At 56.8% G+C, this 67,920-nt stretch overlaps 3 protein-coding genes and 3 pseudogenes across 3 annotated transcripts; 3 read left to right on the top strand and 3 right to left on the bottom strand.

Annotated features, from left to right (window-relative positions):
• Window positions 1-457: 457 nt before the first annotated feature.
• Window positions 458-3,045, bottom strand: LOC138110224 (serine/threonine-protein kinase pim-1-like). Its single transcript, XM_069014931.1, has 5 exons — window positions 2,446-3,045; window positions 2,274-2,324; window positions 1,682-2,048; window positions 860-1,036; window positions 458-601 (listed from the first exon to the last, which is right to left on the bottom strand). The coding sequence occupies exons 1-5, from the start codon at window positions 3,043-3,045 to the stop codon at window positions 495-497; spliced, it is 1,302 nt and encodes a 433-aa protein (XP_068871032.1). The 3' UTR covers window positions 458-494.
• Window positions 3,046-12,276: 9,231 nt separating this feature from the next.
• Window positions 12,277-13,395, top strand: LOC138110689 (olfactory receptor 14J1-like; annotated as a pseudogene).
• A 7,908-nt stretch (window positions 13,396-21,303) lies between these two features.
• LOC138110690 (serine/threonine-protein kinase pim-1-like) lies at window positions 21,304-22,642 on the bottom strand. Its single transcript, XM_069015877.1, has 2 exons — window positions 22,088-22,642; window positions 21,304-21,690 (listed from the first exon to the last, which is right to left on the bottom strand). Exons 1-2 carry the CDS (start codon window positions 22,640-22,642, stop codon window positions 21,304-21,306), a joined length of 942 nt encoding a protein of 313 aa, XP_068871978.1.
• A 9,240-nt stretch (window positions 22,643-31,882) lies between these two features.
• LOC138110691 (olfactory receptor 14J1-like) lies at window positions 31,883-33,041 on the top strand (annotated as a pseudogene).
• An 18,448-nt stretch (window positions 33,042-51,489) lies between these two features.
• LOC138110692 (olfactory receptor 14J1-like) lies at window positions 51,490-52,727 on the top strand (annotated as a pseudogene).
• Window positions 52,728-62,418: 9,691 nt separating this feature from the next.
• Window positions 62,419-64,951, bottom strand: LOC138110693 (serine/threonine-protein kinase pim-1-like). The gene is made up of 4 exons (XM_069015878.1): window positions 64,409-64,951; window positions 63,645-64,011; window positions 62,820-62,996; window positions 62,419-62,562 (listed from the first exon to the last, which is right to left on the bottom strand). The coding sequence occupies exons 1-4, from the start codon at window positions 64,949-64,951 to the stop codon at window positions 62,456-62,458; spliced, it is 1,194 nt and encodes a 397-aa protein (XP_068871979.1). The 3' UTR covers window positions 62,419-62,455.
• Between the last annotated feature and the right edge of the window lie 2,969 nt (window positions 64,952-67,920).

Genomic DNA, 67,920 nt, shown 5'->3' on the forward strand with positions numbered 1-67,920 from the left:
CCAGGCCGTGCAATGCCCAAATCTGGGAGCATCCCCCTGCGTGTGGACTCATCTGTAAATTCGCTGTGGAGCCTGGCTTTGAAGAAGGTGCCAGAATCAAAGCCCATCATCTTCAGCTTGCCGGTGGCCAGGTCGAGGAAGAGCTTGCCGTCCTTGACATCGTCCTCCACGTCTCCAGCAGCAGCAGGAGTACAGCTTCTCCAGGGGCTCCTTCTTCCCTGCGGCTGAGAGCAGGCTGTCAGTGCCCCGCCCAGGGCCCCGGCTGTCAGTGAAGCAGGACAAGCAAAAGCAGCTTGCACGGCGGCCACCAGTGCTGGGAAGAGCAGCTCAGCGCCAGCACAAGGGCTGCGTGTCCCCATCTGACGACCCCTGCGCAGCCATACAGGCAGGGCAAAAAAGCCTGCGTTTCTTGGCTTCTTCTGGCCAAGGCACCTGTGGAGCTGTAACTTACCGGCTCCCTGGATCAAAGTGTGCCTGTGGCTCTCTCCCTTCTTCTATGGACGCTGAATATCCTGCAGCCAAGGATCACACGACAGGTCTTCTAATGAGGGCCTGTCCAAGGAGTGCAGGGACAGACACCCTCTGATCAGTTCCTTGCACTCTGCGGGGAGAAACCAGAAAGCGCCGGTCAGTTGCAGAAGGCTCCTGTCCGCTTTGCCCCACTATTGCCATGCCCAGGCCATGCCATGGGGGCTCCGAGCTGTGCCCGAACTTTCCCATCCATTCTTTGTTTTGGAGGAGAGCAGGAGAGCGGGGCATGTGCCACCTCCTCGGCAGCTGCCAGAGCGGGATGCTCATGAGCCCGCTGCTGTCTCCCAGTACTGCTATTCCCCCCCGTGCCGCAGAGATGAGCATCCACCTTGAGAGAGCCGTTCTGGGAGCGACAGCTGGCCCCAGCTGATGTTCCGGCCCTTCGGGAACGGGTGCCGCCCGCAGACCATCTGGTGCAGCACGATGCCCAGGGACCAGACGGTAGCTGCCTCGCCGTAGTACCAGCCAAAATGGGTCCATTCTGGGGGGCTGTACGCTGGTGTTCCTACGGAATAGAGAGGCAGTTCATTCGCGGGATGCTGCCTGCTCCCGGAGCCTCGCCCCAGCATCCCTGGGCACGCGGGGGCCGCACCAGTGGCACGCGGCATGACCCGCTGCCCTCTCGCCAGCGCCTGTGACTTGTGGACAAACTGTGGGTTGTAAAAGAAGCCACCGGTGTCACAAGAGGGCAGCGGAAGCCCTGGCAAGGCCCGAGCATTCCACGCAAAGGGAAAACCCGCTCAGTGCCGGGGGGGGGGAAAAACCATGCCTTCACCCTCCCTGCCTGCATTGCCCCAAAAAAACATTCTGAAGCCAAGGCAAACAAGGCGAGCTGAGCAGTCCGAGCCGTTTCTTGCCTGCACACCAAACCGGCGGGTGCACAGCTTCTGGCCCCCGCCCTCTGCTACCCCCACCCACGGCTGTGTTTTTGTCACGCTGGCTGCCCCAGCCCCAGCGCCAGTCCTGGGCAGAGTGGCTGGCGAAGGCTGCCAGCAGGGCTGGAAGATGGCCCCCCGGCCACCCGCACTCAAAAGCAACTGGGCTGAAAACTCGGTCCCATGACTGGCATCAAAAGGGAGAATCCCCGCTGCCACAGCCAGGTTGGGCCGCGAGATGCCGGCACCGGGAGCCTACCCCGGCGAGGACTCACCTGCAAAGCGGGTGTAGGCTGTGTCTTGCAGGTAGGTGCCGCAGCCAAAGTCAATCAATTTGGCCTGGCCGGTGGCCAGGTCAACCAGGATGTTCTCTGGTTTCACGTCCCTGTGAAGGACCCCGCAGCTGGTGCAGTGCCGCACGGCCTCCAGGACCTGGCGGAACAGCTTCCGTGCCACCTCCTCTGACAGGAAGCCCCGCGCTCGAATGAAATGACGCAGGTCCTGAGAGTGCTCCGGCCGCTCCATCACCAGCACCACGTTGTTGGGGAGCGCGAGCCACTCGAGGAGCTGCACCACACCAGGGAAGCCGGTGGACACCTTGTCCAGCAGCACGACCTCGAGTGGTGCGCTGGTGCCGTTGGGCTGCGGGAGGAGCACGATGCCGTCAGTGGGGCTGATGCCGTGCCAGGGCTCGGGAAGCCCTCGCCCAGCCCGGGATGCTCTGCGCCCTCCGCTGCCCCCACGCCCCCTCTCCCCCGAGGCGTCCTGGCGCCTTCCACCCTCCCGGGCCTCGGCTTATCCCCGCCCGTCACGCCCCGGCTTCTCCCGCTGCCCACCACCCCCATGCCCCCACCGCCGCTCACTCACCAGCTCGCCCCAATGACGGATGCGGTTCCGTGGCACCCGTTTGATGGCCACCTGCAAGCCAAGGGGAGCAGCGGGCTGAGCTCGCCGCCCGCCCTGCCGAGCCCCATCCTCCTTCTCCTGCGCCCTCCTCCGCCCCCCTCCTCCTGCGCCCGCCGCCGGCCCCGCCACTCACCGGGGCGCCGTCCGAGAGCCGCGTCGCCGCGAAGACGCTGCCGAAGCCGCCGCGCCCCAGCAGCGAACCCACCACGTAGCGCTCCCTCAGGCCCTGCTGCGCATTCCCTGCCGGCGAGACGCGGCTGTCAGCGCTCGGCCCGGCTCCAGAAACGGCCGCCGGGCGCTCCTCAACCGCCCCGGGCCGGGTATCCCCAGATGCTGCCTCTTTCGAAGGGGACACCGGCGGCTCGGGGGCGGGGGCCGCGCTGCCGAGCGGAAGAGCTCGGACCGGGGAAGACGCGGCGGACGCGGCGGGAGCGGCCGCGCCGTCTGTGTCCTCGGCGGGTCCCGGGAGGAGCCGGGGCCGGGGCCGGGGCCGGGGCCGGGGCCGGGGCCGGGGCCGGGGCCGGGGCCGGGGCCGGGGCCGGAGTCGGGCCAGCCGGAGCCAGAGGCTGACAGTGCTGCCCAAGAGGCAGGCACTGATGCCCGCCCAGCAGCGCCACCGCCAGTACGCCAAGAGCCGGGCGGAGGCGAGACCGCGGCGGGACGCCCGGGGGCGGGGAGGGCGCAGCCCCGCCCGGCGCCGCGGGAGGGCCGGGCGCATGGCCCGGCCTGGCATGGGGAGAGGGAGGCCGCGGAAGGGGCGGAGGGGGTGGAGCAGTGAAGGGAGAGCGGGACAGGGGATGCGGGACACTGGGAGAAGGAGAGGAGGAACAGGAGAAGGAACGCAGAGGGTCTGGAGAACCGCTGCTTTCGTGTTGCTCTTCTGCTGCTGCCGCTGCTGCCGCTGCTGCTGCTGCCGCCGCTGCCGCTGAAGCGCTGGGAGCGTTGGTCCGCGTGTCCGTGTGTCTGTTGCCCGGGTGTCCGTTTTTGCCCCGCGCGCCCCGCGGCCGAGCCCCGCGCGCCCCGCGCCAGCACGGGCCGCTCCGGGGCCGAAGCGGAGTCACGGAGCATCTCTTCCTCCCGCAGCCGCGCCAAACGCACCATCTTGTTTAGCTTCTTCTTCACCAGATTGTAACTCTTCCTTGCGGCAGTCTTGCAACTTGCCCCTGCTGCTGGCTCGCCCCGCGCCGCGGTCTCTTGCTCACAAGAGCAAGAGCAACCAAAGCGCTGTCCGCACTTTTCGCCTGGAGCAGAGCAAAGTGCTGAATGAGGAGCCTGCCAGCGCCAGGCAGAGGCAGCCCCGTGGGAGGGCAGAGCAGGACGTGAGGAGGGAGACGTGCAGCCCCTGCGGGGTGCAGCGCTGCTCCCCGGCCGCTCGGCGTGGGCAGTGGGAGCGGCGGGGCCGTGCCCGGCGCGGTGCCCTCGTCGCCAGGGCTGTTGCTGTTTTCTTGTCCGGTTGCAGGTGAAAATCGGAGACTGCCGATAGGAGGCTTCAAATAAAAGAATGGAAACACTCTTTTTGCTGAGTTCTGATGCCGGTCCAATAGAGCAGCTAAGCTCTCAGCTGTTTGCCTCCTCCCTGCCAATCCAGCACTTTCAGCCTGGAGCAAAGGCCCTCTCTGCAAAGAAACTGCTGGCTGGTTTCCTTCTCCTGCTGTTCATTGACACAGGTAGAAAAGCAGACTAGTTTGGATGCTGAGTCTGTCCAAACAGACAGTGAGCTTTGCCATGTGAAGCCAAGACACGGAGTCTTGAGCCCTGCGACAGTGTCATGGGAATCACCTTTGTTGCTGCTGCTGTCTATTGTCACTGCTGAGGGTGCAGTCCTAGGGGAGCACATGCCCTGTCTCTAGAAGCCAGAGCCGAGCAAGGCACTGGGCTCTAAAATCTTCCCTTGGCAGGCTTCTGGTGTCTCCAGCATTGCTTCCAAAGCCAAACAGGGAGAAGGCAAACTGTGTGTAGCTCTTGGTATTGTAGAGTGTCTCAAACTTGCTAAGTCCTAGGTGTTTGAGGTAAGATCAGTTTGCAATGACTGTGAGGTAGAACTAGTGCAAGACAGAAAAGGGGAGCATAGAAGGGAAGCAATTCATAGTATACGGGAACATCTTGGGTTGTTTCTTTCCCTTTGCGTGTCCCTTCTGGGAAGCTGTTTTGCTTTTGCAAGAATCTTGTCCACAGTGATGTTTGCTCTTTTCAAGACCCTTTCCTGGAGACCTAGCTGGAGCTCCTGTCCCAAGATGTGCCATCACATGCAGCTTCTCTTGGCTTGCCACACTGTGCGTGCAGCACGACTCTTGCAGCAAAGCAGGACCAAGGTTTTGAGAGCTTGACAACTTGTCCTTTCTCCTCCTGGTGGACTAGCGAGTTGTGCCGTGGGTAAGGTTTTCGTCGTTACTGTTCTAGGCTAAGGAAACAGGAGGAGGGGGTAGCAGCGATTGTTAGGCTGGCTGAATGGAGAGGAAGAATGTCCGGAGCCTGCAGCCAGAAGTGGAGAGCTGGGGGCTAATCCTTCCAAGCTCTCAGTGGACATCTTGCAAGTGACCTGGACTGTGAAAATGGTCTGACAGAGGCAGTTGGTTTCTGAGTTCAGCGTAGATGCTTGCACGTCTGGTGCGTTGGTGCGCAAATCAAGAGTACAATCGGTTCACAGGAAGCACCAGAAGAAGCTGGAGCTCTCCGAGCAGACGACTGAAAGAATGTGCAAAGGAGAAATGCGGGAAATGACTTGGTGTACCTTGCCTGGAAGAAGGGTAGTTTTTTCGAATAATTCCTAATCCGTTCCCTTGGCTTTTGACTTTCTTAACAAGGCCATTTGCATCCCCGATTCAGCACGAAGCGAGAGGCCCGGGCTTACGGAAGCGCGCCAAAGATTCCTCCGCAGCGACGCTCAGGTGGAAAGAGGAGCGGGGCGCCTGAGCAGCCTCCGGGGAAGCATCCCGCGAGGTGCAATTTGCGCCGTGCTGGGAGAGGAGGAGGGGGAGAAGGATGGGCCTTGCGTGGCAGCAGCAGCAGCAGCAGCAGCAAGTTTGGGCCGCAGGACATTGGGCCTGCGCCGCTGCCCCACAATGGGCGGGCGCGTTCCCGGGGCTGCGGCCCTGGCAGCGCGTCCGCTGAGCTGCCGACGCTGCGGGAGCTCCCCGGGCTGGGCTCGGGTTCCCGCTGGGACTGGGCAGCAGGCTGTGCTCTCACTGTGGTCAGCAGCAGCGGGACGTACCTCTGGACATCCACGTCTCCTGCTGCTGGGAAGAAGCAATGAAGCGAGTGCAGAAGTTCTGCTTCCTCTTTCTCCCAGTGGATTTTTTCATTTCATTCCACACTCCAGAGGCAATTTCTGTGCTGGCCTCTGTCAGCTGATTCTATTTCAAGAGCACCAGCAACAGGGCTGTGTTTGAGCGCTGTGAATGTGGCCTGTATGGCTTTCATTCTCCTTGACTTTTTGCTTATAGACCTGTGAACATTTCAAGATCTGCTAATCAGGATGCCTGCAACAAAACATCTGAATTCCCCATCAGAAAAGTACTGTGGCTAGCACCGATCAAAAGAGGCAATTGCAGTTTTTCAGATAAAATTCAAGTGGCAACCAGAAGAGGGGGAAGAGCAGCCATGATCTGTCATTCCCAAGGCAAACGCAAGAAAAGCCTCCTGCTGTCCCCTGAGGACGAGTGAAACTGTGCTGGGAACAGTGCTGGAACCCGATCCTTTCTTTCTCGGAAGGTTGCATCAGGGCAGCACAGCTGGGCTCTGAGGAATCAGGTCTGTTTGTGGCTGATTGTGTCTCTACTCCAGAAATTCACCGGGAAAAACCTCTTGGGAAGCCGAGGCACAAGCAGGTGGGAAGGGGCTGGCGCTGCTGCTGCTCTTGGCCGGGAGCCCCGGCTGTGCCGGTACAGGGCCCACTGCGCGGTGGCTCCTGCTGCTGCCAGAGCTGGGCGGGTCTCAGGGACAGGGAATGGACACGGGGGACAGCAAAGGCTGTGGGGGGCTGCAGCGATGTTCACACTTGGGCCAGTGCCAGCACCAGCACAGAGCTTCAGCCCCGCGATTATCCAAGAGGGAAATGCTGGGGAAAGGCTCCATTTCAGCCTTCCTTTACTCATCACTGTGAAGTGACCAAAATAAAAGGAGAACAAGCAGAGCCCGATCTCTTCTCCTTCGGGAGGAGTCCCACGCCTTGGGCTGTGAGAGGCCCTGAGGGGCTGTGAAGGGCTGTGAGGCGCCATGAGGGTTTGTTAGGGGCTGTGAAGGGTCATGAGGAGTCGTGAGGGGCCGTGAGGGGCCGTGAGGGGCCATGAGGTGCTGTGAGGGGCCATGAGAGATTGTTAGGGGCTGTGAAGGGTCATGAGGGGCCATGAACTGTGAGGGACTGTGAGGGACTGTGAGCTGCCACGAGGGGCCCTGGGGAGCTGTGAGGGGCATTGAGGGGTCATGAGGGGCTGTGAGGGGCCTTGAGGGGCCATAAGGGTCTCTTAGAGGCTGTTGGAGGCCAGGCACCTCATGGAACCAAGGGTCAGTTAGGAGACTGTGCAAGCAAGGAGATCATGGTTGGCAGTACAGAACTTCATGGAACCACAGGCCCATTGTTACACAGCAGGGCCGCAGAACCAAGGAGATCATTGTGACACTACACAACCTCATGGAATCAAGGCGTCCATGTTACGCTACTGAACCTCATGGAGCCAAGGGTCCATTGTGACACTGCGGACCCAAGGAGACTGTTGCTGACAGTACGAAAGTTTATGGAACCAAAAGTCCATTGTGACATTGTGGGGCCTCATGGAACCGTGGAGACCATTATGACACTTTGTTACTATCTGATTTACACCCAGAAGGGCAAAGAAAATGAAATCTCTGAGTATAAAAAGGAAAGAACTTTGAAGGTTCCAAATATTCCCAAAGATGAGATTAAAACCAAACGAGATTAAATGTTGGTGCCAAAAAAATGGATATCTGTTTATCTAATGGTAAGAGAGGCAAAGAGAAAGGAGAAAAGTAGAGAAAAGTTAGAAAAAGCCAAGGTTACTCTAAAAGCATAGGATAAGTCACCACCACACTGTGCTACCTTTGTTGCTGCTGAGACAGGGTGGGGGAAGTGGAGAAGTTTTTGCCTTTTTTTTTGCTGCTGTTTGAAGGGTCTTATCTGCCTCTTCCCATCTCTGGAGCAGTTTGGCTGGAAAGCGGCAGCCCATCCTCCGAGATGCAGGCTCCATGCTTGCAGCTGAACCTCGGTCCGCCTGGGACGAAGGAGCAGGGGTAGGGGTTGCACAACTCACTCGGGATTTCAGTCCAGGGGTGAAGGACTGGGGGGGTTCTCCCCAGGCGGGCGGCGTCGGCTCCCGGAGGCCTCAGGGTGTCTCGTGGCTGGCGATGGTGGTGGTGTGGGGAAAGGCAAAGGGCAGGGATTCTACCTTTCGCTTTCGCCTCCACATTTTGCGCCAGTTTTGCCTTCCTTTTTATGGGCCTCAAGGCGGGCTATGCACGGCCCGTACGGCACGTAGTTTCCAGGCGTTCAAAAGTGATTAGGATAAGCAGCCATAATGACGAAGCGCTTTTGAAGCCTTTCCGGTGTTGAGCAGTGATAATGACAAAGCATTTTTTGGAGCCTTTCTCCTATTATTAGGCTCTTGCACACTTCAGAACCAAGGGGCCATTGTGACACTGCAGGGCCTCGTATAACCAAGGGGTCATTGTAGCACGGCAGGGCCTCGTGGAATCAAGGGGATCGCAGTGACACTGTGGGGCTCCATGAGGCCACGGGGCCATTCTGACTGTGTGGAAGCAAGCATACCATTGTTACGCTACGGGGCATCATGGAACCAAGGAGGCCATTGTGAACCAGCGGGGGAACCCGCTGAGACTATTATGACACTTCAAAGGCCTTGTGACACCGAAGGGCCATTGTGGAACTGCAGGGCCTCGTGGAACCAGTGAGACCATTGTGACATCACAGGGCCTCATGGGAGCCAGGGGCCATTGTGACACAGCCAGGCCTCATAGAACCAAGGGGCCCTTGTGACACTGCGTGGCACCATGGAGCCAAGGAGACCACTGTGACACTACAGGGCGTCACGGAACTAAGAACTATGTAACAGTAAGAGGCCCAATGGAATCAAGGGGCCATTGTGACACCACAGGGCCTCATAGAACCAAGGAAACCATTGTGACACTGCAAGGTCTCATGGAAGCAAAGGGCCAGTGTGACACAGCCAGGCCTTGTGGAACCAAGGGGCCATTGTGATCCTGGGGAGCCCAATAGAACCAAGGAGCCATTGTGACACGGCAGGACCTTATGGAATCATGGAGACCACTGTGACACTCTGTGACCTCATGAAACCAATGGGCCTCTTAGGGGCCACCTCTCATCTGCCTTCAAAACACGGGGGGGCTGTGCTTTTCTTCCCATGGAAAAAACCATCTTTCAAGTCCAGCCATCCATGGCCAAAACTGGGAATTCACCTCTGAAATTCCATCTAGCCAAGGAATAGCTCCCAGACAAAAGCTGCCAGGAATGTCCAGCTTCCCTTGGATTCCTGAGGGCCAGCTCTCATCTGCCTTTGAAACACTGGGGCTCCTCACTTTTCTGCCAATGGGAAAGAACTGTCCTTCTTGGCCAGACGTCCATGGACAAAACTGGGATTTGGCCTCCCAAATTCCCTCTATCCAAGGATCGCTCCAAGACAAAAGCTGCCCAGACAAACAGGTCTGGCTGGCCTTGGCCTCCTTGAGCCACTGCTAATCAGCCTTTGAAACACTGGGGCTCTGCCCTTTCCTTCCTGGGGAGAAGAGCTGTCATTCCGGTCCAGGCACCCACAGCTGAAATGGAACTCCACCTCCAAAACTCCCCATATGTCCAAGGGTTGCTTTCAGACAGAAGCTGCAAGGACAGACAGGTCTGGCTTGCCTTGGCCTCTGGTGGCTGCCTCTCATCTGCCTTCAAAAGACTGGGCTTCTGTGGTTTCCTTCCTGTAGAAAAGAACCGACCTTCTTGTCCAGGTGCCCGTGGCCTCAAGCACATGATCACTACATAGGGACAAAGGGGCTCTGTGCTCAGTGGAGTGGAGTCTGAGGACAGTGGAGGAGAGTCCTGGGAGGGCTTGAAGGGTGGTTTCAGAGATGGTGGATCCTTTTGACATAGTAGAGAAGAGCCGGCAAAAGAAAGAATTAATGCAAAGGGCAGCTGGGGAGGTCCAGACTGGACAGAAGGAGAAAGGAATTTCTCTCCCAGGGCAGTGCTGTGGTGCCACGTGTCCCCCAGAAGAAGTCTGGAGCAGCCCAAGGCTTTGTGTGCCAAGGCAGAGCCAGGCAGGACGCAGAGCCATCAGCAAAGGAAGGGGCCGGTGAGGTGGGGCAGCCGGGGGGATGACGACAGCCTGCAGGGACAGAGACACAGGGCACGGACACTGTAGGACAGCCTGGGCCGGAGAGGGCAGAGGGATGTGCAGAAGCTGAAAGGCCCTGACAGAGGCAACTTCTGCAGCACTTTGGCCAGGGCTGCTGTCCCTGCCCCTGAGGCCAGTTGGGAGATAAGTGACCCTTGCAGCCCTGGGGCCTCATTGCCTCTTTTTTCCTGCTCAGCAGCATGGCAGGGGCCACCCCATGGTCCTGCCCTTGGCATTGCACATGCCCACATCCCAGTGCCCCGGGAAGAGTCCCGAGCAATGAGGGAGGGACAGGATCTGCCTTTGCGGCGGCTGGGGCACTGCCTGCAGCCAGCCCGGGCACAGCACAGAGGCACAGAGGGGTTCCATCAGTTAGGGCTGGGAAGATGCTGAGAAGTGACCGGGGGAGAATCATTCCCAGCCCTTGACACAGGAAGCCTCTGGCTGCAGGACAATGCAGCTGCAGTTCCTGAAATGATCTCCTCAAGCTGGAACATACCACTGACTGTGGATTCAGGAAGTACATTCTCTGAGTATCCCTGGTGTAGAACATGAGGACATGCTCAGGGCTTCAGCTCAGTCCAGTAATATTTCCAAGACAATCCTTTCTATAAGGATGAAATTTCCTGAGACTGTTTTCCCTTTCCTACTCTTGGGGAATGGGAGGGGGGGAAGTGATAAAGGAATTCTTCATTTTTAAGAGTCCCTGAGGCATCGGAAGTGTAACTTGAGTGCTCTGCAGGAGTTTCCTAAAGTGCTTTCAAGCCACTCCTCTGCCCACGCACAGCACCGGCATCACCTTTGCTGGACCCGCCAGGCTTAGTCTGACCTGTCCTTTCTCCCACCTGCAAGCAGAACCTGTCCCCAGCCAGTGCCCTGCAAACAGGCAGGTTTCTGTAGGGCCAAGGAGAGTGCCCAGAGATATGGGGTCTGTGAGTGCTGGCAGGAAGAGATCAGGCACAGGGAAACACCTCCAGGAGGAAGATCTTCAGCAAGCAGAGAGAAGATCGGGCAATGAGAGAAAACAAAAGGCAGAAATGTTGTGGCACGGAGAGCTTAGAGACCTCCACAGGATGCCCTCGAGTGCAGCCCCTCCCTCTGAACAAGCCCCCTCCGAACAAGCCCCCTCCCCTCCTCTCTCCCTCCGCCAAGCCTCTGCCCTCAGGGCCGGGGGTCCAAGGCGTGAAGCCCCTCCTGTGCAGGCAGAGCTGCAGCAGAGCTGTGGGGCAGCTCTGCAGTCCCGGGCCCAGTTCCCTCTGCAGAGCACAGGGCCGGGAGCATCTGCCTGGCACTGGGGGGCTCTGGGAGGGGGCACAGCTGGCTCAGCTGGCTCAGGGTGACGCTGTCCCCAGTGCCCGGCTGTGGGCAATGCAGCCAGGGAAGGAGCTCAATCTCCCTACATCCAATGCCATCATTAGGACAATTGGCTTTCTTCTTGAGGATTCCCCCTAAGCTCTGAGCTTCCCTCCAGGACGCAAACAGGTCGTGTAGCATCTTTGTGTTACCTGAAAGCCCCACAGTGAGACACAAAAGTTTTATGATGGCGAAAGTGCTGTTGGGTTGGTGAAATGAGCCATGTGTGTATTTGGCTACCAATGTGGGGCTGAGACCTCGAGAAGGGGATGGACATTTGATGGGCTGTGGTGGATCCATCTGCTCTCAGCAGTGTTGGGATGGTTTCTAAGGGAAATATGGGAGGGTGATTATCCTCTGTCTGACAAGGGTGAAAGCCCAGAGGATCTTGGAACAGGACAGAGTGACAGACCACCTCCCCTCACTCTCCACTCACCACCTTGCCTCACAGAACTCGCTCTATTCTCCCCGAGGGCAGCAGCAATGCTGAGTGTTTCTGACATCCAAAACCAGTCAGCCGGGGAGATGAAGAGGAGCTATAAAAACCTCTAGAACACTTTAACAGCTTTTGCCGTTCCTGTTCTTGGGCCCTGGGAGTGCCCTTGTGTTAGCTGGGGTTTCAAAGTGTAACACCAGGACAGGTCCCTGTCCCCCTCCCACTTCTGCACAGCAAGGCTGAATTGTAAAAAGCCCCGGAGCAATTGCCCTGAAACTCATGTCGCACGCAGCCAGCAGCAAGCAGGGCTGCGGCTGGAGCTGAAGGAAGATCTGCTAGAAAAACAGAAGGGTGTTGTCGGTGATGGAACACGGACTTCGCCGGCCGCATGCAAAGCCAAATTTGATCGCACGAGTCAACTCTTTATATACTGTTCCAAACCAACAGTTCAGCAGCTACAAACTTCAGCTTCTAAGGTTATATGTTTTACATCTCCAAGGGCTACAGATTAGCATCTCCTCGCCCAATCTCCCGTTAACTATCCTACTCTTTGTCTCGCCTCTTGCTCTTTGTCTCGCCTCCTGCCAGACGCGGCCCCGGCCCGCCCCGTCTCTCGTCTCTCGCAAGGCCCCACGCCCGCCAAAGCCGTTCTCCGTGGCGACACTCTGAATCCCCATAAGGTGTCAGTGTGTGACAGGAGAAGGATTTGTGGGACATGTCTTGGATTTGGCTGAGAGCCGTTTCCCTTAAGCTGTCACTGCCTTTTCTCCGTGAACAGGTCCCCATGTCCACACACAGCCAAATGTCCAACAGCAGCTCCATCAGCCCCTTTCTGCTGCTGGCATTCGCAGACACGCAGCAGCTGCAGCTCCTGCACTTCTGTCTCTTCCTGGGCATCTCCCTGGCTGCCCTCCTGGGCAGCGGCCTCATCATCAGCGCCGTAGCCTGCGGCCACCACCTGCACACGCCCATGTTCTTCTTCCTGCTGACCCTTGCCCTCACCGACCTGGGCTCCATCTGCACCACTGTCCCCAAAGCCATGCACAATTCCATTTTGGGACACCAGAACCACCTCCTACGCAGGAGGTGCTGCACAGCCTCTTTCTCTTTCTCTTTCTCTTTCTCTTTCTCTTTCTCTTTCTCTTTCTCTTTCTCTTTCTCTCTCTTTCTCTTTCTCTTTCTCTTTCTCTTTCTCTTTCTCTTTCTCTTTCTCTTTCTCTTTCTCTTTCTCTTTCTCTTTCTCTTTCTTCTCTCTTTCTCTCTCTCTCTCTTTTTCATTTCAGCGGAGTTTTCCCTCCTCGCCGCCGTCGAGTGCTACGACCGCTACGTGTCCCTCTGCAAACCCCTGCAAGACGGGACCCTCCTGGGCAGCAGAGCTTGTGCTCACATGGCAGCAGCTGCCTGGGCCAGTGGCTTTCTCAATGCTCTGCTGCACACGGCCACTACCTTTTCCTTGCCCCTGTGCCAGGGCAGTGCCCTGGGCCACTTCTTGGGTGAAATCCCACAGATCCTCAAGCTCTCCTGCTCACACTGCCACCTCAGGGAACTCGGGCTTGTTGTGTTTTGCATCTGTTTAACTTTTGGTTCATTTGTGTTCCTTGTTTTCTCCTGTGTGCAGATCTTCAGGGCTGTGCTGAGGATCCCCTCTGAGCAGGGATGGCACAAAGCCTTTTGCACGTGCCTCCCTCACCTGGCCATGGTCTCCCTGTTCCTCAGCACTGGCTTTGTTGCCTGCTTGAAGCCCCCCTCCATGTCCTCCCCATCCCTGGACCTGGCACTGCCAGTTCTGTACTTGGTGGTGCCTCCAGCCCTGAAGTCCCTCATCTACAGCCTGAGGAACCAGGAGCTCAAGGATGCCCTGAGGAAAATGATGACTGGATGCTTTCCAGAAGCACAAACCTGCCTGTTTTCAGCTCCATAGGCTAAAGTGTAATCATTAGAGGCCCAGCCTGCCTTCTCAGGTTGTTTTGGTGGTGGTGGTTTGGGGGCTTTTTTTCTTCTCCTATGTTAATGTTGTGCCCAAAAGATTTTGTTATGCATCTTATTCCCTGTTTACAGGCTGAATGTGACTGTTGACAGGGACTGTGTCAATAAGGAGTCTGCTCTGTGTGTATTCACATGAAAGAAAGGACCCATCAGCAAGGTCTCAGTTTGAGATCCTTTGGTTGAGTCCATCCCTGAAGCTGGAGGGCAGGGCCAGTTTTGCAGGCGTGGGGGGGAAGAGTCCCAGCAGAGCAGCACAGCCAGGGAGCAGCAGAGCTTGGTCTTTTCAGAGCTCCTCTCTTATTACTTCCACTCTCTCCTTTGGAGCCACTGTGATGGTGTAAGGCCAACAGCTCTGTCCGGGTGGTGCGAGTCCTGCTGCGTGTCACAGGCAGGGACAGGCCATGGGCACTGCTGGGACACAGCTGGGCTCCGCCACAGCGGTTCCCTCAGCAAAGGGCATCTCCTGAAGGAGGAACTGCAGGAAGGCTTTGCTCTCCCTCCACAGTCACTGTCAGGAACAGGCCCAAGGAGCAGACTCTAAAGAGGCTGCCTGTGTTCCTTGTTCTCCCAGGGCTCGGTGGGATGAGATCAGGGTCCCAGTGTGGCCTTCAAGAGACTCAGGTGTGGTTCAGGTTTTGCTTGTTGGTGGCCAGTGCCCACCAGATGCCGAATGGTCTGTGATGAACCTTCCTGGGGCTCTGCAGCTTGTGCCAGGGCTGATGGCAGGGGAATGTTCTTCTGGAGGGACTTGGGAGCTGCCAGGAGAACACAGGGGATCTGCAGGGACAGTGTGTGCCAGGGATCAGCAGTGAGTGGAGCTCAGTGGGCACAGGCCTGTTGAGGGTGAGCTCACCCAGAGATAAAGGACTGAATGTTTCCTGTGACCCATGAGAGCTCTGCAGCCCCAGGGGACACAGCAGCTACAGGGAAAGGAGTCTGGGCAGTGACTCGTCTGACCCTATGGGAACTTGCAGAGGAGGATCCAGGGCAGCCCCAGCCCATGTGCCAGCCCTGGAACAAGGCAGGCACCTCTGAGCACCCTCCATGGCCACAGCGGAGCCTGTGTGGGAAGGGGTCAGTGCAGGGAGCACCATCAGCTGCAGAGCTCTGTCTCCCAGCTTGAGCAGCACAGCCCAGCAGAGGCAGCCCATGGCCCCGGGCAGCACAGCCCCCATGCTCTGCAGAGCAGCACCCCCAGCTCAGGGGCTGTGGGCAGCAGGGCAGAGGCTACAGCAAGGGCTGCTCAGGCCAGCACAGATGTGTTCCCCTGGGAAAGGCTCTGTGGGGAGCTGGGATGGGCCAGGAGAAGAGCAGGAGCTCGTGTGTGTGCAGAGGAGCCCTGGCAAGAGGCTGCCCTGTCCCTGGGATGGCAGCAGGAGCAGCCTGAGGAGCCCCAGAGCCAACTCTCTGCTGCTGTGCTGGGCAGCGGGGCCCTGGGGCTGCAGGAGCTTCCCGAGCTGAGGATCTCCTGAGCATTCCAGACACAGAGTCACTGTCTCGGACCTCCAGTGCCTCCAGTTCCTGCTGCAGGGCCAGACAGGACTGGGCTTCTTTGCAGGGCTGGGGCCAGGGCAGGGGGAGGAAAACAATGGACCCTTGATTATAAGACTCCCCTCAGTGTCACAATGCTCTCCATGGTTCCACGAGGCCTTGCAGTGTCACGCTGGCCCCTTGGTTCCTTTGGGCCCCACGGTGTCACTGTGGCGCCCTTGGTTACACGAGGCCCCACGGTGTCGCAAGGCACCTTTGGTTCTCCGAGGGCCCTCAGTGTCTGTTTTGCCAGTGGGCAGGGTCAGCCCCAAAGACACAGACACCAAGTTCAGGAATAGTGTAATTTATTAGAATGCAAAACTGCAAAGAATCACAAAAGGAGAAGCCCAGCAAAGCACCCAATCATCACTACCAAAGATTGCGTACAGTAATCAAGAAAGAGACAGCACCAGTTACCCTCAGGCCTTGCCATCATCCACATCCTCACATCAGCTGGGGGAAGCTGTCACAGCCAAGGACTGGAGAGCCATTCCCGGACACTGGGAGTTCCTGCAGGTGCCTCCACCCACAGGTGACGCTTCCAACCTCCCTGTGAGAGGGCCCACCTTTGATAGTGTTGAACTAACAAACCGACAGCACTTCCAGTGTGGGAACATCTGGTTTCATTCTCCCGTTTGTTTCTCCCAAAGCCTGGCCAGGGCTCAAGGAGGAAGCAAGGGAGTTGACTTTGACCATACAGCCCCAAACAAGGCCAGATGTCAGATTTCATGGCCTTGTCCAGCTTCCAAATACAGAAAGGTCAAGCCATGTTTCACTAATGGGTGGATACATCTATCAGAGCGCTAATGACCATGCGCATTTCATGAATGAGCAAGTTCAAAGATAACCTTTGCTTGCAAGGTTCTGATGGTGCCCCAAGCCCCAGGACTGGAGGGGCCCCTTGGCTGCGGGGCTGGGAGGGAGGGAGGGAGGGAGCTGCCCCTTGTTCTCACTCTGCCTCACGCAAAGCTGGGCCGCTCACAAGTGGGGCAGCACAGCAAACAGGCAGCCTGCGAGTCTCTTCCATCCTCGTCTCTTGAGATTTTTCACCTTTGAGCTTAGGGTCTACAAAGGCAACTGCTTTTGGTCCCGCTGTGTATCCCCACGTACAGCAATGCTGCTAAATCCGTCTGTAGAACAGCAGCAGGGGAAAGGCCTCAGCCCTTCAGTGTCAGGAGCTGCCGGGCTCTGCCTGAGCAGCTCAGCCAGCAGGAAGGGAGCTGCTCCACACGGCAACGAGGAGCAAAGGACTGCAGCACCTCCTTCTTGGGCAGAGCCCAAATTCGGTGGGGGAATAACAGAGTTATTCTCGTGCACTGGTGCATCAGCACTGCAGGTGCTGTGCCCGCAAGCACATGGTTCGAGATCTGCAGAAGAATTCTGCAACTCTTGACTGGGTCAGGATGTCACCAGTGCTAAACTCCACTTTAGCCCAAAGCAACCACTTTACGCATCTGCTAGTGTCTGCTAGATTTTTTCTTCAGGGTATCCAGACAAAAGTAAACAGGAGGAGCCTACATTTTCATTGTTGAGCAGAAATGTATCTCATTTTGCTGTACAATCCTTTTTTAAGACGAGTTATCTCTTAAAAAAAAAAAGAAAGAAAAAAGAAAAAAAAATATGAAAGAGAAAAAACCAAATGTGTAGTGAAAAATCTTCTGTAATTTTGGATTAAGAGGTAACTGATCTTTTTAAAAAGAGAACAAAGTTATTTACTTTGCAAATGTGCTGATGGCATGGATCCATCTCACTGACCTCAGCATCCTTTTTTAAAGATTTTGGGGTTGATTGTCAATATTAAATTGTGGTTGAAGCAATAGGAAATTGAAATATGGATTGTGCAAGACCGTGTCTTGAGTGTAAAAATATTGCAGTTTTAAACTTGGACCTAAAGTATTGCAAATAAAAGTTATAAATACCAATGGATTGTGTGACAGCAGCTTTTCCTATAGGATGTGCAGCATCAGAAAGACTTCATCAGTGTGGCTGCGGGTGCTTTTAGCTTTGTCCTGTGCCACTCTATGATGACATGAAACAGGACTTCACCTGCCACCAGCCCAGGCCACCCTTTGCCACCCCAGCTCCTTGGACCTTGGACAAGCAGACACAAAGTCTTTCTGCTGCTTCCCCCTTTTGCACAAATGCACGGAGAGCTGGGATTTTTCCAGGCCTCGTGTCTCCATTGTGCCATATTCCTAAAGAACCAGCAGCCCCTCCCGATGGATACGGTGAGTTCCACAGATGCTTGTCAGCTCCACTTCCTGCCTAGAAATCTTGAAACTGCTTCTAAATGCTGCTCTCTTCAGCTCTTGGACACCTACTCACACAGAGCCGGGCAAAAAATGCCCCTGACGCCAGCTTACAAGGTGAGTAACGCCAAAGAGGGCTATGTGGGAAATCTCTATCCCTGCCTATCCTTTTAAGAGATCTGTGCCTTGTATCTAAAGGAAGGAATGTGCAAGCAACGGGACTGACACTTTCACTCTCCGTGTTCGTTCCGCAGCCACGGGTACAAAGACATTATGGGAACCCTTGTGCAGACAGAGCCTTCCGTCCCTGTAGAAGGGAGCGCGGCGGGTGGGGGCGGTTGGCGGGCAGCGAGCCCCGGACAGCAGGCGAGATCCGGCTCCACACCTGCCAGGCCCTGCTAAGGCTCAATGCCGGCTCCTCTGCAACAGCAAAGACCTTCAGCCTTGGCACTGCCCAGAGGGGCAGTGCTGGCCCGGCCGCACAGCTCGTTTTCCCCACAAGTTGCAGGAGGTGAGAACGCAACACTTGCAAACACTGACTGCGAGCCACAGCGCCGGCTGCGCACCATTAACCTCAGCTCTGGGACCACTGTCTGCCCCAAGCTCCGGGGGATGCATTGGGAGCCCGGCTGGGCTCTGCCCTGGGGCCATCCTCCAGTGACAGCTGCAAACAGGGAGCATTTAGTTGCCACCAAGAGCCCAGCCACGCGTGGAGGGGAGCCGGTGCAGGTGCGGCCTGCGCTGTTGCCTGCTGTGCTCTGGGGCTGCTGCTCCCGCAGAGGGAACTGCACTGGCGTGCCAGAGGAGACAAAGAAGCTTCAGCTTAAGCCAAACTGAGCTGGGTGGCTGGGCTGGCAGGAGTGGGGAGGGTCAAGGGCATTCACAGAGCTCATCCTGCTGGAAGGACGAGGAAAAGTGGCAGTGGGAAGCGAACAGTGAGGAGAGCTGAGGCCTGGAGGGCAGCTCTTGAATGACACTCAGGTCTCACCGGACCTCTGAGACATTGCTGTTCTTCTGCCAGTGACAGGATGAGTCCCTAAACCTGGGGCTCGCTCCTCCCCGTGGTCAAAGGCATCAAGGAAGGCTACAGTGCGACAGAGACTGCCCTGAGCTGGCAGCTCACTGGGGGAAAAGAGGGAGCACTTGTGAAGTAAAAGGCAGGTGGGGCAGAGAACTGTTCAGAGAAGGGCTGAGCTAAAGCTTGAGCAAGCTGAGAAATGTCATTTGGGGTCATCGCAGATTGATTTCATTTCACAAGTTATTGAACAAGTTTATTTTAGGGCGGGGGGGGTGTCATGTTTTCCCCTGGAGGCGTGCACTCTGCAGGCTTGAGCTGCGTTGCTGAAATGCTCGAGCACGTCTCTGCTGCGGCTCACACCGGGTTCTTCTTTGGCTTCTTCCGGCCCAGTGCTGAGCCGCAGCAGAGCCCTGGCGGAGCCCAGAGCAGCCTCAGCATCCACAGAGCCCGGCTGCAAGGAGAGAAAGCAGAAACCGCCCGTCACTTGAAGGCTGCTGTCCCCCTTGTCCCAGCCGCCCGCGGTGCCCAGGCCGTGCTGGCTGTGCTCAGAGCGGTGCCCGAAGCCGCCCGTCACTGCTGCCTTTGGCAGGAGAGCAGGATGGCAGGACACGTGCCACCGCCCGCAGCCAGCCGTGGCAGATCCACCTCCTCAGCAGCTGCCCAGAGCGGGATGCTCCTGTGCTCGCTGCCATCTCCCAAAAGCCCTTATCCCACCCATGCCAAGAAGACGGGGACCCACCGCACGCCACCCGCCGCCGGAAGAAAAGCTGCTCCCAAGCGATGTCCTCGGTCTTCTCCAAGGCCCCGTCCCATCCACGCCGCAGCTGGTCCCAAGCACTTCCCGATCCAGGCTGGACACCACCTACAACGCTTCCTTTAAGAAAAACAAACAACAAATTAATGAAAAGGGATTACAGACAAAAAGGAGAAACAAGAAAAAAGGGAAAAAGTCTTCTCTCTGTCGGGGGCCTGAGGAAGGCCCAACCTTCCCTACATGCTGGGGAAAAACCCACCCACGGGCGAGGGAAGCCCACGCTTTCTCCCTTCCCCCCCACACTGCCCCCCAACAGGCACAGCGAGCCCAAAGAAAACAAGCGGAGTGGAGCAGCCCAAGTCCCTCCTTTCCTGCAAAACAAAGCAGCCCGTGCACAGCTCCTGGAGTGCCACCTCTGCTCCTGCCATGGGGGCTTGTTTGTGTCGGGCTGGCTGCCCCAGCCCCAGCCCGGGGAACAGTGGGTGGTGGGGGCTGTTGGCAGGGCCAGGGGCCGGCTCCCATTTCCTAAGCACCCCAGCCCATCCCGCCCGCCCTGCCGAAAAGCAGCTTGGCAGCCGGCTGAAGAATTAGTTGCATCCGCCCCAGCAAAGGGGGGAACCTTTGCTTCCTGGCCAGGCCGTGCAATGCCCAAATCTGGGAGCATCCCCCTGCGTGTGGACTCATCTGTAAGTTCGCTGTGGAGCCTGGCTTTGAAGAAGGTGCCAGAATCAAAGCCCATCATCTTCAGCTTGCCGGTGGCCAGGTCGAGGAAGAGCTTGCCGTCCTTGACATCGTCCTCCACGTCTCCAGCAGCAGCAGGAGTACAGCTTCTCCAGGGGCTCCTTCTTCCCTGCGGCTGAGAGCAGGCTGTCAGTGCCCCGCCCAGGGCCCCGGCTGTCAGTGAAGCAGGACAAGCAAAAGCAGCTTGCACGGCGGCCACCAGTGCTGGGAAGAGCAGCTCAGCGCCAGCACAAGGGCTGCGTGTCCCCATCTGACGACCCCTGCGCAGCCATACAGGCAGGGCAAAAAAGCCTGCGTTTCTTGGCTTCTTCTGGCCAAGGCACCTGTGGAGCTGTAACTTACCGGCTCCCTGGATCAAAGTGTGCCTGTGGCTCTCTCCCTTCTTCTATGGACGCTGAATATCCTGCAGCCAAGGATCACACGACAGGTCTTCTAATGAGGGCCTGTCCAAGGAGTGCAGGGACAGACACCCTCTGATCAGTTCCTTGCACTCTGCGGGGAGAAACCAGAAAGCGCCGGTCAGTTGCAGAAGGCTCCTGTCCGCTTTGCCCCACTATTGCCATGCCCAGGCCATGCCATGGGGGCTCCGAGCTGTGCCCGAACTTTCCCATCCATTCTTTGTTTTGGAGGAGAGCAGGAGAGCGGGGCATGTGCCACCTCCTCGGCAGCTGCCAGAGCGGGATGCTCATGAGCCCGCTGCTGTCTCCCAGTACTGCTATTCCCCCCGTGCCGCAGAGATGAGCATCCACCTTGAGAGAGCCGTTCTGGGAGCGACAGCTGGCCCCAGCTGATGTTCCGGCCCTTCGGGAACGGGTGCCGCCCGCAGACCATCTGGTGCAGCACGATGCCCAGGGACCAGACGGTAGCTGCCTCGCCGTAGTACCAGCCAAAATGGGTCCATTCTGGGGGGCTGTATGCTGGTGTTCCTACGGAATAGAGAGGCAGTTCATTCGCGGGATGCTGCCTGCTCCCGGAGCCTCGCCCCAGCATCCCTGGGCACGCGGGGGCCGCACCAGTGGCACGCGGCATGACCCGCTGCCCTCTCGCCAGCGCCTGTGACTTGTGGACAAACTGTGGGTTGTAAAAGAAGCCACCGGTGTCACAAGAGGGCAGCGGAAGCCCTGGCAAGGCCCGAGCATTCCACGCAAAGGGAAAACCCGCTCAGTGCCGGGGGGGGGGAAAAACCATGCCTTCACCCTCCCTGCCTGCATTGCCCCAAAAAAACATTCTGAAGCCAAGGCAAACAAGGCGAGCTGAGCAGTCCGAGCCGTTTCTTGCCTGCACACCAAACCGGCGGGTGCACAGCTTCTGGCCCCCGCCCTCTGCTACCCCCACCCACGGCTGTGTTTTTGTCACGCTGGCTGCCCCAGCCCCAGCGCCAGTCCTGGGCAGAGTGGCTGGCGAAGGCTGCCAGCAGGGCTGGAAGATGGCCCCCCGGCCACCTGCACTCAAAAGCAACTGGGCTGAAAACTCGGTCCCATGACTGGCATCAAAAGGGAGAATCCCCGCTGCCACAGCCAGGTTGGGCCGCGAGATGCCGGCACCGGGAGCCTACCCCGGCGAGGACTCACCTGCAAAGCGGGTGTAGGCTGTGTCTTGCAGGTAGGTGCCGCAGCCAAAGTCAATCAATTTGGCCTGGCCGGTGGCCAGGTCAACCAGGATGTTCTCTGGTTTCACGTCCCTGTGAAGGACCCCGCAGCTGGTGCAGTGCCGCACGGCCTCCAGGACCTGGCGGAACAGCTTCCGTGCCACCTCCTCTGACAGGAAGCCCCGCGCTCGAATGAAATGACGCAGGTCCTGAGAGTGCTCCGGCCGCTCCATCACCAGCACCACGTTGTTGGGGAGCGCGAGCCACTCGAGGAGCTGCACCACACCAGGGAAGCCGGTGGACACCTTGTCCAGCAGCACGACCTCGAGTGGTGCGCTGGTGCCGTTGGGCTGCGGGAGGAGCACGATGCCGTCAGTGGGGCTGATGCCGTGCCAGGGCTCGGGAAGCCCTCGCCCAGCCCGGGATGCTCTGCGCCCTCCGCTGCCCCCACGCCCCCTCTCCCCCGAGGCGTCCTGGCGCCTTCCACCCTCCCGGGCCTCGGCTTATCCCCGCCCGTCACGCCCCGGCTTCTCCCGCTGCCCACCACCGCCATCCCCCCACCGCCGCTCACTCACCAGCTCGCCCCAATGACGGATGCGGTTCCGTGGCACCCGTTTGATGGCCACCTGCAAGCCAAGGGGAGCAGCGGGCTGAGCTCACCGCCCGCCCTGCCGAGCCCCATCCTCCTTCTCCTGCGCCCTCCTCCGCCCCCCTCCTCCTGCGCCCGCCGCCGGCCCCGCCACTCACCGGGGCGCCGTCCGAGAGCCGCGTCGCCGCGAAGACGCTGCCGAAGCCGCCGCGCCCCAGCAGCGAACCCACCACGTAGCGCTCCCTCAGGCCCTGCTGCGCATTCCCTGCCGGCGAGACGCGGCTGTCAGCGCTCGGCCCGGCTCCAGAAACGGCCGCCGGGCGCTCCTCAACCGCCCCGGGCCGGGTATCCCCAGATGCTGCCTCTTTCGAAGGGGACACCGGCGGCTCGGGGGCGGGGGCCGCGCTGCCGAGCGGAAGAGCTCGGACCGGGGAAGACGCGGCGGACGCGGCGGGAGCGGCCGCGCCGTCTGTGTCCTCGGCGGGTCCCGGGAGGAGCCGGGGCCGGGGCCGGGGCCGGGGCCGGGGCCGGGGCCGGAGTCGGGCCAGCCGGAGCCAGAGGCTGACAGTGCTGCCCAAGAGGCAGGCACTGATGCCCGCCCAGCAGCGCCACAGCCAGTACGCCAAGAGCCGGGCGGAGGCGAGACCGCGGCGGGACGCCCGGGGGCGGGGAGGGCGCAGCCCCGCCCGGCGCCGCGGGAGGGCCGGGCGCATGGCCCGGCCTGGCATGGGGAGAGGGAGGCCGCGGAAGGGGCGGAGGGGGTGGAGCAGTGAAGGGAGAGCGGGACAGGGGATGCGGGACACTGGGAGAAGGAGAGGAGGAACAGGAGAAGGAACGCAGAGGGTCTGGAGAACCGCTGCTTTCGTGTTGCTCTTCTGCTGCTGCCGCTGCTGCCGCTGCTGCTGCTGCCGCCGCTGCCGCTGAAGCGCTGGGAGCGTTGGTCCGCGTGTCCGTGTGTCTGTTGCCCGGGTGTCCGTTTTTGCCCCGCGCGCCCCGCGGCCGAGCCCCGCGCGCCCCGCGCCAGCACGGGCCGCTCCGGGGCCGAAGCGGAGTCACGGAGCATCTCTTCCTCCCGCAGCCGCGCCAAACGCACCGTCTTGTTTAGCTTCTTCTTCACCAGATTGTAACTCTTCCTTGCGGCAGTCTTGCAACTTGCCCCTGCTGCTGGCTCGCCCCGCGCCGCGGTCTCTTGCTCACAAGAGCAAGAGCAACCAAAGCGCTGTCCGCACTTTTCGCCTGGAGCAGAGCAAAGTGCTGAATGAGGAGCCTGCCAGCGCCAGGCAGAGGCAGCCCCGTGGGAGGGCAGAGCAGGACGTGAGGAGGGAGACGTGCAGCCCCTGCGGGGTGCAGCGCTGCTCCCCGGCCGCTCGGCGTGGGCAGTGGGAGCGGCGGGGCCGTGCCCGGCGCGGTGCCCTCGTCGCCAGGGCTGTTGCTGTTTTCTTGTCCGGTTGCAGGTGAAAATCGGAGACTGCCGATAGGAGGCTTCAAATAAAAGAATGGAAACACTCTTTTTGCTGAGTTCTGATGCCGGTCCAATAGAGCAGCTAAGCTCTCAGCTGTTTGCCTCCTCCCTGCCAATCCAGCACTTTCAGCCTGGAGCAAAGGCCCTCTCTGCAAAGAAACTGCTGGCTGGTTTCCTTCTCCTGCTGTTCATTGACACAGGTAGAAAAGCAGACTAGTTTGGATGCTGAGTCTGTCCAAACAGACAGTGAGCTTTGCCATGTGAAGCCAAGACACGGAGTCTTGAGCCCTGCGACAGTGTCATGGGAATCACCTTTGTTGCTGCTGCTGTCTATTGTCACTGCTGAGGGTGCAGTCCTAGGGGAGCACATGCCCTGTCTCTAGAAGCCAGAGCCGAGCAAGGCACTGGGCTCTAAAATCTTCCCTTGGCAGGCTTCTGGTGTCTCCAGCATTGCTTCCAAAGCCAAACAGGGAGAAGGCAAACTGTGTGTAGCTCTTGGTATTGTAGAGTGTCTCAAACTTGCTAAGTCCTAGGTGTTTGAGGTAAGATCAGTTTGCAATGACTGTGAGGTAGAACTAGTGCAAGACAGAAAAGGGGAGCATAGAAGGGAAGCAATTCATAGTATACGGGAACATCTTGGGTTGTTTCTTTCCCTTTGCGTGTCCCTTCTGGGAAGCTGTTTTGCTTTTGCAAGAATCTTGTCCACAGTGATGTTTGCTCTTTTCAAGACCCTTTCCTGGAGACCTAGCTGGAGCTCCTGTCCCAAGATGTGCCATCACATGCAGCTTCTCTTGGCTTGCCACACTGTGCGTGCAGCACGACTCTTGCAGCAAAGCAGGACCAAGGTTTTGAGAGCTTGACAACTTGTCCTTTCTCCTCCTGGTGGACTAGCGAGTTGTGCCGTGGGTAAGGTTTTCGTCGTTACTGTTCTAGGCTAAGGAAACAGGAGGAGGGGGTAGCAGCGATTGTTAGGCTGGCTGAATGGAGAGGAAGAATGTCCGGAGCCTGCAGCCAGAAGTGGAGAGCTGGGGGCTAATCCTTCCAAGCTCTCAGTGGACATCTTGCAAGTGACCTGGACTGTGAAAATGGTCTGACAGAGGCAGTTGGTTTCTGAGTTCAGCGTAGATGCTTGCACGTCTGGTGCGTTGGTGTGCAAATCAAGAGTACAATCGGTTCACAGGAAGCACCAGAAGAAGCTGGAGCTCTCCGAGCAGACGACTGAAAGAATGTGCAAAGGAGAAATGCGGGAAATGACTTGGTGTACCTTGCCTGGAAGAAGGGTAGTTTTTTCGAATAATTCCTAATCCGTTCCCTTGGCTTTTGACTTTCTTAACAAGGCCATTTGCATCCCCGATTCAGCACGAAGCGAGAGGCCCGGGCTTACGGAAGCGCGCCAAAGATTTCCTCCGCAGCGACGCTCAGGTGGAAAGAGGAGCGGGGCGCCTGAGCAGCCTCCGGGGAAGCATCCCGTGAGGTGCAATTTGCGCCGTGCTGGGAGAGGAGGAGGGGGAGAAGGATGGGCCTTGCGTGGCAGCAGCAGCAGCAGCAGCAGCAAGTTTGGGCCGCAGGACATTGGGCCTGCGCCGCTGCCCCACAATGGGCGGGCGCGTTCCCGGGGCTGCGGCCCTGGCAGCGCGTCCGCTGAGCTGCCGACGCTACGGGAGCTCCCCGGGCTGGGCTCGGGTTCCCGCTGGGACTGGGCAGCAGGCTGTGCTCTCACTGTGGTCAGCAGCAGCGGGACGTACCTCTGGACATCCACGTCTCCTGCTGCTGGGAAGAAGCAATGAAGCGAGTGCAGAAGTTCTGCTTCCTCTTTCTCCCAGTGGATTTTTTCATTTCATTCCACACTCCAGAGGCAATTTCTGTGCTGGCCTCTGTCAGCTGATTCTATTTCAAGAGCACCAGCAACAGGGCTGTGTTTGAGCTCTGTGAATGTGGCCTGTATGGCTTTCATTCTCCTTGACTTTTTGCTTATAGACCTGTGAACATTTCAAGATCTGCTAATCAGGATGCCTGCAACAAAACATCTGAATTCCCCATCAGAAAAGTACTGTGGCTAGCACCGATCAAAAGAGGCAATTGCAGTTTTTCAGATAAAATTCAAGTGGCAACCAGAAGAGGGGGAAGAGCAGCCATGATCTGTCATTCCCAAGGCAAATGCAAGAAAAGCCTCCTGCTGTCCCCTGAGGACGAGTGAAACTGTGCTGGGAACAGTGCTGGAACCCGATCCTTTCTTTCTCGGAAGGTTGCATCAGGGCAGCACAGCTGGGCTCTGAGGAATCAGGTCTGTTTGTGGCTGATTGTGTCTCTACTCCAGAAATTCACCGGGAAAAACCTCTTGGGAAGCCGAGGCACAAGCAGGTGGGAAGGGGCTGGCGCTGCTGCTGCTCTTGGCCGGGAGCCCCGGCTGTGCCGGTACAGGGCCCACTGCGCGGTGGCTCCTGCTGCTGCCAGAGCTGGGCGGGTCTCAGGGACAGGGAATGGACACGGGGGACAGCAAAGGCTGTGGGGGGCTGCAGCGATGTTCACACTTGGGCCAGCGCCAGCACCAGCACAGAGCTTCAGCCCCGCAATTATCCCAGAGGGAAATGCTGGGGAAAGGCTCCATTTCAGCCTTCCTTTACTCATCACTGTGAAGTGACCAAAATAAAAGGAGAACAAGCAGAGCCCGATCTCTTCTCCTTCGGGAGGAGTCCCACGCCTTGGGCTGTGAGAGGCCCTGAGGGGCTGTGAAGGGCTGTGAGGCGCCATGAGGGTTTGTTAGGGGCTGTGAAGGGTCATGAGGAGTCGTGAGGGGCCGTGAGGGGCCATGAGGTGCTGTGAGGGGCCATGAGAGATTGTTAGGGGCTGTGAAGGGTCATGAGGGGCCATGAACTGTGAGGGACTGTGAGGGACTGTGAGCTGCCATGAGGGGCCCTGGGGAGCTGTGAGGGGCATTGAGGGGTCATGAGGGGCTGTGAGGGGCCTTGAGGGGCCATAAGGGTCTCTTAGAGGCTGTTGGAGGCCAGGCACCTCATGGAACCAAGGGTCAGTTAGGAGACTGTGCAAGCAAGGAGATCATGGTTGGCAGTACAGAACTTCATGGAACCACAGGCCCATTGTTACACAGCAGGGCCGCAGAACCAAGGAGATCATTGTGACACTACACAACCTCATGGAATCAAGGCGTCCATGTTACGCTACTGAACCTCATGGAGCCAAGGGTCCATTGTGACACTGCGGACCCAAGGAGACTGTTGCTGACAGTACGAAAGTTCATGGAACCAAAAGTCCATTGTGACATCGTGGGGCCTCATGGAACCGTGGAGACCATTATGACACTTTGTTACTATCTGATTTACACCCAGAAGGGCAAAGAAAATGAAATCTCTGAGTATAAAAAGGAAAGAACTTTGAAGGTTCCAAATATTCCCAAAGATGAGATTAAAACCAAACGAGATTAAATGTTGGTGCCAAAAAAATGGATATCTGTTTATCTAATGGTAAGAGAGGCAAAGAGAAAGAAGGAGAAAAGTAGAGAAAAGTTAGAAAAAGCCAAGGTTACTCTAAAAGCATAGGATAAGTCACCACCACACTGTGCTACCTTTGTTGCTGCTGAGACAGGGTGGGGGAAGTGGAGAAGTTTTTGCCTTTTTTTTTGCTGCTGTTTGAAGGGTTTTATCTGCCTCTTCCCATCTCTGGAGCAGTTTGGCTGGAAAGCGGCGGCCCATCCTCCGAGATGCAGGCTCCATGCTTGCAGCTGAACCTCGGTCCGCCTGGGACGAAGGAGCAGGGGTAGGGGTTGCACAACTCACTCGGGATTTCAGTCCAGGGGTGAAGGACTGGGGGGGTTCTCCTCAGGCGGGCGGCGTCGGCTCCCGGAGGCCTCAGGGTGTCTCGTGGCTGGCGATGGTGGTGGTGTGGGGAAAGGCAAAGGGCAGGGATTCTACCTTTCGCTTTCGCCTCCACATTTTGCGCCAGTTTTGCCTTCCTTTTTATGGGCCTCAAGGCGGGCTATGCACGGCCCGTACGGCACGTAGTTTCCAGGCGTTCAAAAGTGATTAGGATAAGCAGCCATAATGACGAAGCGCTTTTGAAGCCTTTCCGGTGTTGAGCAGTGATAATGACAAAGCATTTTTTGGAGCCTTTCTCCTATTATTAGGCTCTTGCACACTTCAGAACCAAGGGGCCATTGTGACACTGCAGGGCCTTGTATAACCAAGGGGTCATTGTAGCACGGCAGGGCCTCGTGGAATCAAGGGGATCGCAGTGACACTGTGGGGCTCCATGAGGCCACGGGGCCATTCTGACTGTGTGGAAGCAAGCATACCATTGTTACGCTACGGGGCATCATGGAACCAAGGAGGCCATTGTGAACCAGCGGGGGAACCCGCTGAGACTATTATGACACTTCAAAGGCCTTGTGACACGGAAGGGCCATTGTGGAACTGCAGGGCCTCGTGGAACCAGTGAGACCATTGTGACATCACAGGGCCTCATGGGAGCCAGGGGCCATTGTGACACAGCCAGGCCTCATAGAACCAAGGGGCCCTTGTGACACTGCGTGGCACCATGGAGCCAAGGAGACCACTGTGACACTACAGGGCGTCACGGAACTAAGAACTATGTAACAGTAAGAGGCCCAATGGAATCAAGGGGCCATTGTGACACCACAGGGCCTCATAGAACCAAGGAAACCATTGTGACACTGCAAGGTCTCATGGAAGCAAAGGGCCAGTGTGACACAGCCAGGCCTTGTGGAACCAAGGGGCCATTGTGATCCTGGGGAGCCCAATAGAACCAAGGAGCCATTGTGACACGGCAGGACCTTATGGAATCATGGAGACCACTGTGACACTCTGTGACCTCATGAAACCAATGGGCCTCTTAGGGGCCACCTCTCATCTGCCTTCAAAACACGGGGGGGCTGTGCTTTTCTTCCCATGGAAAAAACCATCTTTCAAGTCCAGCCATCCATGGCCAAAACTGGGAATTCACCTCTGAAATTCCATCTATCCAAGGAATAGCTCCCAGACAAAAGCTGCCAGGAATGTCCAGCTTCCCTTGGATTCCTGAGGGCCAGCTCTCATCTGCCTTTGAAACACTGGGGCTCCTCACTTTTCTGCCAATGGGAAAGAACTGTCCTTCTTGGCCAGACGTCCATGGACAAAACTGGGATTTGGCCTCCCAAATTCCCTCTATCCAAGGATCGCTCCAAGACAAAAGCTGCCCAGACAAACAGGTCTGGCTGGCCTTGGCCTCCTTGAGCCACTGCTAATCAGCCTTTGAAACACTGGGGCTCTGCCCTTTCCTTCCTGGGGAGAAGAGCTGTCATTCCGGTCCAGGCACCCACAGCTGAAATGGAACTCCACCTCCAAAACTCCCCATATGTCCAAGGGTTGCTTTCAGACAGAAGCTGCAAGGACAGACAGGTCTGGCTTGCCTTGGCCTCTGGTGGCTGCCTCTCATCTGCCTTCAAAAGACTGGGCTTCTGTGGTTTCCTTCCTGTAGAAAAGAACCGACCTTCTTGTCCAGGTGCCCGTGGCCTCAAGCACATGATCACTACATAGGGACAAAGGGGCTCTGTGCTCAGTGGAGTGGAGTCTGAGGACAGTGGAGGAGAGTCCTGGGAGGGCTTGAAGGGTGGTTTCAGAGATGGTGGATCCTTTTGACATAGTAGAGAAGAGCCGGCAAAAGAAAGAATTAATGCAAAGGGCAGCTGGGGAGGTCCAGACTGGACAGAAGGAGAAAGGAATTTCTCTCCCAGGGCAGTGCTGTGGTGCCACGTGTCCCCCAGAAGAAGTCTGGAGCAGCCCAAGGCTTTGTGTGCCAAGGCAGAGCCAGGCAGGACGCAGAGCCATCAGCAAAGGAAGGGGCCGGTGAGGTGGGGCAGCCGGGGGGATGACGACAGCCTGCAGGGACAGAGACACAGGGCACGGACACTGTAGGACAGCCTGGGCCGGAGAGGGCAGAGGGATGTGCAGAAGCTGAAAGGCCCTGACAGAGGCAACTTCTGCAGCACTTTGGCCAGGGCTGCTGTCCCTGCCCCTGAGGCCAGTTGGGAGATAAGTGACCCTTGCAGCCCTGGGGCCTCATTGCCTCTTTTTTCCTGCTCAGCAGCATGGCAGGGGCCACCCCATGGTCCTGCCCTTGGCATTGCACATGCCCACATCCCAGTGCCCCGGGAAGAGTCCCGAGCAATGAGGGAGGGACAGGATCTGCCTTTGCGGCGGCTGGGGCACTGCCTGCAGCCAGCCCGGGCACAGCACAGAGGCACAGAGGGGTTCCATCAGTTAGGGCTGGGAAGATGCTGAGAAGTGACCGGGGGAGAATCATTCCCAGCCCTTGACACAGGAAGCCTCTGGCTGCAGGACAATGCAGCTGCAGTTCCTGAAATGATCTCCTCAAGCTGGAACATACCACTGACTGTGGATTCAGGAAGTACATTCTCTGAGTATCCCTGGTGTAGAACATGAGGACATGCTCAGGGCTTCAGCTCAGTCCAGTAATATTTCCGAGACAATCCTTTCTATAAGGATGAAATTTCCTGAGACTGTTTTCCCTTTCCTACTCTTGGGGAATGGGAGGGGGGGAAGTGATAAAGGAATTCTTCATTTTTAAGAGTCCCTGAGGCATCGGAAGTGTAACTTGAGTGCTCTGCAGGAGTTTCCTAAAGTGCTTTCAAGCCACTCCTCTGCCCACGCACAGCACCGGCATCACCTTTGCTGGACCCGCCAGGCTTAGTCTGACCTGTCCTTTCTCCCACCTGCAAGCAGAACCTGTCCCCAGCCAGTGCCCTGCAAACAGGCAGGTTTCTGTAGGGCCAAGGAGAGTGCCCAGAGATATGGGGTCTGTGAGTGCTGGCAGGAAGAGATCAGGCACAGGGAAACACCTCCAGGAGGAAGATCTTCAGCAAGCAGAGAGAAGATCGGGCAATGAGAGAAAACAAAAGGCAGAAATGTTGTGGCACGGAGAGCTTAGAGACCTCCACAGGATGCCCTCGAGTGCAGCCCCTCCCTCTGAACAAGCCCCCTCCGAACAAGCCCCCTCCCCTCCTCTCTCCCTCCGCCAAGCCTCTGCCCTCAGGGCCGGGGGTCCAAGGTGTGAAGCCCCTCCTGTGCAGGCAGAGCTGCAGCAGAGCTGTGGGGCAGCTCTGCAGTCCCGGGCCCAGTTCCCTCTGCAGAGCACAGGGCCGGGAGCATCTGCCTGGCACTGGGGGGCTCTGGGAGGGGGCACAGCTGGCTCAGCTGGCTCAGGGTGACGCTGTCCCCAGTGCCCGGCTGTGGGCAATGCAGCCAGGGAAGGAGCTCAATCTCCCTACATCCAATGCCATCATTAGGACACTTGGCTTTCTTCTTGAGGATTCCCCCTAAGCTCTGAGCTTCCCTCCAGGATGCAAACAGGTCGTGTAGCATCTTTGTGTTACCTGAAAGCCCCACAGTGAGACACAAAAGTTTTATGATGGCGAAAGTGCTGTTGGGTTGGTGAAATGAGCCATGTGTGTATTTGGCTACCAATGTGGGGCTGAGACCTCGAGAAGGGGATGGACATTTGATGGGCTGTGGTGGATCCATCTGCTCTCAGCAGTGTTGGGATGGTTTCTAAGGGAAATATGGGAGGGTGATTATCCTCTGTCTGACAAGGGTGAAAGCCCAGAGGATCTTGGAACAGGACAGAGTGACAGACCACCTCCCCTCACTCTCCACTCACCACCTTGCCTCACAGAACTCGCTCTATTCTCCCCGAGGGCAGCAGCAATGCTGAGTGTTTCTGACATCCAAAACCAGTCAGCCGGGGAGATGAAGAGGAGCTATAAAAACCTCTAGAACACTTTAACAGCTTTTGCCGTTCCTGTTCTTGGGCCCTGGGAGTGCCCTTGTGTTAGCTGGGGTTTCAAAGTGTAACACCAGGACAGGTCCCTGTCCCCCTCCCACTTCTGCACAGCAAGGCTGAATTGTAAAAAGCCCCGGAGCAATTGCCCTGAAACTCATGTCGCACGCAGCCAGCAGCAAGCAGGGCTGCGGCTGGAGCTGAAGGAAGATCTGCTAGAAAAACAGAAGGGTGTTGTCGGTGATGGAACACGGACTTCGCCGGCCGCATGCAAAGCCAAATTTGATCGCACGAGTCAACTCTTTATATACTGTTCCAAACCAACAGTTCAGCAGCTACAAACTTCAGCTTCTAAGGTTATATGTTTTACATCTCCAAGGGCTACAGATTAGCATCTCCTCGCCCAATCTCCCGTTAACTATCCTACTCTTTGTCTCGCCTCTTGCCCTTTGTCTCGCCTCCTGCCAGACGCGGGCCCCGGCCCGCCCCGTCTCTCGTCTCTCGCAAGGCCCCACGCCAGCCAAAGCCGTTCTCCGTGGCGACACTCTGAATCCCCATAAGGTGTCAGTGTGTGACAGGAGAAGGATTTGTGGGACATGTCTTGGATTTGGCTGAGAGCCGTTTCCCTTAAGCTGTCACTGCCTTTTCTCCATGAACACCTCCCCATGTCCACACACAGCCAATGTCCAACAGCAGCTCCATCAGCCCCTTTCTGCTGCTGGCATTCGCAGACACGCAGCAGCTGCAGCTCCTGCACTTCTGTCTCTTCCTGGGCATCTCCCTGGCTGCCCTCCTGGGCAGCGGCCTCATCATCAGCGCCGTAGCCTGCGGCCACCACCTGCACACGCCCATGTTCTTCTTCCTGCTGACCCTTGCCCTCACCGACCTGGGCTCCATCTGCACCACTGTCCCCAAAGCCATGCACAATTCCATTTTGGGACACCAGAACCACCTCCTACGCAGGAGGTGCTGCACAGCCTCTTTTTCTCTTTCTCTTTCTCTTTCTCTTTCTCTTTCTCTTTCTCTTTCTCTTTCTCTTTCTCTTTCTCTTTCTCTTTCTCTTTCTCTTTCTCTTTCTCTTTCTCTTTCTCTTTCTCTTTCTCTTTCTCTTTCTCTTTCTCTTTCTCTTTCTCTTTCTCTTTCTCTTTCTCTTTCTCTTTCTCTTTCTTCTCTCTTTCTCTCTCTCTCTCTTTTTCATTTCAGCGGAGTTTTCCCTCCTCGCCGCCGTCGAGTGCTACGACCGCTACGTGTCCCTCTGCAAACCCCTGCAAGACGGGACCCTCCTGGGCAGCAGAGCTTGTGCTCACATGGCAGCAGCTGCCTGGGCCAGTGGCTTTCTCAATGCTCTGCTGCACACGGCCACTACCTTTTCCTTGCCCCTGTGCCAGGGCAGTGCCCTGGGCCACTTCTTGGGTGAAATCCCACAGATCCTCAAGCTCTCCTGCTCACACTGCCACCTCAGGGAACTCGGGCTTGTTGTGTTTTGCATCTGTTTAACTTTTGGTTCATTTGTGTTCCTTGTTTTCTCCTGTGTGCAGATCTTCAGGGCTGTGCTGAGGATCCCCTCTGAGCAGGGATGGCACAAAGCCTTTTGCACGTGCCTCCCTCACCTGGCCATGGTCTCCCTGTTCCTCAGCACTGGCTTTGTTGCCTGCTTGAAGCCCCCCTCCATGTCCTCCCCATCCCTGGACCTGGCACTGCCAGTTCTGTACTCGGTGGTGCCTCCAGCCCTGAAGTCCCTCATCTACAGCCCGAGGAACCAGGAGCTCAAGGATGCCCTGAGGAAAATGATGACTGGATGCTTTCCAGAAGCACAAACCTGCCTGTTTTCAGCTCCATAGGCTAAAATGTAATCATTAGAGGCCCAGCCTGCCTTCTCAGGTTGTTTTGGTGGTGGTGGTTTGGGGGCTTTTTTTTCTTCTCCTATGTTAATGTTGTGCCCAAAAGATTTTGTTATGCATCTTATTCCCTGTTTACAGGCTGAATGTGACTGTTGACAGGGACTGTGTCAATAAGGAGTCTGCTCTGTGTGTATTCACATGAAAGAAAGGACCCATCAGCAAGGTCTCAGTTTGAGATCCTTTGGTTGAGTCCATCCCTGAAGCTGGAGGGCAGGGCCAGTTTTGCAGGCGTGGGGGGGAAGAGTCCCAGCAGAGCAGCACAGCCAGGGAGCAGCAGAGCTTGGTCTTTTCAGAGCTCCTCTCTTATTACTTCCACTCTCTCCTTTGGAGCCGCTGTGATGGTGTAAGGCCAACAGCTCTGTCCGGGTGGTGCGAGTCCTGCTGCGTGTCACAGGCAGGGACAGGCCATGGGCACTGCTGGGACACAGCTGGGCTCTGCCACAGCGGTTCCATCAGCAAAGGGCATCTCCTGAAGGAGGAACTGCAGGAAGGCTTTGCTCTCCCTCCACAGTCACTGTCAGGAACAGGCCCAAGGAGCAGACTCTAAAGAGGCTGCCTGTGTTCCTTGTTCTCCCAGGGCTCGGTGGGATGAGATCAGGGTCCCAGTGTGGCCTTCAAGAGACTCAGGTGTGGTTCAGGTTTTGCTTGTTGGTGGCCAGTGCCCACCAGATGCTGAATGGTCTGTGATGAACCTTCCTGGGGCTCTGCAGCTTGTGCCAGGGCTGATGGCAGGGGAATGTTCTTCTGGAGGGACTTGGGAGCTGCCAGGAGAACACAGGGGATCTGCAGGGACAGTGTGTGCCAGGGATCAGCAGTGAGTGGAGCTCAGTGGGCACAGGCCTGTCCAGGGTGAGCTCACCGAGAGATAAAGGACTGAATGTTTCCTGTGACCCATGAGAGCTCTGCAGCCCCAGGGGACACAGCAGCTACAGGGAAAGGAGTCTGGGCAGTGACTCGTCTGACCCTATGGGAACTTGCAGAGGAGGATCCAGGGCAGCCCCAGCCCATGTGCCAGCCCTGGAACAAGGCAGGCACCTCTGAGCACCCTCCATGGCCACAGCGGAGCCTGTGTGGGAAGGGGTCAGTGCAGGGAGCACCATCAGCTGCAGAGCTCTGTCTCCCAGCTTGAGCAGCACAGCCCAGACGAGGCAGCCCATGGCCCCGGGCAGCACAGCCCCCATGCTCTGCAGAGCAGCACCCCCAGCTCAGGGGCTGTGGGCAGCAGGGCAGAGGCTACAGCAAGGGCTGCTCAGGCCAGCACAGACGTGTTCCCCTGGGAAAGGCTCTGTGGGGAGCTGGGATGGGCCAGGAGAAGAGCAGGAGCTCGTGTGTGTGCAGAGGAGCCCTGGCAAGAGGCTGCCCTGTCCCTGGGATGGCAGCAGGAGCAGCCTGAGGAGCCCCAGAGCCAACTCTCTGCTGCTGTGCTGGGCAGCGGGGCCCTGGGGCTGCAGGAGCTTCCCAAGCTGAGGATCTCCTGAGCATTCCAGACACAGAGTCACTGTCTCGGACCTCCAGTGCCTCCAGTTCCTGCTGCAGGGCCAGACAGGACTGGGCTTCTTTGCCGGGCCAGACAGGACTGGGCTTCTTTGCAGGGCTGGGGCCAGGGCAGGGGGAGGAAAACAATGGACCCTTGATTATAAGACTCCCCTCAGTGTCACAATGCTCTCCATGGTTCCACGAGGCCTTGCAGTGTCACGCTGGCCCCTTGGTTCCTTTGGGCCCCACGGTGTCACTGTGGCGCCCTTGGTTACACGAGGCCCCACGGTGTCGCAAGGCACCTTTGGTTCTCCGAGGGCCCTCAGTGTCTGTTTTGCCAGTGGGCAGGGTCAGCCCCAAAGACACAGACACCAAGTTCAGGAATAGTGTAATTTATTAGAATGCAAAACTGCAAAGAATCACAAAAGGAGAAGCCCAGCAAAGCACCCAATCATCACTACCAAAGATTGCGTACAGTAATCAAGAAAGAGACAGCACCAGTTACCCTCAGGCCTTGCCATCATCCACATCCTCACATCAGCTGGGGGAAGCTGTCACAGCCAAGGACTGGAGAGCCATTCCCGGACACTGGGAGTTCCTGCAGGTGCCTCCACCCACAGGTGACGCTTCCAACCTCCCTGTGAGAGGGCCCACCTTTGATAGTGTTGAACTAACAAACCGACAGCACTTCCAGTGTGGGAACATCTGGTTTCATTCTCCCGTTTGTTTCTCCCAAAGCCTGGCCAGGGCTCAAGGAGGAAGCAAGGGAGTTGACTTTGACCATACAGCCCCAAACAAGGCCAGATGTCAGATTTCATGGCCTTGTCCAGCTTCCAAATACAGAAAGGTCAAGCCATGTTTCACTAATGGGTGGATACATCTATCAGAGCGCTAATGACCATGCGCATTTCATGAATGAGCAAGTTCAAAGATAACCTTTGCTTGCAAGGTTCTGATGGTGCCCCAAGCCCCAGGACTGGAGGGGCCCCTTGGCTGCGGGGCTGGGAGGGAGGGAGGGAGGGAGCTGCCCCTTGTTCTCACTCTGCCTCACGCAAAGCTGGGCCGCTCACAAGTGGGGCAGCACAGCAAACAGGCAGCCTGCGAGTCTCTTCCATCCTCGTCTCTTGAGATTTTTCACCTTTGAGCTTAGGGTCTACAAAGGCAACTGCTTTTGGTCCCGCTGTGTATCCCCACGTACAGCAATGCTGCTAAATCCGTCTGTAGAACAGCAGCAGGGGAAAGGCCTCAGCCCTTCAGTGTCAGGAGCTGCCGGGCTCTGCCTGAGCAGCTCAGCCAGCAGGAAGGGAGCTGCTCCACACGGCAACGAGGAGCAAAGGACTGCAGCACCTCCTTCTTGGGCAGAGCCCAAATTCGGTGGGGGAATAACAGAGTTATTCTCGTGCACTGGTGCATCAGCACTGCAGGTGCTGTGCCCGCAAGCACATGGTTCGAGATCTGCAGAAGAATTCTGCAACTCTTGACTGGGTCAGGATGTCACCAGTGCTAAACTCCACTTTAGCCCAAAGCAACCACTTTACGCATCTGCTAGTGTCTGCTAGATTTTTTCTTCAGGGTATCCAGACAAAAGTAAACAGGAGGAGCCTACATTTTCATTGTTGAGCAGAAATGTATCTCATTTTGCTGTACAATCCTTTTTTAAGACGACTTATCTCTTAAAAAAAAAAAAGAAAGAAAAAAGAAAAAAAAATATGAAAGAGAAAAAACCAAATGTGTAGTGAAAAATCTTCTGTAACTTTGGATTAAGAGGTAACTGATCTTTTTAAAAAGAGAACAAAGTTACTTACTTTCTGATGGCATGGATCCATCTCACTGACCTCAGCATCCTTTTTTAAAGATTTTGGGGTTTATTGTCAATATTAAATTGTGGTTGAAGCAATAGGAAATTGAAATATGGATTGTGCATGACCGTGTCTTGACTGTAAAAATATTGCAGTTTGAAACTTGGACCTAAAGTATTGCAAATAAAAGTTATAAATACCAATGGATTGTGTGACAGCAGCTTTTCCTATAGGATGTGCAGCATCAGAAAGACTTCATCAGTGTAGCTGCGGGTGCTTTTAGCTTTGTCCTGTGCCACTCTATGATGACATGAAACAGGACTTCACCTGCCACCAGCCCAGGCCACCCTTTGCCACCCCAGCTCCTTGGACCTTGGACAAGCAGACACAAAGTCTTTCTGCTGCTTCCCCCTTTTGCACAAATGCACAGAGAGCTGGGATTTTTCCAGGCCTCGTGTCTCCATTGTGCCATATTCCTAAAGAACCAGCAGCCCCTCCCGATGAATACGGTGAGTTCCACAGATGCTTGTCAGCTCCACTTCCTGCCTAGAAATCTTGAAACTGCTTCTAAATGCTGCTCTCTTCAGCTCTTGGACACCTACTCACACAGAGCCGGGCAAAAAATGCCCCTGACGCCAGCTTACAAGGTGAGTAACGCCAAAGAGGGCTATGTGGGAAATCTCTATCCCTGCCTATCCTTTTAAGAGATCTGTGCCTTGTATCTAAAGGAAGGAACATGCAAGCAACGGGACTGACACTTTCACCCTCCGTGTTCGTTCCGCAGCCACGGGTACAAAGACATTATGGGAACCCTTGTGCAGACAGAGCCTTCCGTCCCTGTAGAAGGGAGCGCGGCGGGTGGGGGCGGTTGGCGGGCAGCGAGCCCCGGACAGCAGGCGAGATCCGGCTCCACACCTGCCAGGCCCTGCTAAGGCTCAATGCCGGCTCCTCTGCAACAGCAAAGACCTTCAGCCTTGGCACTGCCCAGAGGGGCAGTGCTGGCCCGGCCGCACAGCTCGTTTTCCCCACAAGTTGCAGGAGGTGAGAACGCAACACTTGCAAACACTGACTGCGAGCCACAGCGCCGGCTGCGCACCATTAACCTCAGCTCTGGGACCACTGTCTGCCCCAAGCTCCGGGGGATGCATTGGGAGCCCGGCTGGGCTCTGCCCTGGGGCCATCCTCCAGTGACAGCTGCAAACAGGGAGCATTTAGTTGCCACCAAGAGCCCAGCCACGCGCGGAGGGGAGCCGGTGCAGGTGCGGCCTGCGCTGTTGCCTGCTGTGCTCTGGGGCTGCTGCTCCCCGCAGAGGGAACTGCACTGGCGTGCCAGAGGAGACAAAGAAGCTTCAGCTTAAGCCAAACTGAGCTGGGTGCCTGGGCTGGCAGGAGTGGGGAGGGTCAAGGGCATTCACAGAGCTCATCCTGCTGGAAGGACGAGGAAAAGTGGCAGTGGGAAGCGAACAGTGAGGAGAGCTGAGGCCTGGAGGGCAGCTCTTGAATGACACTCAGGTCTCACCGGACCTCTGAGACATTGCTGTTCTTCTGCCAGTGACAGGATGAGTCCCTAAACCTGGGGCTCGCTCCTCCCCGTGGTCAAAGGCATCAAGGAAGGCTACAGTGCGACAGAGACTGCCCTGAGCTGGCAGCTCACTGGGGGAAAAGAGGGAGCACTTGTGAAGTAAAAGGCAGGTGGGGCAGAGAACTGTTCAGAGAAGGGCTGAGCTAAAGCTTGAGCAAGCTGAGAAATGTCATTTGGGGTCATCGCAGATTGATTTCATTTCACAAGTTATTGAACAAGTTTATTTTAGGGCGGGGGGGGTGTCATGTTTTCCCCTGGAGGCGTGCACTCTGCAGGCTTGAGCTGCGTTGCTGAAATGCTCGAGCACGTCTCTGCTGCGGCTGACACCGGGTTCTTCTTTGGCTTCTTCCGGCCCGGTGCTGAGCCGCAGCAGAGCCCTGGCGGAGCCCAGAGCAGCCTCAGCATCCACAGAGCCCGGCTGCAAGGAGAGAAAGCAGAAACCGCCCGTCACTTGAAGGCTGCTGTCCCCCTTGTCCCAGCCGCCCGCGGTGCCCAGGCCGTGCTGGCTGTGCTCAGAGCGGTGCCCGAAGCCGCCCGTCACTGCTGCCTTTGGCAGGAGAGCAGGATGGCAGGACACGTGCCACCGCCCGCAGCCAGCCGTGGCAGATCCACCTCCTCAGCAGCTGCCCAGAGCGGGATGCTCCTGTGCTCGCTGCCATCTCCCAAAAGCCCTTATCCCACCCGTGCCAAGAAGACGGGGACCCACCGCACGCCACCCGCCGCCGGAAGAAAAGCTGCTCCCAAGCGATGTCCTCGGTCTTCTCCAAGGCCCCGTCCCATCCACGCCGCAGCTGGTCCCAAGCACTTCCCAATCCAGGCTGGACACCACCTACAACGCTTCCTTTAAGAAAAACAAACAACAAATTAATGAAAAGGGATTACAGACAAAAAGGAGAAACAAGAAAAAAGGGAAAAAGTCTTCTCTCTGTCGGGGGCCTGAGGAAGGCCCAACCTTCCCTACATGCTGGGGAAAAACCCACCCACGGGCGAGGGAAGCCCACGCTTTCTCCCTCCCCCCCCGCACTGCCCCCCAACAGGCGCAGCGAGCCCAAAGCAAACAAGCGGAGTGGAGCAGCCCAAGCCCCTCCTTTCCTGCAAAACAAAGCAGCCCGTGCACAGCTCCTGGAGTGCCACCTCTGCTCCTGCCATGGGGGCTTGTTTGTGTCGGGCTGGCTGCCCCAGCCCCAGCCCCAGCCCCAGCCCGGGGAACAGTGGGTGGTGGGGGCTGTTGGCAGGGCCAGGGGCCGGCTCCCATTTCCTAAGCACCCCAGCCCATCCCGCCCGCCCTGCCGAAAAGCAGCTTGGCAGCCGGCTGAAGAATTAGTTGCATCCGCCCCAGCAAAGGGGGGAACCTTTGCTTCCCGGCCAGGCCGTGCAATGCCCAAATCTGGGAGCATCCCCCTGCGTGTGGACTCATCTGTAAATTCGCTGTGGAGCCTGGCTTTGAAGAAGGTGCCAGAATCAAAGCCCATCATCTTCAGCTTGCCGGTGGCCAGGTCGAGGAAGAGCTTGCCGTCCTTGACATCGTCCTCCACGTCTCCAGCAGCAGCAGGAGTACAGCTTCTCCAGGGGCTCCTTCTTCCCTGCGGCTGAGAGCAGGCTGTCAGTGCCCCGCCCAGGGCCCCGGCTGTCAGTGAAGCAGGACAAGCAAAAGCAGCTTGCACGGCGGCCACCAGTGCTGGGAAGAGCAGCTCAGCGCCAGCACAAGGGCTGCGTGTCCCCATCTGACGACCCCTGCGCAGCCATACAGGCAGGGCAAAAAAGCCTGCGTTTCTTGGCTTCTTCTGGCCAAGGCACCTGTGGAGCTGTAACTTACCGGCTCCCTGGATCAAAGTGTGCCTGTGGCTCTCTCCCTTCTTCTATGGACGCTGAATATCCTGCAGCCAAGGATCACACGACAGGTCTTCTAATGAGGGCCTGTCCAAGGAGTGCAGGGACAGACACCCTCTGATCAGTTCCTTGCACTCTGCGGGGAGAAACCAGAAAGCGCCGGTCAGTTGCAGAAGGCTCCTGTCCGCTTTGCCCCACTATTGCCATGCCCAGGCCATGCCATGGGGGCTCCGAGCTGTGCCCGAACTTTCCCATCCATTCTTTGTTTTGGAGGAGAGCAGGAGAGCGGGGCATGTGCCACCTCCTCGGCAGCTGCCAGAGCGGGATGCTCATGAGCCCGCTGCTGTCTCCCAGTACTGCTATTCCCCCCGTGCCGCAGAGATGAGCATCCACCTTGAGAGAGCCGTTCTGGGAGCGACAGCTGGCCCCAGCTGATGTTCCGGCCCTTCGGGAACGGGTGCCGCCCGCAGACCATCTGGTGCAGCACGATGCCCAGGGACCAGACGGTAGCTGCCTCGCCGTAGTACCAGCCAAAATGGGTCCATTCTGGGGGGCTGTACGCTGGTGTTCCTACGGAATAGAGAGGCAGTTCATTCGCGGGATGCTGCCTGCTCCCGGAGCCTCGCCCCAGCATCCCTGGGCACGCGGGGGCCGCACCAGTGGCACGCACCATGACCCGCTGCCCTCTCGCCAGCGCCTGTGACTTGTGGACAAACTGTGGGTTGTAAAAGAAGCCACCAGTGTCACAAGAGGGCAGCGGAAGCCCTGGCAAGGCCCGAGCATTCCACGCAAAGGGAAAACCCGCTCAGTGCCGGGGGGGGGGAAAAACCATGCCTTCACCCTCCCTGCCTGCATTGCCCCAAAAAAACATTCTGAAGCCAAGGCAAACAAGGCGAGCTGAGCAGTCCGAGCCGTTTCTTGCCTGCACACCAAACCGGCGGGTGCACAGCTTCTGGCCCCCGCCCTCTGCTACCCCCACCCACGGCTGTGTTTTTGTCACGCTGGCTGCCCCAGCCCCAGCGCCAGTCCTGGGCAGAGTGGCTGGCGAAGGCTGCCAGCAGGGCTGGAAGATGGCCCCCCGGCCACCCACACTCAAAAGCAACTGGGCTGAAAACTCGGTCCCATGACTGGCATCAAAAGGGAGAATCCCCGCTGCCACAGCCAGGTTGGGCCGCGAGATGCCAGCACCGGGAGCCTACCCCGGCGAGGACTCACCTGCAAAGCGGGTGTAGGCTGTGTCTTGCAGGTAGGTGCCGCAGCCAAAGTCAATCAATTTGGCCTGGCCGGTGGCCAGGTCAACCAGGATGTTCTCTGGTTTCACATCCCTGTGAAGGACCCCGCAGCTGGTGCAGTGCCGCACGGCCTCCAGGACCTGGCGGAACAGCTTCCGTGCCACCTCCTCTGACAGGAAGCCCCGCGCTCGAATGAAATGACGCAGGTCCTGAGAGTGCTCCGGCCGCTCCATCACCAGCACCACGTTGTTGGGGAGCGCGAGCCACTCGAGGAGCTGCACCACACCAGGGAAGCCAGTGGACACCTTGTCCAGCAGCACGACCTCGAGTGGTGCGCTGGTGCCGTTGGGCTGCGGGAGGAGCACGATGCCGTCAGTGGGGCTGATGCCGTGCCAGGGCTCGGGAAGCCCTCGCCCAGCCCGGGATGCTCTGCGCCCTCCGCTGCCCCCACGCCCCCTCTCCCCCGAGGCGTCCTGGCGCCTTCCACCCTCCCGGGCCTCGGCTTATCCCCGCCCGTCACGCCCCGGCTTCTCCCGCTGCCCACCACCGCCATCCCCCCACCGCCGCTCACTCACCAGCTCGCCCCAATGACGGATGCGGTTCCGTGGCACCCGTTTGATGGCCACCTGCAAGCCAAGGGGAGCAGCGGGCTGAGCTCGCCGCCCGCCCTGCCGAGCCCCATCCTCCTTCTCCTGCGCCCTCCTCCGCCCCCCTCCTCCTGCGCCCGCCGCCGGCCCCGCCACTCACCGGGGCGCCGTCCGAGAGCCGCGTCGCCGCGAAGACGCTGCCGAAGCCGCCGCGCCCCAGCAGCGAACCCACCACGTAGCGCTCCCTCAGGCCCTGCTGCGCATTCCCTGCCGGCGAGACGCGGCTGTCAGCGCTCGGCCCGGCTCCAGAAACGGCCGCCGGGCGCTCCTCAACCGCCCCGGGCCGGGTATCCCCAGATGCTGCCTCTTTCGAAGGGGACACCGGCGGCTCGGGGGCGGGGGCCGCGCTGCCGAGCGGAAGAGCTCGGACCGGGGAAGACGCGGCGGACGCGGCGGGAGCGGCCGCGCCGTCTGTGTCCTCGGCGGGTGCCGGGAGGAGCCGGGGCCGGGGCCGGGGCCGGGGCCGGGGCAGGGGCCGGGGCCGGAGTCGGGCCAGCCGGAGCCAGAGGCTGACAGTGCTGCCCAAGAGGCAGGCACTGATGCCCGCCCAGCAGCGCCACCGCCAGTACGCCAAGAGCTGGGCGGAGGCGAGACCGCGGCGGGACGCCCGGGGGCGGGGAGGGCGCAGCCCCGCCCGGCGCCGCGGGAGGGCCGGGCGCATGGCCCGGCCTGGCATGGGGAGAGGGAGGCCGCGGAAGGGGCGGAGGGGGTGGAGCAGTGAAGGGAGAGCGGGACAGGGGATGCGGGACACTGGGAGAAGGAGAGGAGGAACAGGAGAAGGAACGCAGAGGGTCTGGAGAACCGCTGCTTTCGTGTTGCTCTTCTGCTGCTGCCGCTGCTGCCGCTGCTGCCGCTGCCGCCGCTGCCGCTGAAGCGCTGGGAGCGTTGGTCCGCGTGTCCGTGTGTCTGTTGCCCGGGTGTCCGTTTTTGCCCCGCGCGCCCCGCGGCCGAGCCCCGCGCGCCCCGCGCCAGCACGGGCCGCTCCGGGGCCGAAGCGGAGTCACGGAGCATCTCTTCCTCCCGCAGCCGCGCCAAACGCACCGTCTTGTTTAGCTTCTTCTTCACCAGATTGTAACTCTTCCTTGCGGCAGTCTTGCAACTTGCCCCTGCTGCTGGCTCGCCCCGCGCCGCGGTCTCTTGCTCACAAGAGCAAGAGCAACCAAAGCGCTGTCCGCACTTTTCGCCTGGAGCAGAGCAAAGTGCTGAATGAGGAGCCTGCCAGCGCCAGGCAGAGGCAGCCCCGTGGGAGGGCAGAGCAGGACGTGAGGAGGGAGACGTGCAGCCCCTGCGGGGTGCAGCGCTGCTCCCCGGCCGCTCGGCGTGGGCAGTGGGAGCGGCGGGGCCGTGCCCGGCGCGGTGCCCTCGTCGCCAGGGCTGTTGCTGTTTTCTTGTCCGGTTGCAGGTGAAAATCGGAGACTGCCGATAGGAGGCTTCAAATAAAAGAATGGAAACACTCTTTTTGCTGAGTTCTGATGCCGGTCCAATAGAGCAGCTAAGCTCTCAGCTGTTTGCCTCCTCCCTGCCAATCCAGCACTTTCAGCCTGGAGCAAAGGCCCTCTCTGCTGAGTCTGTCCAAACAGACAGTGAGCTTTGCCATGTGAAGCCAAGACACGGAGTCTTGAGCCCTGCGACAGTGTCATGGGAATCACCTTTGTTGCTGCTGCTGTCTATTGTCACTGCTGAGGGTGCAGTCCTAGGGGAGCACATGCCCTGTCTCTAAGAAGCCAGAGCCGAGCAAGGCACTGGGCTCTAAAATCTTCCCTTGGCAGGCTTCTGGTGTCTCCAGCATTGCTTCCAAAGCCAAACAGGGAGAAGGCAAACTGTGTGTAGCTCTTGGTATTGTAGAGCGTCTCAGACTTGCTAAGTCCTAGGTGTTTGAGGTAAGATCAGTTTGCAATGACTGTGAGGTAGAACTAGTGCAAGACAGAAAAGGGGAGCATAGAAGGGAAGCAATTCATAGTATACGGGAACATCTTGGGTTGTTTCTTTCCCTTTGCGTGTCCCTTCTGGGAAGCTGTTTTGCTTTTGCAAGAATCTTGTCCACAGTGATGTTTGCTCTTTTCAAGACCCTTTCCTGGAGACCTAGCTGGAGCTCCTGTCCCAAGATGTGCCATCACATGCAGCTTCTCTTGGCTTGCCACACTGTGCGTGCAGCACGACTCTTGCAGCAAAGCAGGACCAAGGTTTTGAGAGCTTGACAACTTGTCCTTTCTCCTCCTGGTGGACTAGCGAGTTGTGCCGTGGGTAAGGTTTTCGTCGTTACTGTTCTAGGCTAAGGAAACAGGAGGAGGGGGTAGCAGCGATTGTTAGGCTGGCTGAATGGAGAGGAAGAATGTCCGGAGCCTGCAGCCAGAAGTGGAGAGCTGGGGGCTAATCCTTCCAAGCTCTCAGTGGACATCTTGCAAGTGACCTGGACTGTGAAAATGGTCTGACAGAGGCAGTTGGTTTCTGAGTTCAGCGTAGATGCTTGCACGTCTGGTGCGTTGGTGCGCAAATCAAGAGTACAATCGGTTCCCAGGAAGCACCAGAAGAAGCTGGAGCTCTCCGAGCAGACGACTGAAAGAATGTGCAAAGGAGAAATGCGGGAAATGACTTGGTGTACCTTGCCTGGAAGAAGGGTATTTTTTCTGAATAATTTCTAATCCGTTCCCTTGGCTTTTGACTTTCTTAACAAGGCCATTTGCATCCCCGATTCAGCACGAAGCGAGAGGCCCGGGCTTACGGAAGCGCGCCAAAGATTCCTCCGCAGCGACGCTCAGGTGGAAAGAGGAGCGGGGCGCCTGAGCAGCCTCCGGGGAAGCATCCCGCGAGGTGCAATTTGCGCCGTGCTGGGAGAGGAGGAGGGGGAGAAGGATGGGCCTTGCGTGGCAGCAGCAGCAGCAGCAGCAGCAGCAAGTTTGGGCCGCAGGACATTGGGCCTGCGCCGCTGCCCCACAATGGGCGGGCGCGTTCCCGGGGCTGCGGCCCTGGCAGCGCGTCCGCTGAGCTGCCGACGCTGCGGGAGCTCCCCGGGCTGGGCTCGGGTTCCCGCTGGGACTGGGCAGCAGGCTGTGCTCTCACTGTGGTCAGCAGCAGCGGGACGTACCTCTGGACATCCACGTCTCCTGCTGCTGGGAAGAAGCAATGAAGCGAGTGCAGAAGTTCTGCTTCCTCTTTCTCCCGGTGGATTTTTTCATTTCATTCCACACTCCAGAGGCAATTTCTGTGCTGGCCTCTGTCAGCTGATTCTATTTCAAGAGCACCAGCAACAGGGCTGTGTTTGAGCGCTGTGAATGTGGCCTGTATGGCTTTCATTCTCCTTGACTTTTTGCTTATAGACCTGTGAACATTTCAAGATCTGCTAATCAGGATGCCTGCAACAAAACATCTGAATTCCCCATCAGAAAAGTACTGTGGCTAGCACCGATCAAAAGAGGCAATTGCAGTTTTTCAGATAAAATTCAAGTGGCAACCAGAAGAGGGGGAAGAGCAGCCATGATCTGTCATTCCCAAGGCAAACGCAAGAAAAGCCTCCTGCTGTCCCCTGAGGACGAGTGAAACTGTGCTGGGAACAGTGCTGGAACCCGATCCTTTCTTTCTCGGAAGGTTGCATCAGGGCAGCACAGCTGGGCTCTGAGGAATCAGGTCTGTTTGTGGCTGATTGTGTCTCTACTCCAGAAATTCACCGGGAAAAACCTCTTGGGAAGCCGAGGCACAAGCAGGTGGGAAGGGGCTGGCGCTGCTGCTGCTCTTGGCCGGGAGCCCCGGCTGTGCCGGTACAGGGCCCACTGCGCGGTGGCTCCTGCTGCTGCCAGAGCTGGGCGGGTCTCAGGGACAGGGAATGGACACGGGGGACAGCAAAGGCTGTGGGGGGCTGCAGCGATGTTCACACTTGGGCCAGTGCCAGCACCAGCACAGAGCTTCAGCCCCGCGATTATCCAAGAGGGAAATGCTGGGGAAAGGCTCCATTTCAGCCTTCCTTTACTCATCACTGTGAAGTGACCAAAATAAAAGGAGAACAAGCAGAGCCCGATCTCTTCTCCTTCGGGAGGAGTCCCACGCCTTGGGCTGTGAGAGGCCCTGAGGGGCTGTGAAGGGCTGTGAGGCGCCATGAGGGTTTGTTAGGGGCTGTGAAGGGTCATGAGGAGTCGTGAGGGGCCGTGAGGGGCCGTGAGGGGCCATGAGGTGCTGTGAGGGGCCATGAGAGATTGTTAGGGGCTGTGAAGGGTCATGAGGGGCCATGAACTGTGAGGGACTGTGAGGGACTGTGAGCTGCCACGAGGGGCCCTGGGGAGCTGTGAGGGGCATTGAGGGGTCATGAGGGGCTGTGAGGGGCCTTGAGGGGCCATAAGGGTCTCTTAGAGGCTGTTGGAGGCCAGGCACCTCATGGAACCAAGGGTCAGTTAGGAGACTGTGCAAGCAAGGAGATCATGGTTGGCAGTACAGAACTTCATGGAACCACAGGCCCATTGTTACACAGCAGGGCCGCAGAACCAAGGAGATCATTGTGACACTACACAACCTCATGGAATCAAGGCGTCCATGTTACGCTACTGAACCTCATGGAGCCAAGGGTCCATTGTGACACTGCGGACCCAAGGAGACTGTTGCTGACAGTACGAAAGTTCATGGAACCAAAAGTCCATTGTGACATTGTGGGGCCTCATGGAACCGTGGAGACCATTATGACACTTTGTTACTATCTGATTTACACCCAGAAGGGCAAAGAAAATGAAATCTCTGAGTATAAAAAGGAAAGAACTTTGAAGGTTCCAAATATTCCCAAAGATGAGATTAAAACCAAACGAGATTAAATGTTGGTGCCAAAAAAATGGATATCTGTTTATCTAATGGTAAGAGAGGCAAAGAGAAAGGAGAAAAGTAGAGAAAAGTTAGAAAAAGCCAAGGTTACTCTAAAAGCATAGGATAAGTCACCACCACACTGTGCTACCTTTGTTGCTGCTGAGACAGGGTGGGGGAAGTGGAGAAGTTTTTGCCTTTTTTTTTGCTGCTGTTTGAAGGGTCTTATCTGCCTCTTCCCATCTCTGGAGCAGTTTGGCTGGAAAGCGGCAGCCCATCCTCCGAGATGCAGGCTCCATGCTTGCAGCTGAACCTCGGTCCGCCTGGGACGAAGGAGCAGGGGTAGGGGTTGCACAACTCACTCGGGATTTCAGTCCAGGGGTGAAGGACTGGGGGGGTTCTCCCCAGGCGGGCGGCGTCGGCTCCCGGAGGCCTCAGGGTGTCTCGTGGCTGGCGATGGTGGTGGTGTGGGGAAAGGCAAAGGGCAGGGATTCTACCTTTCGCTTTCGCCTCCACATTTTGCGCCAGTTTTGCCTTCCTTTTTATGGGCCTCAAGGCGGGCTATGCACGGCCCGTACGGCACGTAGTTTCCAGGCGTTCAAAAGTGATTAGGATAAGCAGCCATAATGACGAAGCGCTTTTGAAGCCTTTCCGGTGTTGAGCAGTGATAATGACAAAGCATTTTTTGGAGCCTTTCTCCTATTATTAGGCTCTTGCACACTTCAGAACCAAGGGGCCATTGTGACACTGCAGGGCCTTGTATAACCAAGGGGTCATTGTAGCACGGCAGGGCCTCGTGGAATCAAGGGGATCGCAGTGACACTGTGGGGCTCCATGAGGCCACGGGGCCATTCTGACTGTGTGGAAGCAAGCATACCATTGTTACGCTACGGGGCATCATGGAACCAAGGAGGCCATTGTGAACCAGCGGGGGAACCCGCTGAGACTATTATGACACTTCAAAGGCCTTGTGACACCGAAGGGCCATTGTGGAACTGCAGGGCCTCGTGGAACCAGTGAGACCATTGTGACATCACAGGGCCTCATGGGAGCCAGGGGCCATTGTGACACAGCCAGGCCTCATAGAACCAAGGGGCCCTTGTGACACTGCGTGGCACCATGGAGCCAAGGAGACCACTGTGACACTACAGGGCGTCACGGAACTAAGAACTATGTAACAGTAAGAGGCCCAATGGAATCAAGGGGCCATTGTGACACCACAGGGCCTCATAGAACCAAGGAAACCATTGTGACACTGCAAGGTCTCATGGAAGCAAAGGGCCAGTGTGACACAGCCAGGCCTTGTGGAACCAAGGGGCCATTGTGATCCTGGGGAGCCCAATAGAACCAAGGAGCCATTGTGACACGGCAGGACCTTATGGAATCATGGAGACCACTGTGACACTCTGTGACCTCATGAAACCAATGGGCCTCTTAGGGGCCACCTCTCATCTGCCTTCAAAACACGGGGGGGCTGTGCTTTTCTTCCCATGGAAAAAACCATCTTTCAAGTCCAGCCATCCATGGCCAAAACTGGGAATTCACCTCTGAAATTCCATCTAGCCAAGGAATAGCTCCCAGACAAAAGCTGCCAGGAATGTCCAGCTTCCCTTGGATTCCTGAGGGCCAGCTCTCATCTGCCTTTGAAACACTGGGGCTCCTCACTTTTCTGCCAATGGGAAAGAACTGTCCTTCTTGGCCAGACGTCCATGGACAAAACTGGGATTTGGCCTCCCAAATTCCCTCTATCCAAGGATCGCTCCAAGACAAAAGCTGCCCAGACAAACAGGTCTGGCTGGCCTTGGCCTCCTTGAGCCACTGCTAATCAGCCTTTGAAACACTGGGGCTCTGCCCTTTCCTTCCTGGGGAGAAGAGCTGTCATTCCGGTCCAGGCACCCACAGCTGAAATGGAACTCCACCTCCAAAACTCCCCATATGTCCAAGGGTTGCTTTCAGACAGAAGCTGCAAGGACAGACAGGTCTGGCTTGCCTTGGCCTCTGGTGGCTGCCTCTCATCTGCCTTCAAAAGACTGGGCTTCTGTGGTTTCCTTCCTGTAGAAAAGAACCGACCTTCTTGTCCAGGTGCCCGTGGCCTCAAGCACATGATCACTACATAGGGACAAAGGGGCTCTGTGCTCAGTGGAGTGGAGTCTGAGGACAGTGGAGGAGAGTCCTGGGAGGGCTTGAAGGGTGGTTTCAGAGATGGTGGATCCTTTTGACATAGTAGAGAAGAGCCGGCAAAAGAAAGAATTAATGCAAAGGGCAGCTGGGGAGGTCCAGACTGGACAGAAGGAGAAAGGAATTTCTCTCCCAGGGCAGTGCTGTGGTGCCACGTGTCCCCCAGAAGAAGTCTGGAGCAGCCCAAGGCTTTGTGTGCCAAGGCAGAGCCAGGCAGGACGCAGAGCCATCAGCAAAGGAAGGGGCCGGTGAGGTGGGGCAGCCGGGGGGATGACGACAGCCTGCAGGGACAGAGACACAGGGCACGGACACTGTAGGACAGCCTGGGCCGGAGAGGGCAGAGGGATGTGCAGAAGCTGAAAGGCCCTGACAGAGGCAACTTCTGCAGCACTTTGGCCAGGGCTGCTGTCCCTGCCCCTGAGGCCAGTTGGGAGATAAGTGACCCTTGCAGCCCTGGGGCCTCATTGCCTCTTTTTTCCTGCTCAGCAGCATGGCAGGGGCCACCCCATGGTCCTGCCCTTGGCATTGCACATGCCCACATCCCAGTGCCCCGGGAAGAGTCCCGAGCAATGAGGGAGGGACAGGATCTGCCTTTGCGGCGGCTGGGGCACTGCCTGCAGCCAGCCCGGGCACAGCACAGAGGCACAGAGGGGTTCCATCAGTTAGGGCTGGGAAGATGCTGAGAAGTGACCGGGGGAGAATCATTCCCAGCCCTTGACACAGGAAGCCTCTGGCTGCAGGACAATGCAGCTGCAGTTCCTGAAATGATCTCCTCAAGCTGGAACATACCACTGACTGTGGATTCAGGAAGTACATTCTCTGAGTATCCCTGGTGTAGAACATGAGGACATGCTCAGGGCTTCAGCTCAGTCCAGTAATATTTCCGAGACAATCCTTTCTATAAGGATGAAATTTCCTGAGACTGTTTTCCCTTTCCTACTCTTGGGGAATGGGAGGGGGGGAAGTGATAAAGGAATTCTTCATTTTTAAGAGTCCCTGAGGCATCGGAAGTGTAACTTGAGTGCTCTGCAGGAGTTTCCTAAAGTGCTTTCAAGCCACTCCTCTGCCCACGCACAGCACCGGCATCACCTTTGCTGGACCCGCCAGGCTTAGTCTGACCTGTCCTTTCTCCCACCTGCAAGCAGAACCTGTCCCCAGCCAGTGCCCTGCAAACAGGCAGGTTTCTGTAGGGCCAAGGAGAGTGCCCAGAGATATGGGGTCTGTGAGTGCTGGCAGGAAGAGATCAGGCACAGGGAAACACCTCCAGGAGGAAGATCTTCAGCAAGCAGAGAGAAGATCGGGCAATGAGAGAAAACAAAAGGCAGAAATGTTGTGGCACGGAGAGCTTAGAGACCTCCACAGGATGCCCTCGAGTGCAGCCCCTCCCTCCGAACAAGCCCCCTCCCCTCCTCTCTCCCTCCGCCAAGCCTCTGCCCTCAGGGCCGGGGGTCCAAGGCGTGAAGCCCCTCCTGTGCAGGCAGAGCTGCAGCAGAGCTGTGGGGCAGCTCTGCAGTCCCGGGCCCAGTTCCCTCTGCAGAGCACAGGGCCGGGAGCATCTGCCTGGCACTGGGGGGCTCTGGGAGGGGGCACAGCTGGCTCAGCTGGCTCAGGGTGATGCTGTCCCCAGTGCCCGGCTGTGGGCAATGCAGCCAGGGAAGGAGCTCAATCTCCCTACATCCAATGCCATCATTAGGACACTTGGCTTTCTTCTTGAGGATTCCCCCTAAGCTCTGAGCTTCCCTCCAGGATGCAAACAGGTCGTGTAGCATCTTTGTGTTACCTGAAAGCCCCACAGTGAGACACAAAAGTTTTATGATGGCGAAAGTGCTGTTGGGTTGGTGAAATGAGCCATGTGTGTATTTGGCTACCAATGTGGGGCTGAGACCTCGAGAAGGGGATGGACATTTGATGGGCTGTGGTGGATCCATCTGCTCTCAGCAGTGTTGGGATGGTTTCTAAGGGAAATATGGGAGGGTGATTATCCTCTGTCTGACAAGGGTGAAAGCCCAGAGGATCTTGGAACAGGACAGAGTGACAGACCACCTCCCCTCACTCTCCACTCACCACCTTGCCTCACAGAACTCGCTCTATTCTCCCCGAGGGCAGCAGCAATGCTGAGTGTTTCTGACATCCAAAACCAGTCAGCCGGGGAGATGAAGAGGAGCTATAAAAACCTCTAGAACACTTTAACAGCTTTTGCCGTTCCTGTTCTTGGGCCCTGGGAGTGCCCTTGTGTTAGCTGGGGTTTCAAAGTGTAACACCAGGACAGGTCCCTGTCCCCCTCCCACTTCTGCACAGCAAGGCTGAATTGTAAAAAGCCCCGGAGCAATTGCCCTGAAACTCATGTCGCACGCAGCCAGCAGCAAGCAGGGCTGCGGCTGGAGCTGAAGGAAGATCTGCTAGAAAAACAGAAGGGTGTTGTCGGTGATGGAACACGGACTTCGCCGGCCGCATGCAAAGCCAAATTTGATCGCACGAGTCAACTCTTTATATACTGTTCCAAACCAACAGTTCAGCAGCTACAAACTTCAGCTTCTAAGGTTATATGTTTTACATCTCCAAGGGCTACAGATTAGCATCTCCTCGCCCCATCTCCCGTTAACTATCCTACTCTTTGTCTCGCCTCTTGCTCTTTGTCTCGCCTCCTGCCAGACGCGGCCCCGACCCGCCCCGTCTCTCGTCTCTCGCAAGGCCCCACGCCAGCCAAAGCCGTTCTCCGTGGCGACACTCTGAATCCCCATAAGGTGTCAGTGTGTGACAGGAGAAGGATTTGTGGGACATGTCTTGGATTTGGCTGAGAGCCGTTTCCCTTAAGCTGTCACTGCCTTTTCTCCATGAACACCTCCCCATGTCCACACACAGCCAATGTCCAACAGCAGCTCCATCAGCCCCTTTCTGCTGCTGGCATTCGCAGACACGCAGCAGCTGCAGCTCCTGCACTTCTGTCTCTTCCTGGGCATCTCCCTGGCTGCCCTCCTGGGCAGCGGCCTCATCATCAGCGCCGTAGCCTGCGGCCACCACCTGCACACGCCCATGTTCTTCTTCCTGCTGACCCTTGCCCTCACCGACCTGGGCTCCATCTGCACCACTATCCCCAAAGCCATGCACAATTCCATTTTGGGACACCAGAACTACCTCCTACGCAGGAGGTGCTGCACAGCCTCTCTTTCTCTTTCTCTTTCTCTTTCTCTTTCTCTTTCTCTTTCTCTTTCTCTTTCTCTTTCTCTTTCTCTTTCTCTTTCTCTTTCTCTTTCTCTTTCTCTTTCTCTTTCTCTTTCTCTTTCTCTTTCTCTTTCTCTTTCTCTTTCTCTTTCTCTCTCTTTCTCTTTCTCTTTCTCTTTCTCTTTCTCTTTCTCTTTCTCTTTCTCTTTCTCTTTCTCTTTCTCTTTCTCTTTCTCTTTCTCTTTCTCTTTCTCTTTCTCTTTCTCTCTCTCTCTTTCTCTCTCTCTCTCTTTTTCATTTCAGCGGAGTTTTCCCTCCTCGCCGCCGTCGAGTGCTACGACCGCTACGTGTCCCTCTGCAAACCCCTGCAAGACGGGACCCTCCTGGGCAGCAGAGCTTGTGCTCACATGGCAGCAGCTGCCTGGGCCAGTGGCTTTCTCAATGCTCTGCTGCACACGGCCACTACCTTTTCCTTGCCCCTGTGCCAGGGCAGTGCCCTGGGCCACTTCTTGGGTGAAATCCCACAGATCCTCAAGCTCTCCTGCTCACACTGCCACCTCAGGGAACTCGGGCTTGTTGTGTTTTGCATCTGTTTAACTTTTGGTTCATTTGTGTTCCTTGTTTTCTCCTGTGTGCAGATCTTCAGGGCTGTGCTGAGGATCCCCTCTGAGCAGGGATGGCACAAAGCCTTTTGCACGTGCCTCCCTCACCTGGCCATGGTCTCCCTGTTCCTCAGCACTGGCTTTGTTGCCTGCTTGAAGCCCCCCTCCATGTCCTCCCCATCCCTGGACCTGGCACTGCCAGTTCTGTACTCGGTGGTGCCTCCAGCCCTGAAGTCCCTCATCTACAGCCTGAGGAACCAGGAGCTCAAGGATGCCCTGAGGAAAATGATGACTGGATGCTTTCCAGAAGCACAAACCTGCCTGTTTTCAGCTCCATAGGCTAAAGTGTAATCATTAGAGGCCCAGCCTGCCTTCTCAGGTTGTTTTGGTGGTGGTGGTTTGGGGGCTTTTTTTCTTCTCCTATGTTAATGTTGTGCCCAAAAGATTTTGTTATGCATCTTATTCCCTGTTTACAGGCTGAATGTGACTGTTGACAGGGACTGTGTCAATAAGGAGTCTGCTCTGTGTGTATTCACATGAAAGAAAGGACCCATCAGCAAGGTCTCAGTTTGAGATCCTTTGGTTGAGTCCATCCCTGAAGCTGGAGGGCAGGGCCAGTTTTGCAGGCGTGGGGGGGAAGAGTCCCAGCAGAGCAGCACAGCCAGGGAGCAGCAGAGCTTGGTCTTTTCAGAGCTCCTCTCTTATTACTTCCACTCTCTCCTTTGGAGCCGCTGTGATGGTGTAAGGCCAACAGCTCTGTCCGGGTGGTGCGAGTCCTGCTGCGTGTCACAGGCAGGGACAGGCCATGGGCACTGCTGGGACACAGCTGGGCTCCGCCACAGCGGTTCCCTCAGCAAAGGGCATCTCCTGAAGGAGGAACTGCAGGAAGGCTTTGCTCTCCCTCCACAGTCACTGTCAGGAACAGGCCCAAGGAGCAGACTCTAAAGAGGCTGCCTGTGTTCCTTGTTCTCCCAGGGCTCGGTGGGATGAGATCAGGGTCCCAGTGTGGCCTTCAAGAGACTCAGGTGTGGTTCAGGTTTTGCTTGTTGGTGGCCAGTGCCCACCAGATGCTGAATGGTCTGTGATGAACCTTCCTGGGGCTCTGCAGCTTGTGCCAGGGCTGATGGCAGGGGAATGTTCTTCTGGAGGGACTTGGGAGCTGCCAGGAGAACACAGGGGATCTGCAGGGACAGTGTGTGCCAGGGATCAGCAGTGAGTGGAGCTCAGTGGGCACAGGCCTGTCCAGGGTGAGCTCACCGAGAGATAAAGGACTGAATGTTTCCTGTGACCCATGAGAGCTCTGCAGCCCCAGGGGACACAGCAGCTACAGGGAAAGGAGTCTGGGCAGTGACTCGTCTGACCCTATGGGAACTTGCAGAGGAGGATCCAGGGCAGCCCCAGCCCATGTGCCAGCCCTGGAACAAGGCAGGCACCTCTGAGCACCCTCCATGGCCACAGCAGAGCCTGTGTGGGAAGGGGTCAGTGCAGGGAGCACCATCAGCTGCAGAGCTCTGTCTCCCAGCTTGAGCAGCACAGCCCAGCAGAGGCAGCCCATGGCCCCGGGCAGCACAGCCCCCATGCTCTGCAGAGCAGCACCCCCAGCTCGGGGGCTGTGGGCAGCAGGGCAGAGGCTACAGCAAGGGCTGCTCAGGCCAGCACAGACGTGTTCCCCTGGGAAAGGCTCTGTGGGGAGCTGGGATGGGCCAGGAGAAGAGCAGGAGCTCGTGTGTGTGCAGAGGAGCCCTGGCAAGAGGCTGCCCTGTCCCTGGGATGGCAGCAGGAGCAGCCTGAGGAGCCCCAGAGCCAACTCTCTGCTGCTGTGCTGGGCAGCGGGGCCCTGGGGCTGCAGGAGCTGCCCGAGCTGAGGATCTCCTGAGCATTCCAGACACAGAGTCACTGTCTCGGACCTGCAGTGCCTCCAGTTCCTGCTGCAGGGCCAGACAGGACTGGGCTTCTTTGCAGGGCTGGGGCCAGGGCAGGGAGAGGAAAACAATGGACCCTTGATTATAAGACTCCCCTCAGTGTCACAATGCTCTCCATGGTTCCACGAGGCCTTGCAGTGTCACGCTGGCCCCTTGGTTCCTTTGGGCCCCACGGTGTCACTGTGGCGCCCTTGGTTACACGAGGCCCCACGGTGTCGCAAGGCACCTTTGGTTCTCCGAGGGCCCTCAGTGTCTGTTTTGCCAGTGGGCAGGGTCAGCCCCAAAGACACAGACACCAAGTTCAGGAATAGTGTAATTTATTAGAATGCAAAACTGCAAAGAATCACAAAAGGAGAAGCCCAGCAAAGCACCCAATCATCACTACCAAAGATTGCGTACAGTAATCAAGAAAGAGACAGCACCAGTTACCCTCAGGCCTCGCCACCATCCACATCCTCACATCAGCTGGGGGAAGCTGTCACAGCCAAGGACTGGAGAGCCATTCCCGCACCCTGGGAATTCCTGCAGGTGCATCCACCTTTGCGGGCAACGAGGCTTCAACCTCGCTGTGAGAGGGCCCAGCTTTGACAGCGTTGAACAAACAAGCTGACATCACTGCTAGTGTGGGAACATCTGGTTTCATTCTCCTGTTTGGTTTCTCCCAAAGCCTGGCCAGGGCTCAAGGAGGAACCGAGGGAGTTTGATCCTAAAGCCCCAAACAAGGCCAGATGGGGCCTTGTCCAGTTTCTAAATACAGAAAGGTAAATCCGTGTTTCACCAATGAACATAGAGCATATTGCTAATAATGCTTCGTTAATGAGCAGATACAAATAGAACATTTGGTTGGAAGGTTCATCTAGATGTCAACTTTGGCTCAGAGCCTGTTGTTCAGGCCTCAGTCAGGGCCTGTTGTTCAGGCCTCACTACTTCAATCAGTCCTTTGACCTAGAGACGAACTGCAACCTTCATAACAATTCTTTTGATACTACAATCTTGGATTTAAGTATTAGAAAGTCTTTGTTGACAAGCCAAAATATCATACGGGAAGTGCTTTAAGGGTATCTTTTCACAATCTTCATAGGAACGCTTAACCCAGCCATGATTAAAGAGCTGTACGTGAGTTTGATTCCATTTCCCTTTATACTGGGTGCAATTGAACAGTTTACAGTGTGGGTGCATACAACCTATTCCAGGAGACAACATCCATCCACAGACACTTTTTCCTCCATATATTCCTCTTTATCCGATTTAGGTAGGAAATGCCTTTTCTATGAAAATGCAGCGGTCGGGGATCGCCACCCTCGCTCTAGAACTCTGTTTTTATCGTGAACTGTGCTCAAGTTTCTAACCCACCATTTGGGTTGGGCCAGATGGGCCAGCCAAGGCCAGTCATCGAATCCTTCTGGACTTCCACGCACCCAGCAATTACTGAGGTTAAATGAGTTCCCTATCTCTGCTCCTGCGGTTAGAAATCAATTTAGCCAACCAGTGCTCCGATTACAAGGACAACATTAAATCAACAAGATCAACAATAGTTTCACTGTTAAGCGGTCCCTTTCTGTCTGCAGAAGTCACTCAGTGGCACATCAGTCTTCACATCGAGCGCTGTGGATCAGAGCACTTTCCAAAGGGACCATTGGGGCAAACAGGGAGATTTGGTCTGGCAGGCTCTGCAAAACAATATCCTGTAACATCTCTTTGTTCTCTCACAGAACACTTGGCTGCAGGGACACGTGCCCATCTTTCTCACCCAGCTTTCAGGATTCAAACAGTGTTGTCTTTGCCTACAGCTCTTACTTCAGCTGGCTCGGGCGGGCCATTTGGCCTCTGGACCCACACTCTGGCTCCATGATTAGGACTGGTGGATCCAAACCCTTTATCTCCATGAACAGTAGTGATGTGAAGTGGATGTCCTTTTTTCACGGTTGTTTTAAAAACTGGCAATATCAATAACTGTGCTACCCTGCCGTGGGGTTGAATGATCCAGTGTTGTTCACTATTGTTTAACAGAACTACTTTACTTTCTCCTTGATAATCTGCACCAACCACTCCTCCCACCATATGAACACTTGTCAAGGCCAAGCTTGAGTGAGCAGTTATCAAACCAAAGTGTCCCGGAGGAACCTGAATTCCTGTGCCGGTACTGATAACTCTCATTTGCTTCTGATTTATCCTAATTAATTCTAATGCCTAAAGGTCCAGCCCTGCAGCCTCTGCGATGGCCCTGTCAGGGGCCATCTCCCCCGGAACAATTTCCCAGGAAGTCCAAGTGTCACTGTCCGTGGTTGTATTTGCAAATTGGGTGCAGCCATGCGCATCCAGGGGGTTTCCATTTCCCCAGTGGGCCCATTGTTAAGGATATGGAGCACATCTGTGAGGTGGGTTTTTCATTGCCACACGTTCCCATCTCCTGTATTTTTCAACTGCTCTTTTAACAACCCCTTCATCTGTTCAATCAATTCTGCAGCTTGTGGATAGTCTGGTAGATGAAAAACCCAGCAGTCTTACTCACTTTATTTTTCGCAGTAACAGACAAAGCATTCCACGTCCTAGCGTCAGCAAACCCTATAAAAACAGCCAGTTTCATCCCTTCCTCCTTCATCTGTTGTATACAATCTCACACAGTTTCCCAGCGATGTTGGGGTCCTGGCCAATCCTTTTCTGTAGCGTATTTAGTCTTATATCCCTGAGCAGCCAAAGCTAACAAATGGGTATTTGGAGCATTATTTCACAATGTCATTATATAGATGTGAAAACATAAACATCGATTTTTATTATATTATATACATGTAGATCATTAATTTTTGTTATTATTCTCATTGTTATTATTATTATTATTATTATTATTTCCTTTGCTCAAACAAATCCAAGCTCAAGATTAAAAACTTCTTCTGTCGCTCCATGTGGGAGCGTTTCAACAACAATCGTTCCTTCTGTTGGTGCTGTTTCCGAGATGCTGTTAACAAAATTCACCCTCCTCTTCCCAAACCCACAAGTTCTTTTCCTTTTTCCATATGCAATTTTTGGATGCATTTTAATACATCCAGTGCTTCAGCTTCTTTCAATTGACGTCCTCATTGCTCGCACGGTGCTCCGACCTCAGCCCACGCCACAGCCAGCAAACCCTAGGGAAGGTCTTCCCATGCGGGAATTTTGGATGGGACCGATTCCTTACACTTACATTTAAAAAGCAGCATTTTGTTGTGATCCGGCCAGACTATACCAAATTTGTTTTACCAGTGGGCAGGGTCAGCACCAAAGACACAGACACCAACTCAAGGAATCGGCGTCATTTACTGTAGTTCAAAGCAGCAAAGAATCACAAAAGGAGAAGCTCAGCAATGCACCCAATCATCACTACCAAAGATTGCCCGTAGTGATTAAGAAAGAGACAGCAGCAGTTACCCTCAGACTTTACCGTCACCCACATCCACACATCAGCTGCGGGAAGCTGTCACAGCCAAGGACTGGAGAGCCATTCCCGGACACTGGGAGTTCCTGCAGGTGCCTCCACCCACAGGTGAGGCTTCCAACCTCCCTGTGAGAGGGCCCACCTTTGATAGTGTTGAACTAACAAACCGACAGCACTTCCAGTGTGGGAACATCTGGTTTCATTCTCCCGTTTGTTTCTCCCAAAGCCTGGCCAGGGCTCAAGGAGGAAGCAAGGGAGTTGACTTTGACCATACAGCCCCAAACAAGGCCAGATGTCAGATTTCATGGCCTTGTCCAGCTTCCAAATACAGAAAGGTCAAGCCATGTTTCACTAATGGGTGGATACATCTATCAGAGCGCTAATGACCATGCGCATTTCATGAATGAGCAAGTTCAAAGATAACCTTTGCTTGCAAGGTTCTGATGGTGCCCCAAGCCCCAGGACTGGAGGGGCCCCTTGGCTGCGGGGCTGGGAGGGAGGGAGGGAGGGAGCTGCCCCTTGTTCTCACTCTGCCTCACGCAAAGCTGGGCCGCTCACAAGTGGGGCAGCACAGCAAACAGGCAGCCTGCGAGTCTCTTCCATCCTCGTCTCTTGAGATTTTTCACCTTTGAGCTTAGGGTCTACAAAGGCAACTGCTTTTGGTCCCGCTGTGTATCCCCACGTACAGCAATGCTGCTAAATCCATCTGTAGCACAGCAGCAGGGGAAAGGCCTCAGCCCTTCAGTGTCAGGAGCTGCTGGGCTCTGCCTGAGCAGCTCAGCCAGCAGGAAGGGAGCTGCTCCACACGGCAACGAGGAGCAAAGGACTGCAGCACCTCCTTCTTGGGCAGAGCCCAAATTCGGTGGGGGAATAACAGAGTTATTCTCGTGCACTGGTGCATCAGCACTGCAGGTGCTGTGCCCGCAAGCACATGGTTCGAGATCTGCAGAAGAATTCTGCAACTCTTGACTGGGTCAGGATGTCACCAGTGCTAAACTCCACTTTAGCCCAAAGCAACCACTTTACGCATCTGCTAGTGTCTGCTAGATTTTTTCTTCAGGGTATCCAGACAAAAGTAAACAGGAGGAGCCTACATTTTCATTGTTGAGCAGAAATGTATCTCATTTTGCTGTACAATCCTTTTTTAAGACGAGTTATCTCTTAAAAAAAAAGAAAGAAAAAAGAAAAAAAAAATGAAAGAGAAAAAACCAAATGTGTAGTGAAAAATCTTCTGTAACTTTGGATTAAGAGGTAACTGATCTTTTTAAAAAGAGAACAAAGTTATTTACTTTGCAAATGTGCTGATGGCATGGATCCATCTCACTGACCTCAGCATCCTTTTTTAAAGATTTTGGGGTTGATTGTCAATATTAAATTGTGGTTGAAGCAATAGGAAATTGAAATATGGATTGTGCATGACCGTGTCTTGAGTGTAAAAATATTGCAGTTTGAAACTTGGACCTAAAGTATTGCAAATAAAAGTTATAAATACCAATGGATTGTGTGACAGCAGCTTTTCCTATAGGATGTGCAGCATCAGAAAGACTTCATCAGTGTGGCTGCGGGTGCTTTTAGCTTTGTCCTGTGCCACTCTATGATGACATGAAACAGGACTTCACCTGCCACCAGCCCAGGCCACCCTTTGCCACCCCAGCTCCTTGGACCTTGGACAAGCAGACACAAAGTCTTTCTGCTGCTTCCCCCTTTTGCACAAATGCACAGAGAGCTGGGATTTTTCCAGGCCTCGTGTCTCCATTGTGCCATATTCCTAAAGAACCAGCAGCCCCTCCCGATGAATACGGTGAGTTCCACAGATGCTTGTCAGCTCCACTTCCTGCCTAGAAATCTTGAAACTGCTTCTAAATGCTGCTCTCTTCAGCTCTTGGACACCTACTCACACAGAGCCGGGCAAAAAATGCCCCTGACGCCAGCTTACAAGGTGAGTAACGCCAAAGAGGGCTATGTGGGAAATCTCTATCCCTGCCTATCCTTTTAAGAGATCTGTGCCTTGTATCTAAAGGAAGGAATGTGCAAGCAACGGGACTGACACTTTCACCCTCCGTGTTCGTTCCGCAGCCACGGGTACAAAGACATTATGGGAACCCTTGTGCAGACAGAGCCTTCCGTCCCTGTAGAAGGGAGCGCGGCGGGTGGGGGCGGTTGGCGGGCAGCGAGCCCCGGACAGCAGGCGAGATCCGGCTCCACACCTGCCAGGCCCTGCTAAGGCTCAATGCCGGCTCCTCTGCAACAGCAAAGACCTTCAGCCTTGGCACTGCCCAGAGGGGCAGTGCTGGCCCGGCCGCACAGCTCGTTTTCCCCACAAGTTGCAGGAGGTGAGAACGCAACACTTGCAAACACTGACTGCGAGCCACAGCGCCGGCTGCGCACCATTAACCTCAGCTCTGGGACCACTGTCTGCCCCAAGCTCCGGGGGATGCATTGGGAGCCCGGCTGGGCTCTGCCCTGGGGCCATCCTCCAGTGACAGCTGCAAACAGGGAGCATTTAGTTGCCACCAAGAGCCCAGCCACGCGTGGAGGGGAGCCGGTGCAGGTGCGGCCTGCGCTGTTGCCTGCTGTGCTCTGGGGCTGCTGCTCCCCGCAGAGGGAACTGCACTGGCGTGCCAGAGGAGACAAAGAAGCTTCAGCTTAAGCCAAACTGAGCTGGGTGCCTGGGCTGGCAGGAGTGGGGAGGGTCAAGGGCATTCACAGAGCTCATCCTGCTGGAAGGACGAGGAAAAGTGGCAGTGGGAAGCGAACAGTGAGGAGAGCTGAGGCCTGGAGGGCAGCTCTTGAATGACACTCAGGTCTCACCGGACCTCTGAGACATTGCTGTTCTTCTGCCAGTGACAGGATGAGTCCCTAAACCTGGGGCTCGCTCCTCCCCGTGGTCAAAGGCATCAAGGAAGGCTACAGTGCGACAGAGACTGCCCTGAGCTGGCAGCTCACTGGGGGAAAAGAGGGAGCACTTGTGAAGTAAAAGGCAGGTGGGGCAGAGAACTGTTCAGAGAAGGGCTGAGCTAAAGCTTGAGCAAGCTGAGAAATGTCATTTGGGGTCATCGCAGATTGATTTCATTTCACAAGTTATTGAACAAGTTTATTTTAGGGCGGGGGGGGTGTCATGTTTTCCCCTGGAGGCGTGCACTCTGCAGGCTTGAGCTGCGTTGCTGAAATGCTCGAGCACGTCTCTGCTGCGGCTCACACCGGGTTCTTCTTTGGCTTCTTCCGGCCCGGTGCTGAGCCGCAGCAGAGCCCTGGCGGAGCCCAGAGCAGCCTCAGCATCCACAGAGCCCGGCTGCAAGGAGAGAAAGCAGAAACCGCCCGTCACTTGAAGGCTGCTGTCCCCCTTGTCCCAGCCGCCCTCGGTGCCCAGGCCGTGCTGGCTGTGCTCAGAGCGGTGCCCGAAGCCGCCCGTCACTGCTGCCTTTGGCAGGAGAGCAGGATGGCAGGACACGTGCCACCGCCCGCAGCCAGCCGTGGCAGATCCACCTCCTCAGCAGCTGCCCAGAGCGGGATGCTCCTGTGCTCGCTGCCATCTCCCAAAAGCCCTTATCCCACCCGTGCCAAGAAGACGGGGACCCACCGCACGCCACCCGCCGCCGGAAGAAAAGCTGCTCCCAAGCGATGTCCTCGGTCTTCTCCAAGGCCCCGTCCCATCCACGCCGCAGCTGGTCCCAAGCACTTCCCGATCCAGGCTGGACACCACCTACAACGCTTCCTTTAAGAAAAACAAACAACAAATTAATGAAAAGGGATTACAGACAAAAAGGAGAAACAAGAAAAAAGGGAAAAAGTCTTCTCTCTGTCGGGGGCCTGAGGAAGGCCCAACCTTCCCTACATGCTGGGGAAAAACCCACCCACGGGCGAGGGAAGCCCACGCTTTCTCCCTTCCCCCCCGCACTGCCCCCCAACAGGCGCAGCGAGCCCAAAGCAAACAAGCGGAGTGGAGCAGCCCAAGCCCCTCCTTTCCTGCAAAACAAAGCAGCCCGTGCACAGCTCCTGGAGTGCCACCTCTGCTCCTGCCATGGGGGCTTGTTTGTGTCGGGCTGGCTGCCCCAGCCCCAGCCCCAGCCCCAGCCCGGGGAACAGTGGGTGGTGGGGGCTGTTGGCAGGGCCAGGGGCCGGCTCCCATTTCCTAAGCACCCCAGCCCATCCCGCCCGCCCTGCCGAAAAGCAGCTTGGCAGCCGGCTGAAGAATTAGTTGCATCCGCCCCAGCAAAGGGGGGAACCTTTGCTTCCCGGCCAGGCCGTGCAATGCCCAAATCTGGGAGCATCCCCCTGCGTGTGGACTCATCTGTAAATTCGCTGTGGAGCCTGGCTTTGAAGAAGGTGCCAGAATCAAAGCCCATCATCTTCAGCTTGCCGGTGGCCAGGTCGAGGAAGAGCTTGCCGTCCTTGACATCGTCCTCCACGTCTCCAGCAGCAGCAGGAGTACAGCTTCTCCAGGGGCTCCTTCTTCCCTGCGGCTGAGAGCAGGCTGTCAGTGCCCCGCCCAGGGCCCCGGCTGTCAGTGAAGCAGGACAAGCAAAAGCAGCTTGCACGGCGGCCACCAGTGCTGGGAAGAGCAGCTCAGCGCCAGCACAAGGGCTGCGTGTCCCCATCTGACGACCCCTGCGCAGCCATACAGGCAGGGCAAAAAAGCCTGCGTTTCTTGGCTTCTTCTGGCCAAGGCACCTGTGGAGCTGTAACTTACCGGCTCCCTGGATCAAAGTGTGCCTGTGGCTCTCTCCCTTCTTCTATGGACGCTGAATATCCTGCAGCCAAGGATCACACGACAGGTCTTCTAATGAGGGCCTGTCCAAGGAGTGCAGGGACAGACACCCTCTGATCAGTTCCTTGCACTCTGCGGGGAGAAACCAGAAAGCGCCGGTCAGTTGCAGAAGGCTCCTGTCCGCTTTGCCCCACTATTGCCATGCCCAGGCCATGCCATGGGGGCTCCGAGCTGTGCCCGAACTTTCCCATCCATTCTTTGTTTTGGAGGAGAGCAGGAGAGCGGGGCATGTGCCACCTCCTCGGCAGCTGCCAGAGCGGGATGCTCATGAGCCCGCTGCTGTCTCCCAGTACTGCTATTCCCCCCGTGCCGCAGAGATGAGCATCCACCTTGAGAGAGCCGTTCTGGGAGCGACAGCTGGCCCCAGCTGATGTTCCGGCCCTTCGGGAACGGGTGCCGCCCGCAGACCATCTGGTGCAGCACGATGCCCAGGGACCAGACGGTAGCTGCCTCGCCGTAGTACCAGCCAAAATGGGTCCATTCTGGGGGGCTGTACGCTGGTGTTCCTACGGAATAGAGAGGCAGTTCATTCGCGGGATGCTGCCTGCTCCCGGAGCCTCGCCCCAGCATCCCTGGGCACGCGGGGGCCGCACCAGTGGCACGCGCCATGACCCGCTGCCCTCTCGCCAGCGCCTGTGACTTGTGGACAAACTGTGGGTTGTAAAAGAAGCCACCGGTGTCACAAGAGGGCAGCGGAAGCCCTGGCAAGGCCCGAGCATTCCACGCAAAGGGAAAACCCGCTCAGTGCCGGGGGGGTGGGGGGAAACCATGCCTTCACCCTCCCTGCCTGCATTGCCCCAAAAAAACATTCTGAAGCCAAGGCAAACAAGGCGAGCTGAGCAGTCCGAGCCGTTTCTTGCCTGCACACCAAACCGGCGGGTGCACAGCTTCTGGCCCCCCCCTCTCTGCTACCCCCACCCACGGCTGTGTTTTTCTCACGCTGGCTGCCCCAGCCCCAGCGCCAGTCCTGGGCAGAGTGGCTGGCGAAGGCTGCCAGCAGGGCTGGAAGATGGCCCCCCGGCCACCCGCACTCAAAAGCAACTGGGCTGAAAACTTGGTCCCATGACTGGCATCAAAAGGGAGAATCCCCGCTGCCACAGCCAGGTTGGGCCGCGAGATGCCGGCACCGGGAGCCTACCCCGGCGAGGACTCACCTGCAAAGCGGGTGTAGGCTGTGTCTTGCAGGTAGGTGCCGCAGCCAAAGTCAATCAATTTGGCCTGGCCGGTGGCCAGGTCAACCAGGATGTTCTCTGGTTTCACGTCCCTGTGAAGGACCCCGCAGCTGGTGCAGTGCCGCACGGCCTCCAGGACCTGGCGGAACAGCTTCCGTGCCACCTCCTCTGACAGGAAGCCCCGCGCTCGAATGAAATGACGCAGGTCCTGAGAGTGCTCCGGCCGCTCCATCACCAGCACCACGTTGTTGGGGAGCGCGAGCCACTCGAGGAGCTGCACCACACCAGGGAAGCCGGTGGACACCTTGTCCAGCAGCACGACCTCGAGTGGTGCGCTGGTGCCGTTGGGCTGCGGGAGGAGCACGATGCCGTCAGTGGGGCTGATGCCGTGCCAGGGCTCGGGAAGCCCTCGCCCAGCCCGGGATGCTCTGCGCCCTCCGCTGCCCCCACGCCCCCTCTCCCCCGAGGCGTCCTGGCGCCTTCCACCCTCCCGGGCCTCGGCTTATCCCCGCCCGTCACGCCCCGGCTTCTCCCGCTGCCCACCACCCCCATCCCCCCACCGCCGCTCACTCACCAGCTCGCCCCAATGACGGATGCGGTTCCGTGGCACCCGTTTGATGGCCACCTGCAAGCCAAGGGGAGCAGCGGGCTGAGCTCGCCGCCCACCCTGCCGAGCCCCATCCTCCTTCTCCTGCGCCCTCCTCCGCCCCCCTCCTCCTGCGCCCGCCGCCGGCCCCGCCACTCACCGGGGCGCCGTCCGAGAGCCGCGTCGCCGCGAAGACGCTGCCGAAGCCGCCGCGCCCCAGCAGCGAACCCACCACGTAGCGCTCCCTCAGGCCCTGCTGCGCATTCCCTGCCGGCGAGACGCGGCTGTCAGCGCTCGGCCCGGCTCCAGAAACGGCCGCCGGGCGCTCCTCAACCGCCCCGGGCCGGGTATCCCCAGATGCTGCCTCTTTCGAAGGGGACACCGGCGGCTCGGGGGCGGGGGCCGCGCTGCCGAGCGGAAGAGCTCGGACCGGGGAAGACGCGGCGGACGCGGCGGGAGCGGCCGCGCCGTCTGTGTCCTCGGCGGGTCCCGGGAGGAGCCGGGGCCGGGGCCGGGGCCGGGGCCGGAGTCGGGCCAGCCGGAGCCAGAGGCTGACAGTGCTGCCCAAGAGGCAGGCACTGATGCCCGCCCAGCAGCGCCACAGCCAGTACGCCAAGAGCCGGGCGGAGGCGAGACCGCGGCGGGACGCCCGGGGGCGGGGAGGGCGCAGCCCCGCCCGGCGCCGCGGGAGGGCCGGGCGCATGGCCCGGCCTGGCATGGGGAGAGGGAGGCCGCGGAAGGGGCGGAGGGGGTGGAGCAGTGAAGGGAGAGCGGGACAGGGGATGCGGGACACTGGGAGAAGGAGAGGAGGAACAGGAGAAGGAACGCAGAGGGTCTGGAGAACCGCTGCTTTCGTGTTGCTCTTCTGCTGCTGCCGCTGCTGCCGCTGCTGCTGCTGCCGCCGCTGCCGCTGAAGCGCTGGGAGCGTTGGTCCGCGTGTCCGTGTGTCTGTTGCCCGGGTGTCCGTTTTTGCCCCGCGCGCCCCGCGGCCGAGCCCCGCGCGCCCCGCGCCAGCACGGGCCGCTCCGGGGCCGAAGCGGAGTCACGGAGCATCTCTTCCTCCCGCAGCCGCGCCAAACGCACCGTCTTGTTTAGCTTCTTCTTCACCAGATTGTAACTCTTCCTTGCGGCAGTCTTGCAACTTGTCCCTGCTGCTGGCTCGCCCCGCGCCGCGGTCTCTTGCTCACAAGAGCAAGAGCAACCAAAGCGCTGTCCGCACTTTTCGCCTGGAGCAGAGCAAAGTGCTGAATGAGGAGCCTGCCAGCGCCAGGCAGAGGCAGCCCCGTGGGAGGGCAGAGCAGGACGTGAGGAGGGAGACGTGCAGCCCCTGCGGGGTGCAGCGCTGCTCCCCGGCCGCTCGGCGTGGGCAGTGGGAGCGGCGGGGCCGTGCCCAGCGCGGTGCCCTCGTCGCCAGGGCTGTTGCTGTTTTCTTGTCCGGTTCCAGGTGAAAATCGGAAACTGCCTGTGGGAGACAGAGGAGTAGAAACTCCTGCAATTAAAGGAAGTTTTGATTTACAACCCTGGAAGAGTCTAGGTCTGGTTTAATTGACAGAGGTTTGTGAACTTTAAGCAAAAGGATTACCAATTTGTGTTTCTATCATTATAAGTAACATTGTACACTGGGTGTTTTGGTGAAGGGTTTTAAAATATAATAGTGTGATTTTATATAGTTTAAGTTAAGAATGTAGATGGTATAAGAGAGACAACTGTGTGTACGTGACATGAGAAGTTATTGGTCAAGACATAGCTGCATTGCAGTGAGAAGTGCCACAAGTGATAGGTCATGAATCTAAAGCAAAGTGTCGTTTTAAGTATCTATTGGATTAGAAAGTTATAAATTACGATGTAACCCTAAATCTTGTGCCTAGTCGCCATTACTCAGAGGTGTTGTAAAATCTCACGCCTCGACTGATGCGTTTGTTATTTTAAACAATAAATTCGTGTAGTTGCATAATCCCATCCCTTAAAGTTATTTTCCTCCGACACATGAAAGCGCGAGAAACGGACAAGTGGTGCCTGGTGTGCGGCAGATTTACGGCGCAGAGGTCGGAGTAGGATGAAGAGGATTCCCCCGGTCGACATGATTTAGCCGAACCCTGAAACAAAGGGTGATCCGGTGGGAGCTAAAGCTGAAAGGAAGCTTAACGGAGGGTCACGGCCGATTTCTCCCAAGCACACCGGTAGGAAAACTGTCTTCAATGTTGGGTGAAGGCAGGGGCTGGGGAGGTTAAGAGATGGGTGAGAATATTTCAAAAGAACAGAGGGATGTTTATAATAAGTTAGATGCCTTGCTGAAGTTACATTCTGAGCCTCTTCCCAGCAAAGAAGTGAAAGATTTATTGCTTTGGTTTTTCCGTAATTGCCCTGATGTTGACTTTGAACTTCTTCTTACTAAATCAGTTTGGGATGATATTGCAACCAGACTTTACGATCTCGCTTCGAAACGCGATAAGGTGGCGGCTCTGTTAATCCCTGCTTGCCGGGTGGTGATAGAATTGTTGAACAGCTCAGTGATTAATGGCGGCTCCAAAATTTTAACTGGGCCCTGGGCTCCCTCACAGTCGCCCCCTCCAGGTGCTTGTGATATTGCACCCGAAGGGGGGGGTGGTGAAGAAAAGAGGGGGGAGCCCTCGGAAGTGATGTATTGTGCCGGAGGGCGGGAGGCCCCGGAAATTACATTTCAGGAAATGACATCTTCGGAAGTGATGAAAGCAAAGATGGATGCCCCCATGACAACTCGGAGGGTTGCCGATAGCACAGCAGATGTGCAAGCTCAGGATGAGTGTTTACCATCAGTGGACGAATCTAATTTAAGCCTTCAAGATATGAATAGGCTCTCCTCTGGTGAGAAGCAGAGAGAAATAAATCTAAGGGAAAATTTTTTAACAAATTGGAATATTATACATCGGGAGGTATCTAAAGAGGATGATCTTGTCCCAGCTCGTAAATCATTGTTAGCATTGCCGGTGAGATATGAGAGAAGAGGAGCAAACCCGAGATGGAGGAAGCTCGTGACAGTGTTGTAACAGAGATTAAAAGGGCTGGACTTGAGATTTCTACGTCAAAAATACAAGAAACTCCACCGTGGAAATATTTGGGATGGAAAATGACAGAACAGTCAATAAGGCCACAGAAAATACAGCTTCGAATTAAAGTTCATACTTTACAAGATTTGCAGCAGCTTTTGGGAGAGATAAATTGGATTAGAGTTACTTTAGGGATTACTAATGAGGAACTTGCTCCAGTTTTTGATTTGTTAAAGGGAGATTGTGACATTACTTCCCCAAGAACCCTCACACCTGAAGCTCTAAAGGCACTTGACAGAGTAACAGAGGCTTTTCAGAAAAGACAAGCACATCGTTGTGTAGATTCACAACCATTCTTCCTTGCGGTACTGGGGGAAAAAATGCAATTGTATGGTCTTATATTTCAATGGGATGCTTCTGCCAAAGATCCCTTATTGATAATAGAATGGGTTTTTTTGCCTTACAGATCTCCAAAAACAATCTTCACAACGATGGAAATGTTAGCTCAGATTATAATCAGAGGCAGGTCAAGGTTGTTAACTATGGCAGGCAAGGAGTTTGCGATAATTTATTTGCCTCTGAAGAAACGATATTTTGATTGGGCATTACTAAACTCAGAAGAACTTCAGATTGCATTATTGAATTA

Source organism: Aphelocoma coerulescens, chromosome 4A (assembly GCF_041296385.1).
Source record: "Aphelocoma coerulescens isolate FSJ_1873_10779 chromosome 4A, UR_Acoe_1.0, whole genome shotgun sequence".
Lineage (NCBI taxonomy): Eukaryota > Metazoa > Chordata > Aves > Passeriformes > Corvidae > Aphelocoma > Aphelocoma coerulescens.

Bases quoted from the DNA above. Each gene is read 5' to 3' on its own strand.
- LOC138110224 (XM_069014931.1), bottom strand. From the start codon at position 3,045: ATGCCAGGCCGGGCCATGCGCCCGGCCCTCCCGCGGCGCCGGGCGGGG. The intron at 1,037-1,681 runs GTGAGTCCTCGC...TCTATTCCGTAG, and splicing joins AGCCTACACCCGCTTTGCAG to GAACACCAGCGTACAGCCCC. The intron at 602-859 runs GTGGATGCTCAT...TTCTCCCCGCAG, and splicing joins CCCAGAACGGCTCTCTCAAG to AGTGCAAGGAACTGATCAGA.
- LOC138110690 (XM_069015877.1), bottom strand. From the start codon at position 22,642: ATGCGCCCGGCCCTCCCGCGGCGCCGGGCGGGGCTGCGCCCTCCCCGC. The intron at 21,691-22,087 runs GTGAGTGGCGGG...CTCCTCCCGCAG, and splicing joins GGCTCTCGGACGGCGCCCCG to CCCAACGGCACCAGCGCACC.
- LOC138110693 (XM_069015878.1), bottom strand. From the start codon at position 64,951: ATGCGCCCGGCCCTCCCGCGGCGCCGGGCGGGGCTGCGCCCTCCCCGC. The intron at 64,012-64,408 runs GTGAGTGGCGGG...CTCCTCCCGCAG, and splicing joins GGCTCTCGGACGGCGCCCCG to CCCAACGGCACCAGCGCACC. The intron at 62,997-63,644 runs GTGAGTCCTCGC...TCTATTCCGTAG, and splicing joins AGCCTACACCCGCTTTGCAG to GAACACCAGCGTACAGCCCC.